General features: G+C 39.4%; 4 protein-coding genes across 4 annotated transcripts; 1 reads left to right on the forward strand and 3 right to left on the reverse strand.

Annotated features, from left to right (window-relative positions):
- Positions 1 to 11,764: 11,764 nt before the first annotated feature.
- Positions 11,765 to 26,797, forward strand: LOC108666403 (exosome complex exonuclease RRP44). The gene is made up of 20 exons (XM_018153280.2): positions 11,765 to 11,912; positions 12,164 to 12,328; positions 12,918 to 13,075; positions 13,474 to 13,655; positions 14,154 to 14,302; positions 15,507 to 15,625; positions 15,971 to 16,071; positions 16,449 to 16,615; positions 16,978 to 17,115; positions 20,949 to 21,095; positions 21,342 to 21,458; positions 22,724 to 22,824; positions 23,050 to 23,172; positions 23,606 to 23,761; positions 23,966 to 24,209; positions 24,433 to 24,653; positions 25,030 to 25,198; positions 25,617 to 25,685; positions 25,921 to 26,088; positions 26,410 to 26,797. The coding sequence occupies exons 1-20, from the start codon at positions 11,847 to 11,849 to the stop codon at positions 26,770 to 26,772; spliced, it is 3,123 nt and encodes a 1,040-aa protein (XP_018008769.1). The 5' UTR covers positions 11,765 to 11,846; the 3' UTR covers positions 26,773 to 26,797.
- A 148-nt stretch (positions 26,798 to 26,945) lies between these two features.
- Positions 26,946 to 28,294, reverse strand: LOC125177535 (transmembrane protein 199-like). The gene has a single exon (XM_047880174.1). The coding sequence runs from the start codon at positions 28,292 to 28,294 to the stop codon at positions 27,488 to 27,490; it is 807 nt and encodes a 268-aa protein (XP_047736130.1). The 3' UTR covers positions 26,946 to 27,487.
- Positions 28,295 to 28,386: 92 nt separating this feature from the next.
- Positions 28,387 to 33,269, reverse strand: LOC108666404 (biogenesis of lysosome-related organelles complex 1 subunit 5). The gene is made up of 5 exons (XM_018153281.2): positions 33,116 to 33,269; positions 29,990 to 30,072; positions 29,579 to 29,653; positions 29,120 to 29,236; positions 28,387 to 28,566 (listed from the first exon to the last, which is right to left on the reverse strand). Exons 1-5 carry the CDS (start codon positions 33,129 to 33,131, stop codon positions 28,399 to 28,401), a joined length of 459 nt encoding a protein of 152 aa, XP_018008770.2. The 5' UTR covers positions 33,132 to 33,269; the 3' UTR covers positions 28,387 to 28,398.
- A 6,346-nt stretch (positions 33,270 to 39,615) lies between these two features.
- LOC108666402 lies at positions 39,616 to 64,924 on the reverse strand. The gene is made up of 29 exons (XM_047880177.1): positions 64,490 to 64,924; positions 63,278 to 63,415; positions 62,832 to 63,059; positions 62,168 to 62,274; positions 61,358 to 61,566; positions 60,235 to 60,474; positions 59,466 to 59,591; positions 58,498 to 59,282; positions 58,122 to 58,257; positions 57,341 to 57,533; positions 52,142 to 52,434; positions 50,914 to 51,748; positions 50,544 to 50,683; positions 50,112 to 50,284; positions 49,759 to 49,931; positions 49,239 to 49,323; positions 48,500 to 48,732; positions 47,051 to 47,622; positions 46,487 to 46,636; positions 45,638 to 45,883; positions 44,898 to 45,238; positions 44,372 to 44,508; positions 43,748 to 43,930; positions 43,165 to 43,352; positions 42,617 to 42,774; positions 41,918 to 42,077; positions 41,300 to 41,418; positions 40,586 to 40,721; positions 39,616 to 40,243 (listed from the first exon to the last, which is right to left on the reverse strand). Exons 1-29 carry the CDS (start codon positions 64,651 to 64,653, stop codon positions 40,151 to 40,153), a joined length of 6,741 nt encoding a protein of 2,246 aa, XP_047736133.1. The 5' UTR covers positions 64,654 to 64,924; the 3' UTR covers positions 39,616 to 40,150.
- Positions 64,925 to 70,003: the final 5,079 nt, after the last annotated feature.

Below are 70,003 nucleotides of genomic sequence, written 5' to 3' on the forward strand. Positions count from 1 at the left end.
GCCACTCTCTTCGCTATCACCCTCGCAAGTATTCTGCTCCCCATACTCAACTGACATACCCGCCTATAGTTATTACAATCATTTCTATCACCCTTCTTGTATAACGGAATCATAACGCCTACTTTCAAAGATTCATCCCAAGCATCCGCTCTCTTCACAAACATCTCTCTCACAACTCAATCACTGTCTCTCACTCCTTCATCCGCCCACTTAATATATGCAATCCTCACTCCATCCTCCCCAGGCGCCGACTCTTTCATATCTTTCATAGCCGCAACAATCTCTTCTCTTTCAGGCACTTCATTCAGTCGATCATTAGCCTCTTTCACTCTTTCACACTCTCGCAGGTCAGTCGCGCCATTTACCGCCCGTTCTATCACTCTCGGCTCCTCTTCATACCTCTCGCACGTCACTCGTTCAAAATGCTCCTTAAATTCATTTACACAGATATTTGCACTCGCTTCCGCCTTGCATCCTCTTGTGCCAATCTTCCTCAGACACTTGTACATGTCTCCCACTCTGCCTGTCGCACACGCCTCCTCACATTCCCTGATCTTATTTTCCCACCACTCTCGTTCAAGCCGCCTCAGCCGTCTACGCAAAGCTCTTCTCGCCTGCTTCACCTCCTCTCTCGCTCCAGCCACCTCTCTCTCCAGCCTCTCCATCAGTCTGCCATCTCTCCTCTGCCTCAGCCTTCTCCTATTCCCCACCAGTTGCACCCTTTCATTTCTCAAACGCACCGCCGCACGCACCCTCTCATTCAACGAAGGGATCCAATTCGGCAATTCCATCATCATCATCCAAGAGACTACCTATGAATTTGAGGAAATGCAATAGAAATGTTCTTCTCCTTTGCCACAAGCCCATAACCACAATGAATTTGTGACATAGAATAGATGAAAGAAGAGAATATGTTTTTGTGGAACCTTTCCTATTCATTCTCAGGATTGGGATTTTCCTAGTTGTTTCTGCAATTTTGCAGCTCTAATGTGACAAATTTGTAATACATTTGGAAATTCATAGCCTGACTGTGGACTTTTGTTAACAATTAGATAGGCAGTACCACGGTAATCAGGGTGCAGAGGGTGGAAGCAGCATTGCCAAATGCCAATATTGGCAATATATGGGTTTTTAAGCCCAAACTCCAAAGCATCGCCAACAATTTTCAAGATGCGTTGCCGGGTAATTTTTAATGAAAAGCCATTTATGCTGAGTAATGAAAAAGTATTTACAAGCCACAAGCTTATTTACAAGGTTGCATGTACATGTTACCCCAAATAACTAATTTTACCCTAAAAACAGTCTGATTGTACAGTACAGCAAGTGTCAACTGATCATGTGATAATGCAGTCTGACCGTGACTGCAACTACGCAATTGTAAACTTGTTGTTTACATTTGCGTAGGACCAGGGTGCAGAGGGAGGAGGGTGGAAGCAGCGTCGCCAATATATGGGTTTTTAAGCCCAAAGCGTCGCCAACCAATTTCAAGATGCGTCGCCGGGTTATTTTTAATGAAAAGCCATTTATGCTGAGTGCGGTAATGAAAAATATTTACAAGCCACAAACTTATTTACAATGTACATGCACGTTACATGCACATTTTACCCCAAATAACTAATTTTACCCTAAAAACAGTCCAATTGTACAGCAAGTGTCAACTGAACATGTGACAATGCAGTCTGACCACTCCAATGTGACCGCAACTATGCAATTGTAAACTTGTTGTTTACATTTGCCTATTATATTTTGGCGGGAACTCATCACAACTAATTTCCAGACAAGCTTCACTGCATCCTGATCCATCCAACATACCGGACACCTTACTTTTTTTAAAAAGTTGGCTGAAGACTGACAAATATATTAAATGCAAAAATTTCAATCTAAATTTGTCGGCAAGATCTTCTGAAAGCGTAAATTTTGCTACTGAAGCGTTGCCAAAGATCCTGCAATATTCATCCACTCTCTGCACAGTGGGCGTAGGATATTTTGGCAGGAATTCATCACAACTGATTTCTGGACAAGCTTCACTGCATCCTGATCCATCCAATGTACTGGAAACCTTACTTTTTTCTAAATAGTTGGCCAAAGACTGACAAATATATTAAATGCAAGAATTTCAATCTAAATGTGTAGGCAAGATCTTCTGAAGGCGTAAATTTTTCTACTGAAGCATTGCCAAAGATCTTGCAATATTCATCCACTCTCTGCACTGTGGCACGGTAATTAATCTGGAGGAAATCTCGTGTTTCCGGAAATGGTGGTGTTGCCGGGTGGATGTCTCACGTTGCGGGTGAGGTAACCGTGTTACCTACTTTGAGTTTGGTTTGGCAACAACCCTTCTATCTAGTATGTTAAAGGCGAATGAAAGACTGGTGTCTTATCTCTTAAATTGAAGTAAAAATACGGTGACAATGTAATAAGTGAAGAAGTTTAACTGCATTTCAGGAGTTATGATTAGGAATAGGGGAAGGGAGCATGGACAGGGTTACACGTATTCCATCATTGATGAACTGAAAAATAAAAAGAACAAAAATCAATAACCTGTCCAACTAGATAATAATAATAGGCCTGACGGGAAATTGAATGTTAAAACTGATGCAATACATACTTAAAATAGATTCTTAATTGATGGCAAGCTGGTTGCGTGCAGCAAGCAAGAAATATGGAAAACACAACAGACAAACATAATTTTGGTATGAAATCAGTAAAACATTTGCAAGATAAGTTGAACCAGAACCAGGATAAACCGCTTAAGTAATTTGTCAAAGTTGCAAAGTTATCAAGATAAATACACAAAAGCAAAGCATTCAAGAATAAATTGCAAGCAGACAGTTGACATAAGAAATTCAATAAATATTAGATGAAAAGTAAAGCACAACAAAGTTAATTAATCAGATTAGCAGGTAGCAAAATTATGGGACACTCGCAAAACATCTTTGTAATTGAAAGGATCACACCTAATTAAACTCACCAACAACTTGTGGCAGTTTCACTTAATGACTCATCAATTTAGGGATCAGCAATTGCACTTGCAGTCTCTCAATTACTTTTACAATAATTAGCAAGTTGTCATGAATACAATAAATTTACCGGCTGAAAAGAACAGAAAGAAAACATATATTCAACAATAATTAATAAGTAAATATTAAAAAATAATTCATGAATAGAGAGCAGATGGTTGGGTGAAAAATATGGGTAGATGCCTCCCGGCAACAGCGGTAAAGCTCTAATTGCTGTCTGTTTACTTTAACCACTGGGCCACCCTGCCTCATTGTTAACAAAGATGATTTTATCCTTGTTAGGTTCGAGTTAGATGGAAGGGTACAACGTGAAAAATTTTATGTTGCTCGCATGAGAGAACAACCACAAGACAATGACTGCGATGTCATGGTTGAATTCCTAAAGAAGAGCAGTGATACAAAAAAAGCTATCATTTGTCTACCCTGTTCAGCATGACATGGCTGCTGTTGAAAGATAGAACATCAGGCTCCAACTAACCCTAATCAGCACAAACCAAGGGAAGCACGTTTTTACTAACATGATGTTTAGCAGGTTGTTGTTGTTGTTGTTGTTGTTGCCCTGCGCCCGATCCCAGCATCACTGGTCCAGCCGTGGCTGGAGCCAACGCACAACCGCAGCTGGGTCCCTCCAAAGTTCTATGGTGCTGAGTGGAGTTGGATTGTTGGGGCAGTTGAAGAGGTGGGGCACATCATCTGGGGAGAGGTGGCAGTAGTTGCATAGGTTATTGATGTTGTTATGAATTCTGCTTTTGTAACTGTTCAGAAGTATGCAATGGCCGGAGCGAAGCTGTGCCAGCATTCATCTTGCGGATCTTTGAAGTGTTTGTTCAGATTTATCTATAGCCGGGAGTGGAGGAGGCCAGCCGTTGAGCAGAACTGGTGGGTGGCACGAGTCGATGGCAGCTCGGGCAGCGTTGGAATGGAGAGTGCTGCTAGCTGCTTTGAGGGTGGCACTGTTAATAGTGGCTGGAAGTGAAGGTTGAATGGCATTTATGTATTTGGTAAAAAGAGTATCTCAGATGTTGCGGGGTTGGGGGTGCGGTCTTGTGATTTGGTGGCAGTCGTGTTGAGGGAGGTGGCTCCGCAGAAGGTACTGGGCTGAGAGGAGGTCTGTATGCTGTTGAACAGTGAGCATTTGACATTCGGAGTGAAGATGTTGTTTGGCAGTTGTGTTGTGGCAACCGGTTATGGTTCTCAGAGCAGAATTTTGAACTGTTTGGAGGCGGGTGATGTTGGTAGGAGAGGTGAGGCGGGTGATGTTGGTAGGGTGATGATACCCATCAATAGGCAAAACACTTCCGACATCTTCATAGACGACACCCAATACCCATACACTAACAGAGGAACAGTTTTAGGCTTAGACTTCACAACACACGGCTTCAGCTCCCAGGTTGCAAAAAGAAAAGCAATGGCCCTCACCAGTCTACACAAAATACACAAATTTTATCACCTCCCACCCAACATAAAACGCACTTTATACCTTTCCTTTGTTAGGTCATCTCTCATCTACCCCCCGATACCGCTATACACCCAATCAAGATCAGCCATATCAAAATACAGACAGTACAAAACAAAGCACTCCGATTTATCACAATCACACACTGGTCCGACTTCATATCCTCCCAAACACTACACGAACAATGCAACATTCCCACAATAAACACAGTCCTCCACCAACAAGCATGCAAAACCTGGACCACCATCAAAACATACAATCCCCAACTCTTCAACCAACTGACATTCCCCCCACACGCCATAGCAAGGCAGCACCGGCTATTCCACAGCTCAAAAATACTGGCACTAGGTCCCCCACCTCCACCTCTCTACAAATAACTACACAGCAGACCATGCTGCACCTGTACGAAGTTGTTCATAATGTGGACGGGTGTAGCTGGTCCAAAACAACACAACACTAATCACTCATGCCCTCTCTACAAATAACTACACAGCGGACCATGCTGCACCCAGACGAAGTTGTTCATAATGCAGATGGGTGTAGCTGGTCCAAAACAACTCAACACTATACACTCATGACACCATCGCACTGACGGACTGATGTTACTCACCGAGAGTGACATACAGTAAAGACTCGACTAAAAACTTTGAATATACCAACTCCTTACCTCTATCCGAGTCTTGAGCGACTCATCTATCGCCTTCATCTTCATCATCAATTACCATTATCATCATCCCCCCTCATCATATTCATCAAGAAAAAAAAAAAAAAAAATAAATAAAAAATAAAAATATAAAAAAAAGAGCTAGAATGCATGTATATATATGTAAATAGTGAACCACCATCCCCCCCATCACCTACCTTTCGGACGCATTCAAAGCCCTGACGGGTTCCCCCCCCTTCCCCAGCCCCAAATACCCCCCAACCACCTACAGCCAACCCAATTATGCGCAATGCGCCTTTTTGTCTCCTACTGTCTTTTCCATTTCTCCTTCTTCTTTCTGGCCACTCTGCGCCACCTCTTGTTCTTTTCCACTCTATCCTAGTGGCACCGCACTCACACAGGAGAGGTGACAGGAGACCAGGCTGGGCTGGCGTACTCAATTATTGGGCGGCTGATGGCTTTGTATGTTTGTAGTAGGGTTTTCTTCATTCTGGCCACTCTGCGCCACCTCTTGTTCTTTTCCACTTTTTCCTAGTGGCACCGATGTGGTGGGCGGTAAAGGTGAGCATGGTGTCAAAGGTTAAGCCAAGGATTTTTGGGTTGTGTTCTAGCGGGAGTAGGTGATTGTTGATATTGACTTGGGGGTGGTGATTGTACTGGGCTGTGTGCGGTGTAATGAGGGTGACTGTTGATTTGCTGGCAGAAATTTCCAGGTTGCGGTTAGTGAAAAAGTTGCAGAGTTGGGGGAGGTAGTCATAACCCCTCCCTGCTTAGCAGGTTGGCTGATACTGGTAGCCTTAGTTAGGCGTACTCCATAAAAACATGTAGGCACCAGCACAGTTTACTTTTAAGTTTTGTTAAGTGCAAACATTACTGTATGAAAAGGAAGTTTTTCTATTTGTTTTGAAAGTTTTTCTATTTGTTTTGAAAGTTTTTCTATTTGTTTTGAAAGTTTTTGTTACAAAATCAAAAAATAGTTTTTGTTAGTGAAAAATGGATTTATATGTATAGCAATAAAGGAAAATTGGGAACAAATTACAGAAAACATCTTTTATTTTACATCAGAATAGCATATAGAATTTTTTGGAGAAGCCATGTGATAGCCCTTGCAAAGAGCTTTGAAATGAGCATAAACTTGTTTATGAAATGTTTCATGGTATGAAGTTATGAATGAAAAATGTTCAAAATTGTCCCAAGTAGCCCCGGTTGACGGTACTAAGTTGATCCATTCTTGGCAACTCACCCTTAAGGAGCAGCTAAGCTGCTCAGCAAGCAGGAATGGGTTGACAATCACTTCCAGATTAATTGAGCTTCAGGTAATGGGTGCAGGTGGGCAACCAATGAAGTCAGACAAGGATCACTGTGAGTGTTGCTGGTAATCATGCTCTGACTAGTAATTTATTGATGGAGAACTATAACATATCTGAAATAAATACAAGGGAAGGAAACATTCATTAAAAATACCAATCACAAGCTCTAAATTATATGGAAAGAGTAAACCATATTAGGAAGCATAACCTAAAGTAATCAATACACCAAAGTAGGTAGCAGGAATGAAAAGTAAGAAACCAATTAATCTAAGATTAAAGCAAGAGGAGCAATATGCTTCTCGTTAGTCAGGTATTCAGGTTCACTATAATTTTGCTTGTAAATACTAGAAAGTTTGGCTCACAGTGAAACTGTGAAACATTTCAAATTTTGGTAAGCCTGGTTTTGAAGAAATGTAAAATGCAAGTTTAAAGTTTTCTGTTCATGAACTGCTCACGTCAAGTTTATCAAGTGTGCTATTGCCATCATTATTGGCGCCATAATAACTAGTTTGGCTCTGTACTTTGAGTGTATTACTACACATTGACATGGAATTACAACTCCGTTATAATAGCAGCTTCTACTAACTTTACCAAAACGCACTAAACTACTTAATTCACTCATTGGTTAATAGTGTAACTACTATTGTTACTAGTGTTAATAGTAACTACTTAATTCACTTCACTCATTGGTTAATAGTGTCAACATTTCTATTATGCAAATTACTTGTGATAATAAAATCAATGGTTGCTTTGTTAGCAATGGTCTTAAATTATTCCCTGGGAAGAAGAATTTAGATTATCATTGACTTGCCTGTCAATAATTGTTCAACCTTTCATATTGCAAAACAAATTAGGTTATAAAATTAGCTTTACTTGAAAGGCTACATAATTGAGTGTAATCATTTTCATCAATTTTAATCATTAAGTGAAATTATAAATGTATTTTCCAAGTGCTGGATTAAATGATAGTGTATTTATGTCAGTGCGCAAAGTCAATACTGTCAAACGGGGTAACAAGGGATGGGTGGGGTAAATTGGGACGGGCGTCCAACATTTCGTAGAAATATTGTAGCAGCTAAATTAATTAAAATATTGCAAAACTAAAAATAGTGGAATAAACTTCAACATTTTTACTATCTATTATGTATGAAGCTAGTTAAGAAATCATTATTTTACTACCTCTAAAAAATTGCTGAAAAAAAAGTGAAAAGTACAATTTTGGAAAAGTACCTCTACTAAGGTCTGGCGAAAAAAAAATTCACCATATTAAAAAATTTAATTACATAAAACTTGCACACAGGTGTTGGCTTGAAAACACGATTGATGGAATGTGCATCTCATTAAAAAAATAAATGACAGCCATTTCCATGTGACGGGGTAATAAGAAAAAACCCCCCGGGGTAATACCCCACCCCTAAAAAAACATACGTATACAGTTTAACCTTGGTCAGCTAAGGCTCCAGTTAACAAAAAAAAATGATTAACAACAAAGAATTTTGAATGCATTTACCTCGCTTAGCAAAAAATTTCATTTATCAAAAAATTAATGCATCTTTGGTCATCACAAAATTGTGCATAGAATGTCATATATAGAATTGTGCACTGTTCATCATAGAACGAAAAGTGATTAACCTAATCTATGATTTATTTCTGCAAAACATATGACGGTTGTTACTAAAAGATTGCTTTCTGTTTTGAGTATGTTTTTTATAATCTTTTTATAGTAAATTCACTTAACCCAATTAAAATGGCATGAAATTACAAGCCATCCTGTAAGCTTACAGATACAGAAGAAATGCTAAACGCCGGCTGATATGAAGCTTGCAGTGTACAAAGTCGTTGTAAATGCTCAACGGCATGTTCATGGATACAGTAATATCACATCAATAATAAGGTAATGAATGAATATGGTGATATCATATCAATCAAGGATAAACAAGTTTAACCCTCTACGCCCTGAATTTCTGGGACAAAAATTGTAAAATTCACATTTTCGGTTTTAAGTCTCACTTCGAAGCTGACATTCTGACCTATCCAATGGTACCAAATTCATTGCTGTACGTTGATTTATGCCTTGACGACTGTTCGTGAAAGTGTTAGGGGACACCCCACCCACAAAAATTAGAATTTCGAAAAACGGCAAGGACCAATCGATAGATATGGTCCTTACACATTGAATGATATGCGTCTCGATGTTGTAGCTTGAAAATCATAGGAGGAGATAGATTTCTACAGTACCCCCTTTTTGTCGGTTTTCTAAGAATTTCACGTTTTCTTTCACTTTTTTCGAAAAATTCCTACGAACAAAAAAGTCTTAGATTTATCTTTTACATATGTGTACAAAGTTTCAAAGTTATCTGTTAGTAAATAACCGAAATAGAATTTCCATAAGAAATTGGACATTGCCATTGGAAATTGGAAATTATATTTCGGTTATTTACTGACAGATAACTTTGAAACTTGGTACACATATGTAAAAAATAAATCTAAGACTTTTTTATTGTGAATTTTTCAAAAAAATGACAGAAAACGTGAAATTGTTGGAAAAGGTAGCTAGTCCCTGGTGTGACAAATTCGTCACGCCAGGGCGTAAAGGGTTAAAAAATGCAGAAAATGTCATTTATTCTACATCTACATCATCTACAATGAAAGAGGAGGACTTCAGAGTACTGTTAGTAATGGATGAATACACTCTGCATGCTTCAAACATCTTAGAATTGAGTTTTATTTCAAGTGTCCCAGATTACCCCGTTTCCAGGGATACTTCAGGATGGTTTTATTTTGCGTCTGGCACCTAATGAATAGCATATGGAATTTTTTTGAAGATGCCATTCAATAGCCCTCATAAAGAGCTATGAAATGAGCCTAAACCTGTTTATGAAATGTTTCATGGTAAGAAGTTATTAACAAATAAAATACTTGAGAAAAACCTTTTTAAAAAAAACACATTTTTCTTGTGGACTAAAAAGTAGAAAATAAATTATGGCTCGCCCCAAAAAATGTAGGTCGGGCTTGTACGTTCACCATCAAATTTCCAAAATTCTTGTGTTGTGTGCTTTTCGCTTTAATCCTAAATCTGCCTGACACGTTTTTTGGGGCGAGCCATAATTTATTTTCTACTTTTTAGTCCACAAAAAAAACATGTTTTTTTTAAAAGTTTTTTTAAGTATTTTATTTTCTACTTGTTAGTCCACAAGAAAAATAATTAAGACTTGATTAAGTATGATTTGACGTTCATATCAATGATACACAGCGTCAGTGCCTGCTCGTCTAGTATAACGTTAGCGCCTGAACATCATACTATATACCGTATATACTATATATATATACTTTACTCAATTAAGCTAATTTAGGTCTCTAATTGCTAGTTTTTATGATTGTATCTGAAATTGTTAGGCAAAAATAGCCTGCATGCTGAATTTCAGATCTCTAGAGCAACCAGAAGTGGGCTAATTTTTGTTGTCAATGTTAACAACAAACAAACAAACGCAAAGCTAAGTTAAGAAAAACGTGTTAAAAACGCTCAAAACCGTCCCTTATTACCCCGTTTGACGGTATGCACATTGCATGCATGTTCATGAATGCTATATATTGCCTACAAATTGTGAACGTAGATAAAAGTGCCTGTTTGTGCAACTTTGATATGAGATACAAAAACAGGCTCCATTTTCTTTTATGAAATTTCCTTATTCCAGAATTTATTAATATTATATATCAATGCCAGACTTTGAATAAAATGTTAACTCATGAGTTTTGTGGGCCATGAAACTGATATTTATGCACCATTTGTAATCAATGTGAGAGTATCACCCATATGGGCTAATAGAAGAAAATGAGAATTTATGTGGGTTACGTAGCACAAGAATCGTATCACCAGTTTGACGGTCACTGAAAATAAATGAATGAAACTGCAAAATTGAGTATATAAAACTTCATGCTGTTGAAGTAGCAAGACGTCAGAGCTGCACCGCTGAAGAGGTTTTATTTGCATTGAGGGCAACTGGGACCTTGTACTTTTTCTCTGCCTTATAGTTGGCATTCTATAAAATAACCATGTATTCCAATTATATATCACTTCACAGTCAACGAATATGAAAAATTTTTACAACCCTTTTTACACCAGCATAGATAACTACAAGTTAATATTTCATCTATTAATTCACTATGATTTCAAATATAAATTAAAGCTAAACCCTTGATCATTGAAATATAAATTGATCGATTGATTGATCCCATCTTAACTACCATATATGACTAACATTTATTAGGTCAGCATAATTTTATTTTACTGTACAAATTTAAACATATCATAAGAGGATCAATAAAATGCAAAATAATATTGCCAGTCTTTATTTCTCTTTGTAGATATCTTGTATAAATGTGTTGTCTATTATGTAAAAGCATTGCCATCCATGTAGTAAAAATTGTATACAGTTAACCAAGTGTGATCTCAGCATAAGGAAGAATGTGAACTCAATCCCTTTCATTCCCTCTTCCCACATTCGAGTTGAAATCTCCCCCTATAATCAATTTCTCACTTCCACCACACGCAACTTGATTCTCAACCGCTCTTCTGTACCTCTCCATACCGTCATCATTTGTTCCCCACACAGGCTGATACACCGACACCAGTCGCAAACCTCCCAACACCACAGCAGTCACTCTCTCCTCAAACTATCTCTACTGTCCATCTCTCACCTACACCTCTAAAGCCTCACCCCTCAACACCACAGCCGACTTCTTCCCATGTACCACCACTACTCTTTCCTCATCCTCTCCCTGATGAATTATATTTCAAGAGAATTACCCAATACCATGGTTGAATATAGATATTCCTCCCAAAACCGCACTCATCAGCCATAGGGTATCACTGCGCATGTATAAAAATTTAGCATATCCGTCGGGGAAGTGAAATTTCCACTTGGGACTAGATAGTAGATATTTCCCAGTCCCATCATTTTTAGAGGTGTATCAGACTTCAAGGCAGTGAAACACGATCAGGGACATGCACATGTATGAAGGAGGCTGACGCAAGAAGAGACCAATTGATGCGCCGGCGACCGGCTTATACCTTGGTACATCTCTCCTTTTAAAGAGAGAACCCCCCCCAGCCCTATCTAGTATATTAAAGTGAAGTGCACATAAAACCTAGCAATAATAACTTGCCTCATCCACTTGTTCACGTTTTTAAAAATGAATATTCATTAAAATTTACATATACCCATCATTGTGAAAAATATTTCAACCTGTCCCAACCTGTCAACTAGAAAATAAACTGAAAAAAGTTAGAGTAAAAATTAACTATCCATCATTTATGAAGCATTGTATTTTTCAGGAAACTTTACTAGTATATATTTTCTTTACATTTATTGTTTCATTTTTATTACATTCTCACCATGGGAGTGGTTGAAAGGAAGCAGAAAATTTTCTACAAGAAGACAAAGCGTGGCAATATTCTAAAAGTAAGAAAAATGTATGAATGTATTTAATTTGTTATGTGAATTAATCATTTGTTTCCAATAAAATATATATGATGGAATAATTTTATGAAATTTGTTTAAAATTTGCTTTGAAACTAATGTAGGTAAACTAAGTTTTAGTGCAATTGTGAGTATTCCTTACAACAATTAGATCAAAATTATCATTAGGTTTGGCACACTTCTAAGTTGTCCATTGGTTAATACTATGTATTGTAAAGTGTTTGTAAACCCAGGTGGTGAGGGAGCACTACCTGCGTGATGATGTGTGGTGTAGCGTTGCAGGATGTCAGCAGTGCAAAAATGAAGCCTCATCATTAAATCCTGTTCCTGAGTCACCTTCAAACCTTGTGTCAGAACCACATGTTCTTGTCATTGACACTAACATAGCACTTCACCAGGTAGGTTATATTAAATGTTAATCAGTAATTGTAGCAATGTGAAACCTATAGGTTTGTTTTTTAAGAGTGTGAAACTCATTTGCTTATAAGTCAAATTAGAATAAGGAACCCATATCCATTAAAAATATTAATAGAGATGTTATTATGCCAAAGACACTCAAAATTGAATAGTTATTTTTTCCACCTGGTGATGAATTTATAGTTCCATCTCAGTATTTCATACTAAAATCCTATTGTGGTGATCTGTCAACTTTTTATCAATGTTTAAATCAAGCCAAGATAATGTGAAAACAATCTCAAATTTTACCATAATGAGGTGAATTAAAGTTTACATTGTTTATACCTATTCCCTGGCAAAAGATGCAGTGCTTAGTTTGAATTAAACATCAAAACAAAGCTTCACTATTAAATGAAGCAAAAAAAAAAAACAGACTTTTCTTACAATAATTTGAACAGAAAACCAATATTAATTAACTTAACAATACAATAACTCAAAGCTGAGTATTCCATTACCTACATTGTTTGTCCACTTAGAAAATAATTTTCCAATTCGCTTGCTTCAAATATAATTCTCTTTTATATGTTACAGATTGACTTTCTAAGTCACGAGAGCATTCGTAACATCGTAATACCCCAGACTGTGTTACATGAGGTGCGTCATCGCTCCTTGCCTGTTTATAAGCGGCTCAGAGATGTCATAGATCTGCCTTCTAAAAACTTCTATGTCTTCTCCAATGAACATCATAGGTAAGTGTAACAATTTCAGAACTTCTACAATTGCCCTTAGAATTTGGTTAAATAAAACTATACTCTGTTGAAATTATTGAACTAGTCAGTGTATTTCAGGTAATTCTTTTCTGATAGAAAACTTGATAGTGAAAATTATCATCTTGTCACTGCCAAATCTATTGGGCAGTTGTCTCTCACTTGTCTAACACAGCTGTGTTGCCTAATCAAACCACAGTTGTGGTCTCTCACTTGTCTAACACAGCTGTGTTGACTAATCAAACCACAGTTGTGGTCTCTCACTTGTCTAATGTCAAACTAATGTTAAGCAACCTTGCAATCTAGTAACAGTTGTAGTCTATTATACAGTTGTCTACTGTCACACCATTGTTAAGCAACCTTATCGTTTGATTGATCAGCTCGTGCTACGTTGAGCGTGTGGCAGGGGAGAGCAGCAATGACCGTAACGACACGAGCATCCGCCTGGCTGCGTGGTGGTATGGCTCACACCTACAGCCACTGGGGGTGCAGGCTGTGTTGCTCACCGACGATGTCTCCTGCAGACACAAGGCCAAGGAGATGGATATCACTGCATACAGCGGTGAGAACTCGTCCTTAGTTTTCTTGCTTTGTGGGTAAATAGATTTAAATTGTTGTATACGGTGGTGAGAACTCGCAGTCAGTTTTTGTTGTATTCATGATCTGAATGTAACCTTTCTTAAATCTTTCATTATCAAGGCTATTCATATCTAGATGCCTAATTACGAGCTCCCGATGGTAACAAAGTAAACCTTACGATAAGGGTTGAAAATCTCATCTATTTAAAAGTGGTTAATTATCTTAACGTATGTACCGATGAATTTGCCGTCGTAATGTAATCCATATTTAAACGCCTCACTTAACTAGCGTCTGCACCATCAGCCACAGGTTTAAGCTCATCCCTAATGCTGCTCATTGTTAGTGTATTTAACTAGCGTCTCCATCACCAGCCACAGGTTTAAGCTTGTCCCTAATGCAGCTCGTTGTTAGTGTATTTAACTAGCGTCTCCATCACCAGCCACAGGTTTAAGCTCGTTCCTAATGCTGCTCGTTGTCACAGTGCGAGAATACGCGTCGTCGCTCACTGAGTCTCCGGGCCTCTTGGACTTGGTAGCCTCCACAGAGCCTACAGAAAAAGACGAAGATTCGTTCAAGAAAATGTTCTACGAGCCTCACTGGTCACTTGAACAAATTCGTTCCATGTTGAAGGTATGTTTTAAAGGTTATTGGAATATTTTGTATTGACTTGTTAGTTCATCTACTCTCTGACATGTGATTCTGATTAGATAAGTATGTGATTCTGATTAGATTTACTTTATTTAAGTGTTTATCTAAAAAAATTTTATACTACTACATTTTGGGTTTACAAATTTTCACATTATATTAATGTCATTTTGGCACGCGATAATTTGTTATTAAAAATTCTGGCTGTGTGTTGAGTTATTGATTGTATTTTTAACGTTATGTTGGTTGTATATGTGTTGCGTGGAATTATTTCCGACCATTTATTCCTCTTCACATTGAATTTTCATGCGTGTATAACACTTGTATTCTTCAATACGTTCATTCATATGTTACACCTGAATCCCTCATGTTGTCTGTGGCACCGTTGCCCATGCGTGTTAAGACGGGCGCTTCAGTCGGATGACTTGGAAGGGTTGTCAAAAGGAGGGATGGGCTTTGAAGGGGAGAAAGAGGCAAGAAAGGGAGAGGCCTCGTGATGTCTCGTTATCAAAGGGAAGACGAACCAATGAAAGGAAAAAGGGTCGACGTTCCGAGGAACTAAGTACACGTAGCGGCCGAATTCTTGTCTGTGATTGGCGTGTTTAGCTTGCCATCCGTGATTGTCTGACGGTGTAATGAACTCATTACAGTTTTTATTTTGTTAGTAGGTCTCCGGATCCTCGTAGAGAAGGTAAAGCACGACGCTGATGGTGCCGGCAGATAGACCTTTACCGTTTACTAGGGCCGCGATTTGTTAGATGCCCTGATTGTAGCGCTATTTGGGGTGTTGTGTCTCCTTCCTCGGGCGAATAAGCGGCAGAGATACAGTGTCCCTTCATCTCACTCAACTGTGACACTTGTTACGCACATTTAACTGGCACACACTCAATAAACCCAGGTTTTCCATCGCATCACACCTGCATAAAAGGTCTTAAATCATTACATCAAGATTTTTTTTATACATTTCTCACTCCACTCTGGTTTTAATTGAAAATTTGAACAGAATAGGTAAAACTAGCTGTTACTTTTTTGCCAGATTGATAGTAGACTTTACATTTATAACTTAGTAACAGAAATTTATAATCATAATATTTTGATACAACATTAAAACACTAGGTTTTGGTCGCCGGAATGAAGAGTATTAACTCGTGTTAAAAATACGCGTTTGACACGTTTATTTGGCCGACAGCGCGGCGAGCTACGGCAGGGCGTGCTGCGTATGTCCCGCAGCAACTGCCTCGAGGGCAGCGTCATGGTCGAGGGTCTCGATGAGGCCATCCTAGTACAGGGCAGAACTCATCTCAACAGGTATACGATTGTTTAGTGCTTATTTTATCAGTTCTTGTCTCATATGGTCAGTTAGCTAAACAGGCGGTACCAAGCTTACATATGTACTTATGTACATAAGCTTATGTAGCTTATGTATTATGTATGTATTATTATTATTAGCTTATGTATTATGTACTGGTATGTATCAGCCTGGGTAGGCTGATGATATATTTGATGTCATGTATATGCTCTGGTGTGACGAAATTAACTCCAGTTTCGGCTGATTTATTTCTAATCATTTATTTGTGTTGGACTTACTGAGGCTAATATATTCTAAGTATTTACCAGCATGGAAATATTACCCAGATAATCGGCGTTTTTCAGAGCTCTTCATGACGACGTAGTGGCGCTGCAACTGCTGGACGAGACGTGCTGGGTGGGCGCCTCTGCTAAAGTCATAGAGCGCGAGGACCTGCTGGAAGCAGGTGACCTGCAGCCTAGCCTTAACCATGAACTTGTCTTGTTGTAGTCGTGATGAAATCATGTTGTGGTCATGATGACGTCATGTTGTGGTCATGATGACGTCATGTTGTGGTCATGATGACATCATGTTGTGGTCATGATGACATCATGTTGTGGTCATGATGACATCATGTTGTGGTCGTGATGACATCATGTTGTGGTCATGATGACATCATGTTGTGGTCATGATGACATCATGCCGTGGTCGTGATGGCATAATGTAAACAGAATTAAAACTATCTACTGATGGTTACTCTTGTTACCAAGCCTTGTTAATAAATGTTACTTAACTTAATGCATAAGTTGACGAAAGCTTGAGCAAAACTTGTTAATTGCACAGAAGAGAAGGAAGAACCTTCGGCTGGCGGTGCTGAAGGGGCGACCGACGAGACGTTGCTGGCCGTGGAGAAGCAAGCTCACCGGCAGCCCACAGCCCGCGTCGTCGGCGTCATAAGAAGGAAGTGGCGCCAGTACTGCGGCATCATCAAGCCTTCTGACATCCCCATGGTCAGAAATATGTTACTTTTTATTTATATTTTTAGCGCATTTTCTCATTATGGTAAAAATGCACTATTGTCCGTCCGTCTGTCTGTCCGTCCGTGACTTGACGTTTTCGTCGACGAGAAAATGCGCTCTCTGTCAATCACTGCAGTGAGTACTGAGTTATATTTTTTGTACGAGATGAAGTACCATGAATATTGCATTCAAATTTGGCATTACAATCATTTCATTCTTTGTAACGCTGCTGCTTTCTATCAAGTACGTAATTCATTTTATTTATTTCAAGATGACTAAGCAACTACTGGAGAGCGTAAAATGTAAGCAATATTCTACATAGAGGACGGAAACTGTACTTTTTTATTGTGCAGGCAACCCGCCATCTGTTCGTGCCAGCTGACCGCCGCATCCCCTACATCCGTCTGGAGACGAGGCAGGTGGAGCAGCTCGTAGGCAAGCGCATCATCGTGGCGCTCGACAGCTGGCCACGGGATAGTCGCAACCCAAAGGTTTGTGGGGCGTCGATATTAAACACTTTGATTACTGATACTGCATCTAGTCACCTGGAGCTGAACTATCGAGCATAGTTACGCGTTTTAACTTCGTCAGCCATTCACTGACTACTTTTTTATTACAACACTTCTCTTTAACTTCACTTTTTGTTTGTCTGTTTGCTACAAATCTTGTAATCGAAATTTAATACACTTCTACTTATCCTATCAATCTGAAATGTTGCACACTAGCGCAAAATTAGAGACAATGCATGAATCAAATGACAAAATAAATAATTTTAAGAATACATTTTTTTTAATAATAAAAAACAGAAAAAAATACAGTTTTGTCAGCTACAAATCTTATAATTGATATTTGACACACTTTTACCTGTAGAATTGATATGAAATTTTGCACACTTGCGTAAAGTTGGAGACAATGCATTAATGAAATGACAAAATGAATAATTTAGAAAAAAAAATCAATATAAAAAAACTGCAAAAATAATTTTGTCACCTACAAATCTTATAATTGATATTTGACGCACTTTTACCTGTCCAATTGATGTGAAATTTTGCACACTTGTGTGAAGTTGGAAGCAATGCAATTGGCAGAATGAAAAGTAATTTTGAAAAAAATGTTATATAATAAAAAAGTTGAAAAATTAATTTTTTTAAGATTCGAAAATAAAATAAAAAATTCGTTGTACATCTGTAACATTTGAAACACTGGATTCTTTAGAAGTGATGTCTTTAAAAAGTAATTTTTAAACGTATATTTTACTACACTTCTCTTTAACTTCACTTCTTGTTGTCTGCCTGTGTGTCTGCTACAAATCTTATTATGAAAATTTAACACACTTCTACTAATCCTATTGATCTGAAATTTTGCACACTTGCGTAAAGTTGGAGACGACGCATGGATCAATTGACAGAATAAACGATTTGAGAAATTAAAAAAAAAATTGTTTTCAATATTAAAAATATTAAAAAAATAATTTTGTCAGCTACAAATCTTATAACTGAAATTTGACACACTTTTACCTGTCCAGTTGATCTGAAAATTGGCACACTTGTTTGAAGTTGGAGGCAATACATGAATCAATTGACAGAATAGATAATTTTGAATAAGTTTTTTATTTATTAAAAAAAATTAGAAAAAATTAAGTTTTTTTAATATTCGAAAATAAAATGAGAAATTCATTGTACATGTGTAACATTGGAGACACTGGATTCTTTAGAAGTGTTGCCTTTAAAAAGTAATTTTTAAACGTATATTATTCCTAATTACATGTGAAGTTGGAACGCAGAAGTTGAGCTACAGCAGCAAGTGTGGCTGGTCGTATGCGTGTGGTGGCCATATATATTAGTGTTGTGTATTGCTAAAATGCTGGCAGTTCCATTGTTGAACCAATGAACTTCAACCACGGGCAATTCACCCTCCAATCAAGCCAGCAGGCAATTTTTGCACCAATTTATTCATCATCGATTGAGAAACAAATGTAATTGGCTTATCCTTCAATTTGAAATTTGAATCAAGTTTGAAAATCAAATGTATTGATACTTTAAGCAAAAATGATGAATGTTCGTTGCACGATGGACCTCACATTGGCTATAAAGTTGTCTGCTGTCTCGAGACGCCATATATAGAGGTTCGTCCAATTTCGTATCCACAATACCGGACTATATAAAGTCTGGTCTCAAAATTTGTCTTCATCATCGATTTTCTTTGATATTTCGATCGAACTAAAAATCTTTAACAAAATGGCTGGTCTCCAAAGACTCGTGGAATGCTCTTCTAAGTCAGGCTAAGGCATGTCGGACTGGCAATTCGCCAGTCCTGCCTACGCTAGTTGCTGGGATCCCAGCTTCTGGCGTCAATAGAGCCTCTCTGGTAAAGCCAGTAGATCTCTGGTGACGCCAGAGTTGAGCCGAAGCGAGGCGCCGCCCCCCAAGAGGGGGAAGAGATTCACCGCATTCTTGCGGAGAATCTTTTGTGGCTGTTGCAGGCCACGCGGCGAGAGCGACGATGGCCGGTGAATGGTAGCGCCCAATTCTTGAGGAGTTGGGGCGCTGCCTTCACCTGGCTACTGCTTTGCTCTTGGGGGAAGGGAGTTAGGAGGGGGTCCTTCGGGACCCAAAAAATAAAACATCCTGCCTCCTGAGGAGGGGAGGGGGGTCCTTCGGGATCCAATGAATAAAACTTCCTACCTGTTGTGGAGTCTACGATCATTGGCACACCGTCAATCCTAGCTGCGACATTTGGCCTACGTGAGGTAATATGCGGAACATTCTTTTCCCCAAAAGGACGATTGTTTTTTGTCCGATGTATAGTATCTCACATTGGACATGAAGTTGTCTGCTGTTTCGAGATACCATGTATGGAGGTTTGTCCCATTGCGTATCCACGATACCGGACTGTCTGGTCCCAAAATTTCGCTTTCATCGTCGATTTTACATTGGAAATTTGTGGCAGCGGCAGGCCACAAGGCGACGTCCGAGAGAGACGGTGGCTGGTGAACGGTAGCACCCAATTCTTGATTAGAGGCGCTGACATTGTCTAGGGGAGGAGGGGTGGTCATTCGAGACCCAAATAATGAAACATCCTACCTGATGGGAAAACGGGGTTTATTCCAACCTATGTCAATCAACGCATCTGGAATGCGTAGTCCGGGCTTATCCAAATTTCTGGGATCGACTAGGACTTTGTGATATTGAAGTCGCCGGGACATAAATGTTTCAAATATCTTTAATATAACAAATTTAGTTTGTGTATCAGAAGTGCGTTCGTGATGTAAGCTCGGCGCCGCAAATATATAGGGGCTAAGTAAACGCTTATTCACCATACGCCGGAATATTTCCTGAGTTTTCCTCGGAGTAAAAATTAGTTCATGACAGTATATTTTGGAATGTAAAGACTAAGATAGGATTGGAATTTGATTTTTAAATCAGAATTTCTAGATTGAATTTAAAATCTGCATTTACCTATTTTTGAACGACAAGCAAGCGGGTGTTCTAAGTTCAATATAGCATGTATAGCTTTGAGCTGGTATCGATATTTTTTAATACACGAATTAATATGAACTGGTCTCTTTTTACAACACTTCTCTTTAACTTCACTTCTTGTTGTCTGTCTGTCTGTCTGTCTGCTACGAATCTTATAACTGATATTCACTTCATTTATTCTGTCACTTGATTCATGCATTGTCTCCAACTTTACGCGTGTGTCAAATTTCAGATCGATTGGAGAAGTGTGTTATTTAACACACTTCTACCTATTGTGTAACACACAAATTTATGAATTAATGAACTGGTCTCTTTTTACAACACTTCTCTTTAACTTCACTTCTTGTTGTTTGTCTGTCTGTCTGCTACAAATCTTATAACTGATATTTAACACACTTCTACCTATCCAACCGATCTGAAATTTGCACACTTGCGTAAAGTCGGTGACAATGCATGAATCAAGTGACAGAATAAATGATTTTAATAATTAAAAATTTTTTCGTCATTAAAAAAATTGTAAAATAATTTCGTCTGCTACAAATCTTATAATCCATATATGACACAATTTGACCTGTCCAATCGATCCGAAATCTTGCACACTTGCATATAAAGTCAGAGACAATGCATGAATCAGTTGACAGAACAAATACTTTTGAAAATTTACAAAATTTTGATATCATAAAAAGTTTGAAAAATACTTTTTTTCAATATTCGAAAATAAAATTAGAAATTCACTGTACATGTGTAACATCCAAGACACTGGATTGTTCAGAAGTGTTGCTTTAAAAGCGTACATCTTTATGTTTTCATAGCATCTGTTCTGATATTTTTAACCTGCGAACCAGGGACATTTCGTTCGCGTGCTGGGAGAGATTGGTGACCGAGAGACTGAGAACGAAGTTGTGCTGCTGGAGCACGACTGTCCACACACCGCCTTCTCTGAAGCTGTGCTCAAGTGCCTGCCGCAGATGCCCTGGGTTATCACAGAAAAGGTTTTTGTCATATCAACAGTCGTTTTAATTGCTATAATGTACTTGATAGTAAATTTTAGGCTAGTTTTCGTAATAATTTCAAAAGCAGTTACCAGCTCGTTACCTAGTCAGCCAATAACTGACGGATTATAAACTCGATCCAATCACTGACAAGGAATCAGGCAATATGTGTACTCAAGCCGCTACAGTACTTGAGCAAATTTTGATAGTACGGCTCCTGAACCCCACTCGTTAATGTTTCCTCAGGACGAGCGTGAGCGCGTCGACCTCCGTCACGTGGACATCTGCTCCGTGGACCCCATTGGCTGCACGGATATTGACGACGCTCTGCACTGCCGTCGCCTTGACAACGGCAACTTCGAGGTACTGTCACTGTATTCTCACTACTTTCCGCGACATTATTATAGGTGCCCTTCACATTATGAGTATTGAAAATTATGAGATGAATTGCATTAAATAATTCAAAATTACGTGAATTTGTACGGATCAACTTAAACTCTCTTATATGACCGCATCGAAGTGCCCAGCGTTCTGGCACGATCAGAGTATGAAAATCCTTGTACCCACTAGTTTGTTCACCATATCTCTTCGCCGCAACTAACTGAAACTTAGGCACTTTTTTACCACACTTCTCTTTAACTTCACTCCTTGTTTGTTTGTCTGTCTGTCTGCTACAAATCTTATAATCAAAATTGAACACACTTCTACTTATCCTATCGATCTGAAATTTTGCATACTTACGTAAAGTTGGAGACAATGCAAGAATCAAATGATTCTTGCATTGTCAGATTGCAGATTTTAAAAAGTAAATTTTTTTTTTCAATATTAAATAAAATTGAAAAAATAATTTTGTCAGTTACAAATCTTACAACTGATATTTGACACACTTTTACCTGTCCAATTGATCTGAAATTTTGCACACTTGTGTGATGTCGGAGGCAATGCATGAATCAATTGACAGAATAAAGAATTAAGAAAAAATTTATTACGTATATTAAAATAAATTGAAAATTAATTTTTTTTTAATATTCGAAAATAAAATTAGAAATTCATCATACATCTGTAACATTGGAAACACTGGATTCTTAAGAAGTGTTATCTTTAAAAGGTAATTTTTAAACGTATATTATTTAATTAAACGTTGCGCAGCCTTCTCACATTTTATTACAGTGTACCGTGCTGAAGAAATTATATTTTTCAAATGAGAAGTTTCAATTGTCATGCAGTATTGTGACTGATTCTTTCCTCCTTGTTACATTAATAATATTAATTTCGTAACGAATTTCATTCTATGTCACTTCTAACTTATGGCGCCGAGCTTAACTTGTTTTGCTGTGACTGCCGAACACGAAATATTTTGCGCGTTACCGCTTGCCATGCAGCCTGGAAATGAATGTTTTTAATGCTTCGCAATTGGAAATTCTAAAAAAGTAATTTATTATGTAATTTTCCCGTCCATCACTTCTTCCTACTCAGGTTTTTAGAACGAAATATGCTCATCAGTTTGCTGCTTACTATTACTCCGTACTCAAGTTTGTTGACCCTCAATTTTATTGTCAGGTTTTTAGAACGTAATATACTCATTTTACTGCGTATTATTACTCCGTACTCAAGTTTGTTGACGTCAGGTGGGCGTACACATCGCTGACGTGTCGCACTTCATCAGGCCCGGCACGGCGCTGGACAAGGAAGCACAACATCGCAGCACATCAGTCTACCTCACCAACAGGTTATTGTAACACATATTTCTCATCTCGTGCTCAAACATTTATTGCTTTTTCAAAATCGTCTTAGAGGTACCAAGTGCCAGTGAAAGTCACCAGACTTGCTCAGCTGCAGCCCTCGGTCCTTACGTGGCGAATGCGACAATATAAATGAAATATACAAACAATATTTTCACAAAATACAATTACAGGAAATTTTTGATTTTTTTGAACAATTAATTTTCTTGCAGACGCATTGACATGGTACCAGACTTGCTCAGCAGCAACCTGTGCTCCTTACGTGGCAACGTGGATAGGTTTGCTTTCTCCGTGATCTGGGAGCTCACTGAAGATGGCATCATAGTTGACCACCGGTTAGTCTCTTGTGCAACTCGTGAACTTGCATGTTTATATATGCCTAACACCTGCACCTCACCAACGTTGATTTAAACAGCATGCAAAAAAGTACCATTATACCTACATTATATACCATTTCAAAATGAGCGTCTTGATGGCTTTTGTAAATACTCCTTGCGTAATAATTTTTTTACCTTGCTAAAATTTTTTGCCTAGCTGATGGTCGTCCACTAGGATGTTGAATAGGCGTGAAGATCCACTAGTCTAATTATTTTTTGTCATGTGCTTCATATGTCGCCACTGCTTTGCTTGTTGTTATGTGTGTTGTCTGCTGTGGTCAGCATGTTCGCATGAATTCAGAAAAAGAGTTCTCGTCAAGTATATTCATTGTCCATGCAAACATTTCGTTCGTTTTAGCAATAATTAGCATAGGTACTGTTTGGTGTGCAGGTTCTGCAAGACGATCATCTGCAGTCGTGGTGAGCTGAGTTACGAGCAGGCGCAGCAACGCATCGACGACCCTAACATGACGGACTCCCTCACTGAAAGCCTCAGGGACCTCAACTTCATTGCCAAAAAGCTTAAAGCCCGTCGGATAGATGATGGGTACGGATCTTCTTATACGCAATCAATGATAGCCATTGTTGTTTTATGTAATTCGTCAAGATCTCATTTATGAGTCACGAAGTGATTGCTGTTTCACAATGAAATTTAATTTTGTCAAGACCCTATTAATGAGTCATGAACTGATTGTTGTTTCACAACAAAAAATTTAATTATGAAACGGTAAAACGTATTGCATTTTTACAGCGCCCTGGTGCTGGCAAGTATGGAGGTAAAGTTCCACGTAGATCCTGAAACTGACAGCGTCGTGGACATCGTTGCCAAGCAGCACCTCGAGACTATGAGCATGGTGGAGGAGTTCATGTTGCTCGCCAACGTTACCGCTGCCAATACGACACTGCAGCATTTCCCTGACTGTGCCATGCTTAGACGTCATCCCGCACCACCCACTTCAAATTTTGAACCTCTCTTGCTGGCTTGTAAAAGTCAGGTGAAGAGACACCAAAAGACGAAAGATACCACGAATGACTTGCGTATAATGTGTTTCGAAGAGTTGTATCATGAAATTATTGTCTATATGTGGATTCATGAAATACAAATAATCGAAAACTGTTATTGAATTCTCACACACACTCTAGGTGTCCTTGTTCCAGTTATTGAAATGTATTAAACTGCAAATGTTACATCTCACGTTAATATTTTTTTCACTGCAGGCCGTCGAGTTGGACGTGAGCAGCAATAAAACCCTGTCTGATTCCCTGAACAAATGCGAACGCGAAGGCAACCCTTTCTTCAACTCAATGCTGCGCATCATGACTACCCGCTGCATGATGCAGGCGCTGTACTTCTGTTCTGGTACTCTCGAGTATCCCGAGTACTACCACTACGGTTTGGCAATGCCAACATACACACATTTTACATCGCCAATCAGGAGGTAATACTATACCATCGTGCTGCGCATTGCTATTAATTTGTGTGAGGCTGTAAGATCATATAACTCGACAATGAATCGTAGAGGAACTCGTGTATGTGATGTCCTCGATAGAGGAACTCGTGTATATGATGTCCTTAATTGCTGTTGAAATGGGGATTTTTGTGAAAATTAGTCTATCATGATTAGTTTCCATTTAATTCAATGGTTGAATTGCTTAGTAAACATTTTATGAATTGTGTTTTCATTACTGGAAGGTTGCGTTTGAACATGAAAATGGTCAAGTATTTTCAAACTTAGTCACCGCCGTCACAAATCTGAAGCATTATCGGCCTATTCGTGAATACATCAAGACTTTTAACGAATATGAACATTGCAGATATGCTGATATCATCGTCCACCGTTTACTGGGCGTGATCATTGATGCAGACACAACATATCCAGAGCTACTGGACGTGAAAAAGCAGACGGAGTTAGCCCAGCACATCAACTACCGCCACAAGATGGCTCAGTACGCTGGGCGAGCGTCTGGGGCCATCACCGCAGTTGTGAGTCATTTGTGTTTGCATATCAGTAAGCAACCCGTAAGCCATTCCATGGACGCACCAAATCATCTTTTCAACACGATTCAAAAATCTTTATCACTGAACATTTTCTTCAAAATATGGAGAGAATTTTTTAATGCAGGAAAAAAATATAATACGCATGCACAAGCGCTAGTTCTGCCAACATTTCTCAGTGTTTTTCCCAAAATAAATATAAATTAAAGTAATTTAATGCAATTTTCCATGATTAAAAATTGCTTAGCCCTCTGAAGTGTGTCTAATATGAACCAGTTGCATACTAGATCTTTAGGCCAGTTTTAATGTTATGTGATATCTTTCATAAATTCATAACAAGCCCGCAATTTGCTTTGACTGGCTAACTTTATTTCCTTGACATAATTTCTACGTTTTTCTTCTTCAGTCTGCTCTGAAGAACAAAACAGTGGAGTATGAGGCGTACGTGCTATTCCTCCACCAGAACGCTTTACAGGTAAGAGACTCTCTTAATTCATTATGAACAAATAATACTATGAAATATTAAAAGTACCGGTATAACGAAAAATATGAACACTCTAGTACTTCGGTAAGAACTACCATCGACTTAATTCAACATACTGCATATTATTTGTGAGGTATAAATTTAAAAAAAAAAAACGCTGTTATTAAAAGCACACTGTTGTTCATTGTTAACTTGTGAAATTCTGACTTTTTACTGTCTTCCACAGTTACTGGTGCCCGCCATAGGCCAGCAGATGACTCTGTATCTAGACTACCATGTGAAGGAGAGGAGGGCGGCTGTTAAATCCAAGACCGAGGAGCTCAGGAACAAAGGAATTAAATATAAGGAAGAAGAAAATCCGGAGCCACTTCCTGCCTTTGAATTTAATGAAAAGGTAAGGATGAGAATGTTTGCAGGTGCTACAAGACGTACTAACACAGTTTTGTTATGAATTTGACTCTAGTTCTCTATACGAATTTTAATGATCTAATTCAAAGAATCGTTTACGGTAGAACATTCGTGAGAAAGGCTACCGTACTATTGCTACGAAAAGCCTGTAACCACGATTTCGATGTAAATCTCCACATACACATTTATATAAAATGATTCCAAACAGCACTCTGAAGAGAAAATCAAGTATCCTTTAAATTGATTGAAAATAGTAGTACCTAGCATGTAATTATAATATTAACCGAAAAAAATACAAATTTTTTAGGAGTTGTACGTGCAATGCGGTGACGTTGTTCTACGACCATTCGACGAGGTGGTCATCCAAGCGACGGTGGACGCAAGTGACGTGCAGCATCAACGCATCGTCACCAAGCTAGTACGTCCCGTCATCGCAGGGTACTCAGTACCGTCCATACGCACTAGTGACGAACCTGATACAAACAAGCAAGAGCGATCCAAGAAACTGAAGCCTACAGCGAAAATAGCGAGCGACGAGGGTGGCCCTGAAGTAGCTGCCGCCGTTCGGAAGGCAGAACAAGAACCCAAGAAGAAAACCGGTAAAACTGCCGCCAGGAGAGCCATGCCGGAGGAACCAACCAAGAACAAAGTTAAAAAAGCAAAGAAGTAATAAACATTTCGACTTCTATCAGGAATGGATTTTTTTTTGTACCAAAGTCCGATATTTAAACAAAAGAACTTTAAACACCGATCTTTAATTTACGAAGAAAAAAAGCTGAAAAGTAGGTTCAAATCAAATTTTTTTCTTTCGCATTTAGCCATCAGCCGTATAAAATAAACTTTGAATTAATCAGGCTTTAAAAATTTTCAAGACTGAATGGATTTGAAATTTCACAAACATTTTCCAACGGACGTTCTGTGTAGCCAATTTCATAATAAAATTATTTTACGTTAGGCAACAGATGGTTAGTATCGCATCTATCTAGCCAATTCTGATCGAAGTACTTGTACGTATATGAGAATTTAAATAAAAATATGTATCAGATAATCCAACAAAGTTCAAACACAACAAAACAATATAGCAATTTGTTCACATAGAAATATTCTCAAATTGGCATGACTGGAAGTGCGGAAATTTCGTGCTTTTCTGGAAAAATTCTTATAACTTTTTTTAATGGTGTTGGTTCAATGCGGTTGCCACTTTGTGTCATTTGTTCACAAGAGAAAAAAAAATGAAATCACTTCCGTTATAAGAATCAAATAAATAGGCAATGGAGAGACCAAAGCATTGTCATCTCATCGGTCAATCAATTCTGAAACCCCCAAATGCGATAAGCTTCTACGTCACATTATCTACAACACTAGAATAATGAGAAAACACGGAACTACTTTGTTTTCTTTGAAGTTTCTTTTCTAATGTCGTCGCGAATGATAAAATATATTTCAGCCAGCGCCACTATCAGAGCTCCAATAATGCCGAACACAATTCTGGGGGAGAATTCAGGAACGACCAAACTTGAGCCAATGAATAGAGCGAAGAAGGTCCCTACGATAGACAGAAGGTACTGGGCACCAGTGATGAGATGCGTAGTCATTTCTTTGTGAATCTCTCGATATTCTTGACCTATGGTGGTCGCCGTGCCTTGTTTCAGCTGTGCAATGCTCTGTACCATTCGAGCGTATTCTCGGTTCTCTTGTTCCGCCCTCAGATTCTGTATGCGAGCTTCTAATTCTGGGTTGCGTGGAGGAGGCTCGTAGGTCGGCAGTAGAATTTCGCTCTCGTCGAGCAGCTGATGAATACGAAACTTCATTCCACGTTCCCGCATCCTTGCATGACACCACTTAATGTCGCTGGTCAAAAGCAGAAGTGGGCCGGGAGGAGTTTCCTCATCACTAACTTCGCTTTCTGATGCATTATTTTCGACGTCTCCCCTTTTATTTTCACCCGATTCACAAGAATGTTCTATCCGATCTGATTGCTTTTCTTTATTTTCTTGTTGCAATTTGATGACTGATTCTTCGTCTGCATCAGAGATTTCTAGAACAGGTTTAGGTTTCTTCTGATTTATCTTTTGGAAATGAAAGTACCGCACTAGCGATTTTGGGGCCCCTGGACACGTGTGAAGTTCTTCAAGAACTGTCAAAAAGTTCGCGGACGGACGAATTCTGACGAAATCCATACTTGTGTGCATAAAATATCTTGAAAATAACTAGCGTAATTTATTTCAATAAACAGAAAGTTACAGCGTCAGACGAGGATTAGAACTATTACCAGACTAGACAAAGGTAACTAATTTTAAGAATCGCATGTATTCGAAGAGTCGAGCTTTGCAAATTTTTCGCGCAGTTCTTTCTCCTTGAGGTCGTAGGCTGCGTTGATGGAAGCCAACTTCGCCTCGACTTCTGCTTTGGCCACGGCAAGTCTCTGCTGCCGATCTTCGCGTTGGCGCTCGATTTCACTGCTCTATGGTGCAATAAGTAATAATTCTTTGTGAGTTGGTACCGTACATCAAAATGGGTCTAAATATTTACCAATATCTTTGTTGATTATCTTTAGAATCCTGTCCTGAATGGTCAACATTGGAAAAAGTTATGGAAGCTGACAAATAAAAGATAAAGAAAAAAAAATAACTTCCAACAATTAAAGTTAAAGTAGAATATCTAATAGACACTAATTAATATTCAAACAGCATTCATCTAAAATTCTTGCTTCACACCGATCTTTATCACAAAATTCAACCAATTTCAGCTAATTTAAAAAGGGGGAAGACGAAGATTAAATACGGGTGTACTACATTCATGGACGAAAAAGAACATTCAAGAGATATGGCAAGGAAAGGCAGTACAAATGTGAATAAAGATAGCAAGAACTTTACAACCGGGCACCTATCTACGAATAGCATTGGTGCCGGCTATTCTATCCATAAAAAAAGTCTATATAGGTAAGTAATTTCCTTAATTAATCATCAGTTATTTTTTTGGCTGGAAAAGCCTGCATAATTCTGAAGGGAACTAACTAGTCGGGAAGTGCGGCTGTCAGAGTCCAGTGAGGTATGGCACATGCGGAGCGCAACTTGGATGTCGGCGATCGTGCGAGGGAGATTTGCGTCTGAAGCTTCGACTACCTTTTCAACCTGCACGTAAACACCTGTGTTATCTTGACAGTTAAAGTGAGGAGTAATTGGCCAAAAAATTGGCCAAAAAAATTAAAACTGGAATTTAATGATAAAATCTGTGTTTGCACTTAAATTATTATTAATTAATTATAACTGTACAAATTTTTGAAAATATACTTTACGGGATGATACAAGAAACGAATCACTATGTATCTCAAAAATGTGGTGTGCTCTAATGAGAATCCTTATATTTACTTGAAAATTATTTCATGTCTCGGATATAGTCAATGATACAAGACAAGAAAAATATTGACACATAGTAATTATCTCGCCTAGATTTATTGTTTATGCTACACCTACCTGGGCTTGCTTTATCTCTGTGGTTAACTCCAAAGCTCGGAAAAGCTCTTCAACTTCGCGATCTCCCCGCTTTTCCTGGTATAAAAAGCACGGTAGAAATAAATTCGTTTTGTTTGGAGTAGGTACCACAATAAACAAAGGTGATCAAAGCTTTAACTACTAAGTAAATGCTTTTGAAGAGGTGATCAAAGCTTTAACTACTATGGCAAGTAAATGCTTTTGAAGTATTTACAAAATATTCACAATATTGCATTTTTTGTACAGAACATGTAAAAATTACTGTTCCTAGATCCAGAGTATTTTTTTTTTGTAGAGTACAAGTAGCAAACTTACATAACAGGCTAAGGACAGTAAGAAGAAAAAGAGTCACACAACAATCTGCAGGATCAGCAAGCAAAAAAAATGTTTCACCTCAAATTCCCTCTTGAAAAATGATATTTCTCCTTTCAGGAATGGTCGATGATCAAACAACCGTGAGAAGACTTCTTCAACTTCTGAGGGAGAAATAAAAAAAATTCAATTTGGTTTAGAAAATCTTCCATTACCGAACACATTCTTTGGGAGTAATGCATATCACTTAAGGCTAAAGCCTCAAAGGGTTATTTATCTACTCCTAGAAAGCAAGAATTCTACCCAACCAGTATTGCTACATCAGACTGCATCTGATGTAGCAATGCTGTAGCTGTCAGTGTGTCATGTGACAGCTGAATTTTGTCCGTTTCAACTCACCATGACTTTGAGCATTTCTGAGACTACTGCCATAATAGATTTGATGAATTTGTTTGTGCAATAATCATATGCTGTTGCTGCAAAATTTCCTGACACCAAACTATGGAAATCAAGTACTTGAACATTGTTTAAAAAATTAAAAATGTGACCCACGAAAAAGAGCTATTATTTAAAGCCTGTCGGGCCCCTCCAATTTTTTCAATTTTTTGGCTGCATTGTAGAAGAACTCTTCTAGTTACATATGCAAAAGACAAATTTTAGGAAAGTGTCATAGTTTGCAAATGGGGGGTGCCGCCCCCCAATGGGGTAACTTTGACCACCTAATGGCAGCCATGACGGGGTAACATTGACCGGCTCGGAAATTAAGTTAAAAATACTATAGGTACCTATATGACATATTTTATGTTTGATACACCTATTAATGTTTTTTTCTTTATGTTTCAGACTCTACAGAGTCTTATATATGGTAACTTTAACTTAATTTTCAAACCGGTCAATGTTACCCTGTCACGGCTGCCATTAGATGGTCACATTTCGCCCATTTGGGGGTGGCGCCCCCCATTTGCAAACTATGACACTTTCCTAAAATTTGTCTTTTGCATATGTAACTAGAAGAGTTCTACTACAATGCACCACAACCTGGAGTTATTTGGAGTTATTTTACCAAAAAATAAATTTGATTTTACCACCCGGTCAAAGAAACCCCAAGAGCTGGGGCAACAAAGACCATCACTTTTTTTTTAAATTACATCAAAACTATGAGAGGCAGGAGCCAGCAATTTATGGTGAGTAAAGCTAGAGTATAGACCTGTATTTTGCATGTTTCAATTTAAGTTTAACTTATCTAGTAAAAAAATGGCATCATTTTGAAAAAAAGTGGTCAAAGTTACCCCATTTTACGGTATAGCTTATAGTTATAGGACTCAAAAATGAACTCTACACTAGAAGAAGAGACTAAAAGTCTAAATAAACTTCAAAAAAGTCTCTGCTTTGACACTGTGTCCACTGTCCAGGCTCCAGCACAGCAATGAGCAATAGATAAATGGGTGCACATGCACTCATCTTACTGGATTGAAAACAAGATCTTATATTAGGCCAAAAGATTCCAAAATCCAAATGAATTAAAAATTAGTCATTTTAGAGCTATAAGATTCTATTAATACAAAGGAAAATCCTAATCTTGCAGGGTGCAGTCCTGCTCTAATGCCAATGGTCAATTTCCACTCACTTTGATGAAATTTGCCTACTTTCTTTAGCACAAGCCACAAAGCCACAACCCACAAACTTAGGAAGAGAGACTCAAAGACACATTTTTGCCTCAACATCTGCAACTTACATGTAAAATGTTTACCTGCAATTTTTTAAAATTGAGCCCAATATTCTTGATTGGGCCTGCATTATGAGCAGTTTATCAAAATCATAATTATTAATTTACTTACTGTTTATATTGAAGTTGAATTTATCATTTTAGTGATATACACTATATAGTCACAATGTCACTGTCAGTCAGTCAGTCACTACTCACTAGTTAGTGACTAGTGAGCCTAGTGACCAAGTAGGCTAGTGACTACTGACTAGTAGGTGGCTACTGAAATTTCATCCTGAGAAGTGTAGTGTAATCAAACTAGGCAGGCAGAAGTCCCAAGGCACTTACTATATGAATAAACAAGATGAGAGACTGGAATTAGCGGTGGGTGAAGTGGAGAGGGATCTGGGAGTGATAATAGACGATAAGCTATCCTTCAAGGAGCATGTCGCTCAGTGCTCAGCAAAGGCAAACAAAGTCGTCGGCATCATTCGCAGAACCTTTGATCACCTAACCGAAAAGACATTCGTTCAACTGTTTAAGAGCTTGGTACGCCCACTTCTTGAGTACGGGCACTGCGTGTGGCAACCAGCACACAAGACTCTATGTAGTGATATAGAAGACGTCCAGAGGCGAGCAACAAAACTCTTGGCATCACTAAAAGACAAGCCCTACTCAGATAGGCTCAAGACGTTGAAGTTACCATGCTTGGAACACCGCCGGCTGAGGGGCGATATGATTGAGGTTTATAAATACCTACATGGCTACTATGATGTCTCACGCCCAAGTTTTGCGATGGCTACAGCGAGAGACCTCCGCGGAAATTCTCTAAAAATCCAAAAGAGCCACTTCAGACTGAACATTAGAGGTAACTTTTTCTCTCAGCGCATTGTCACAAACTGGAACAGCTTGCCAGAGAATGTCGTCAAAGCACCATCTGTGGNGCCATTCGATAGCCCTGCCAATCAGCTATAAAATGAGACTAAACTTGTTTATGAAATGTTTCATCGTAAGAAGTTATTAACTGTTATTTAAAACTAATCGTTCAAATCTGTCCCGAGTAGCCCCAGTTGACGGTAGTCTTGGTGAGACGAACAGGTCTCTGAGAATTTGAGAAAGGCCTCAAGCGTCTAACTTGTCAAGTCAAGTAGTAGTCACTACTCACTAGACTATGCCATGGTGTAGCCATACCCAGTAAGTTGAGTAACCCAGGTGTAAGCAAGCTCTTTGACATGACAATTTTAACTATCGTAAAATGGGGTAACTTTGACCACTTTTTTTTCAAAGTGATGCCATTTTTTTACTAGATAAGTTAAACTTAAATTGAAACATGCAAAATACAGGTCTATACTCTAGCTTTACTCACCATAAATTGCTGGCTCAATTAGGTATGATTTACATTTTACAATAAAAAATAATTCCTTGAAAATATGATATAAATTAAGCTACCTACAACATTGTTGAACATTCAACATTCGAATCAATTCACTTGACTTTCTTACCTGACGTAATAGCCATCAGTTTAAAATGGAACTAATTTAAAAGGCGTTGCACAACAGATTTAACAAAATAGGCTAACTGAACCGCGCGCACTGTCAGTATCAGTCAATGACAGTCATGTGACAGCTGAGTGGATTTCACTGAAGAGCGGATGATCGCAAGTCGCAACGACGCATTACGCAACCATAGTTGACCCAGGTTCGCAACGGTCAGCTGATAGCCGAACAGAATCATGGTTGAACCATATACTAGTTCAACCATGGAATAGAATAATATACGTTTAAAAATTACTTTTTAAAGACAACACTTCTTAAGAATCCAGTGTCTTCAATGTTACAGATGCACAATGAATTTCTCATATTATTTTCGGATATTAAAAAATTAATTTTTCCATTTTGTAATATATATATATATAAAATGTTGTTTCAAATTATTTATTCTGTCAATTGATTCATGCATTGCCTCCGGCTTCACACAAGTGTGCAGAATTTCAGATCAATTAGACAGGTAAAAGTATATCAAATATCAGTTATAAGATTTGTAGCTAATAAAATTATTTTTTCACTTTTTTTAATATTGAAAAAATTAATGTTTAAGATTATTTATTGTATCATTTGATTCATGCATTGTCTTTTTAGCATTATTATGATGAAATTAATTTTTTTATCATTGCTTTGCACACTTTGCGCAAGTGTGCAAAATTTCAGATCGATAGGATAAGTAGAAGTGTGTTAAATTTCGATTATAAGATTTGTAGCAGACAGACAGACAAACAAGAAGTGACGGTAAAGAGAAGTGTTGTAACAAAAACTGGCATTGAACGCTATCGTGTTCATTTGCAGATGTGAATCAATCAACATAAGCTTAATTGACATATTTCCTGGTGAAAATTGAATTTTTCTAGTCTTTATACGTCAACTTAATCACATCTTTTCAATTGAAAAAAATTCACATTTGAGGCAAACCTTTTGTTATTAATCCAGAAAATGATCGCCAGGTCAATCATACAGGTCATTTTTTTCGTCCAAAGAAAACGATTACTTATTCGCCACATGCGACCGATCACTTGTTCGCCACATGCAACCGATCGCTTATTCGCCACATGCACACGATTAATTATTCGCCATCACATACGATTAATTGTTCGCCACGGGCAAGCGATCACTTATTCGCTACCTGTGAGCGATCATCTATTCGCCACATGCACACGATTATTTATTCGCCATACACATACGATCAGTTATCCGTCACGTGCGAGTGATCACTTATTCGCCATGTGCACATGATTAGTTATTCGCCATATATATACGATCGATTATTAGCCTCCTGCAAACGATCAATTATTCGCCGCAATCGATCAATTATTCGTCAACTATTCGCCAATCAATCAACTATTCGCCACATACAAACGTACACGTATAACTCTCTTTGGATGTGCCATACTGATTTTTATATTGTGTTCTAAATTCCTGTAAAGAAAAGAGCACTTTTTGCCCCCTCGTGTGATGGTGCCCTCATTTTGAGGGTGACTTCGAATCTTAATTCCGCACCAAAGGATGGGCAACTCAGACGTCGTCCACCGCATGAAGATTGGGTCTCTATAAACAAAGTTAACGGAGCCTCACATACACGACATGCATACGACATTCACCATATGCAAACAAACAAGAAGTGAAGTTAAAGAGAAGTGTTGTAAAATAGGTAGGTATAAGACAGATATTCTACTGGGTCAACTGGCGGGTTCGACTTTCGATGGCGGGTGAATAAATATCCGTCCGTGAGAATGTGAGTTTTGCATCGATTGTTAAGAACCGCATCGACACTTTCGGCTCGGAATTTTACCTGGATTATTATCAGACATGTTTTTACCGCACTAAAGTTAACAACCTTCTAGAAAAAGCCGTTCAAGTCATACATATTGTGCGTCTTGTTTCTTATTTGATCTAATATCGCACGCAGTTATATGAACTTAATTAATAGTTCAGAAGAAAAATGCGTCTAGCAACAAATGAGTAGTAATAGTACGAGTAGTAGTAGTATGCTTCTAGCGCTTCAGAAAATCTTGATCTATTTCGCGCTGAAGATTTAGCGACTCTATTTACACAGCGTCATCGTTCCCGAGCGTTTGACTTGTAATTTAGTCCACTCGGACGGTAGATAGGTCGTAGTCAGTTTTTTACTGCCAGTGCGGATGTCCGCTCAAAAGTTCCCATCGCTCAGTTGAGCGGTGAAGGTACGATGTCGCGAGGATACGGCTAGTCACGAGATTAGTATGAGTGGCATCAAGTTAGTCTACTCAGGTTGTCTGTTCTAAAATTAGTTCGGGAAATCTCTCTTAGAAAGCTAAGGTTTCGTCTAGGTTCTGTACGGATGTACCGGGGAAGTGATTCATTCGGTCGGTGGTGCAGTTTGGGCACACCGCAATCACGCGGAAAAGACAGTCATTGCATATGGCATTGGGCGTTTTTCCATAAGGTATCTGCGGGTGAGGCGTGTGTGGTTAATTATTAGTCGACGACGCGATTTCTGGCAGTTCGAGTTCTAGGTTCGTATGCTGTCTTTCAGAGCTCGCAAGTCGCAACTTATATCCATCAAAATTCTGTCATTGATTTTGCAATACCCTACGGATGCCTGTTCTGATTATGGGTTAATAATCGCGGTTTGCGACTTCTTCATTGAAGATCGCCGTTTTCAACGAATAAAGTCATCTAGAAGAGATCAGAGAATTTCGAAACAAAGAATGTTTAATGTAAAAAATAAATATTAGGAAATAAATTGATAACAAATTGAATGTTCATTTCAAATGTGTTGTTGACACCCGTTTCTTTACATACGTTTTTACTTTGTAACGAAAATATTTAGCTCAGGCGTTTTAGCAACAAATGCCATGAGAGCGATAAAGCAGTCACTTATTATATATATTATCTTAATCAGCTCAGAACATACGACAATGTAGCGCTGCAACATAGAACAATGAGGCAACAAACAGTCGCGGCATCAGTAACAAGAAGGCAAAAGAAAATATGAGTTTTGGCCGATGCAAACATTTGCTAAAATTATACACAGAACCAAACAGGCATAGAAATGTAAGCATTCTTCTAACAGAAACGTGTCTTGAGACATAAAGAAAACAACTAGCAACTTAAGCAAGAAGATATCAACAGGAATAGCAGGAATGGATGAAGATAAGTTTAAATAACTCCAGTTTGACAGAACCCATTCAGCTGTCCAACAATAATTTATGAAAACAAAAATAGGATGAAATTAAAGAGACAATTACGAAAAAATCTTAAACCCTAAGTAAGAACACTTCCACAATCTAAAATCGGGCACCGAGAAAGCCCTTGCACTTATAATCGCAGAAAATAATAACTAAATTGATAATTGAGCATGGCAGTTGTAATGGAAAAACATTTCACCTTAACTGTAGATAAATAGATTTTTCGCCGTACGTCACAACACACACCATATGTGATTATAAAAGCAACAACTTTACTAGAAGTAGTTATGGAGTTAATAAAAATTTTAAAACGGTCAAAGTTAATATGATGGTATGATTCAGACCTCGAACCTAGAATAGATCATATATCTTATTCATCAAGTTAACAATAAAAGAATTAGGACAAATATTGTGATACGTAACTCCACGAGGAAGAATGACTGAGCAGCTTCACGTTATAGCTACCGAAAAAGATGGTAATGCAGACGTCAACTCTGAGCATCGCATAGCTGCCGAGTTAATAATAGCATGGCAAAGCTATTGCGTATCATATCTACCATATATGAAGGCCCGACTTTGTGGGTGAATTTTATGCAGTCAGAAGAGCACTACATCTATTCGCTATTTCACATACACAATTTGGTGCTGAATTAAATTCAAGCATGAACTAATTCCAGCAAATTATGCAGAAGTACGTAATATATACCTGACAGTGAAAGATGTAATTTTAATGACCGACTATACGCCTCACCTGCCAGGTAGGCGAACGATAACGTTCACAGGTGCCACTAAATAACGTCACACTAACAACTGTGATCAAAATATTAACTAACAACAACAAAATAGTTAATCAAGTTGCCACATTTTTGCAAGCGCTGCAGTCATTAAACTATCTCGCACCGCAAGTTAAAATGAACATCACCAACGAGGAGGAAGGTCTCAATTATTGAAAGTTTCCTAAATAAAAAATTGTTCATCACCCACAAGGAGTGAAAGCTCTCAATTGTCCAGCCCGCTGAAGCTGGCGCGAAAGAAGCAGGTTTAGCATCTGAAAGAGACGAAGTGACAAGGAGGGACAGGTGAACAGCAACAGAAACTAAGACACTCAAGTAGTAGTAGAATGGTTTGCTAGCGCTTCAGCTATCAAGCTATTTCGCACCGGAGATCAAAATGTAACATCGCCAGCGAGGCGGAAGGTCTCAATTATTCAAAATCTCAAATTAATTATCACCCCCAAGGGGCGGAAGGTCTCAATTGTCCAGACCGCTGAAGCTGGCTTGAAGGAAACAGCGTTAGCATCTCAAAGAGACGAAGTGACAAGGAGGGACAGGTGAAAAGCAACAGAAACGAAGACACTCGAACAAGAGGTAGCTTACACGGGACGTCGGCCGCCCGCTCCAGAGAAACAGAGAAGCGAAATGTAAATAATTATACCTACATTATAGCTTAACCCCACAACTGTGATACGCAGCCAGACAGCGGTGGGGAGCTAAGCCTCCCATCCCATAGACTTCTGAAGAGCAGACACGTGAATAACAAAATAAACTGGAGCCAAAACCAAAGAAAAACTTCATCTGAATCGATATTTCAGATAAAGTAACCCAAATAAACTGAGAATCCTGATGAGAAATTGAAGACGCATCAACAATAGCAATTTGGATAGTGAAGGCTTTGCGATTATCAGTACAATCTTTTGAGCATAATACGAGATTTCCTCGAATAATAAAGCATTTTAATTTTGCCACCAGAACCCATCTTCGAAGGGACTAACTTAAAAAAAAAACAGAAATAACATAACTTCTCAAGGCAGGACTAATTGAGTTATATATCATAATACTTATGTGTTAAATGCTTTTACATCAGACACAGCATTTTTGATCCACAAAAACTACTACACACCCGCGAAAAATTTCTAGATCCTCCCTAAAAATTTGTGAACAAAAACATAGCAATAAAATATGAGAAAAAGAGGTGAAGTAAAACCCGCTTATTAATGCATTTAACGTATTGAGTATAGACTTAGCAGCCATGAAGCTCATTGGCAGACGACCGTAGCACAACGCTCAAAGTGGAGGCACCATAGTGAGCTTGTGAGCAAGGCTGCGGCTACTTTTTGTGAGCTGCAATGTATTCAACATCAGAGACCTAACAAGGTTGTTGAACTAGATAATGAACAAATGTGCGTTTATAGGAACGCAAATAACAGATGAGAAAATCGGATTCTCGTTGGAAACCCGACTAAGATACAATTATTCTACAAAGCCCAACTAGTTAATTATACCAAGCCCAACTAACATACAATTATTTACACGATATAATCAAGGCAGGATAAAATCCATTATAGAATCAAACAATTAAAAATCATACGTCAACAAGTACTAGGACTCCCTATTATAAAGGTGAAACTATCGTAACCCGATATTGCATCAACAGGCTCATCGTTAATACAAGGTATTTAATTCGTTAAGTGGTAATAATTGGATGAACACACCTATGAACTTTTCCCACAGACGAGAACAATTCAAGTCACAAACAGCGGTCATGATGCACTAGAAGTCTCCAAACTAATGTCGGTATTTCACATACGCAGCGCAGAAATCAGAGCTCCAGGCGTTAAATTTTCATACGAAGATAACAAACTTATATAGAAATCATCAAACCTAGAAACTTACCTTGTTTTGTTATCTAGAGCTTTTAATAGATTTTAGTACATCCCTAGGTATAATTACAATTATTGCCATCAGAATTTACATGCATGATGTCGCAGAAGAATCCGGTGCTTTCAGAAGTATAAATTCCCATTTACATCTCAATTGCATTTTTCCTAGACATGACAGTGCCATTTAGTTTAAATGAACCTTGCTATCAATTTATTAGTATCCGAGTCTCACGACAAAAATCACAGACAGTTTTGCATAGCAGCTTAAAAGAATTAATTTGTAACAACATTATTAACGTACAATAAAATTACCCCTCCTTAGCCCTGCAGTGGTCGCGTGCAAAAACTTTCCAGATTGGTCGCCTTTTCGGGCGGTTTAGTTACGGCCTAATTTAGTAGGCGTGGATTACATACGGTATGTAATCCACGCGTCCACAGCAGGGTTAATCTATGTCATTTTTGCAGACCTTTTTATAAAAAAATTTTTAATACCGAATAAAATCAGATTAAGTTAAAAAAATAAAAGACATATTAATTAGTTTGTTCAGGGCACAAACTTTCATTCATAAAAGATGAGTAAAAAACCGACTAACGGAGAATGGTAAATGCAACAGCAACGGTAAGAAAGTTGTCAAGCATTTTTACGACCTCAAATGATCTACTCACACATTTATTGCAATGCTGTAGAATATAAATAACTAATATTAATACCAATACCGAACGATAGTATGAATAAACTAGTAACTTCTCAGAAGCCGACGTAAATCTCACCAAAAGTTAAGGACTGAACTGCAAACAATGTAATAATTTTGCAGAAGTTTATAGTTATAATTCAGTACTACTAGGCATTAGCTGGACGTCACGAGGTAAAATTTTAGATCCAAGGTAATTCTTCAAACTAAAAAGAAACGTCGAGATTTTGTAAGCCGTTAGCCGAGATACAAATGTCCCTAACAAATTTTTAGAAAATTGAACTGTCAGCATAACAGGGCATAAACTTGAAGTGAAGAGGAAGTGACCAATTAGAATTCAACCAAGATGTCAAAAAGACATACCAAGAACAATGAAATTGCATCAAGATACATAATACTGGATTAATTTTCAAAGAGAGAGGAGATACGAATAATTTAACACATTTTGTAAGAGATAAACAAGCCGCTATGACGAGTTTTCGAAGGCAGTATTGTAGGCGTAGTAATTCTGAACTCCAGAATACAGAGGCAACGAGTAGCTGTCTTCGTCAAGCTCCACCTGAGAATCAAAATTGAAAAATATAAAATTTACTTGCTGATACTATTAATAGATAGACATTAGACCAAGTCAGAGTAGAACGGGAATAAGTTGAAGGGAAATGAAAATTTCTTGTCAATAGATGCAAAGGTTGAGAAAAATTTCCTTTAAAGTAGCGAATGCGTTTCTTTACTCAAGATAAAGGCCATAACAGAAAGCAAGTCTAAAAAGAAAGTTAAAAACAATGACAAAAATAATAAAAAAAATAATACATTGTCATCAGCCAGGACAAACACGCGAGCCAAAGTGCTTTAACAATTTGGACAAAGACTCACCCATTTCCCTGAGTGCTTGGTCATGTACCTTGACAAAAGGATGGTGCAGGAGCGATGACGCCGTGGCGCGCTCCTGAGGGTCGTGGACGAAGCACCGGCTGAGGAAGTCGTGTCCTTCCTTGGACAGCGACGGCGGGTACGCGGGGCTTTGGCCCATGCCAACCCTAGGGGAGAGGTAAGCGTCAAGACTGTTGTTTCATGGATAAATAAACATGGATTTTAAATAAATAAATCAACATGGATTTAATAGTCGTCAAGACCGGTTTTTGCATGGATAGCGAGTCAACACTCAACCTTTTGTAGACGGGTATACAAACCGTCACCGATGCTATTCGTTTATAAAGTCATGGTAACTAGAGGTACGTACCATAAGTAAATATAAAAGGCTACCATTCATCTTTGTTTACATCGTGCTTTTCGTACATTCAAGAAATAGTAACAGGAGTTCCAGTCGGACTGGTGAATATTACAGTCAGTAAGTCTTTTGTCGACGAATATATTGACGCAGGTCAATGCAATTTATACCCTTTTAATCCGGAATTAAAATAACGGAATTTAATAAAGTTAAAACAGAAAACGCTCGTGAAATTATTAGGTATATAAATTTCCTGCAAAATAAACACAACGCCTGCAAAGATTCAACAGGATAACAAGATCACACAAAACCTGCGTAGTAATCTCAATTGAATATTAAAATAAAAGTAATAATAATACTTAAATGATTTATAAATATTAATCTGACTTGAACATGATCTGCGCGCTGTTGTTGAGCTCCGGCCAGGGGCGCTTGGCGGTGCACATCTCAATGATGACGCACGCCAGCGACCACACGTCTGCTGCCCGCCCGTACCCTCCCTGGGACTGAGCGACAATCAATAATAATCTTCGCTTATATCATAACGCACATATATCCAGTATTTCTACAGATCTGAAGGTGCATTGGACATTCAATCTTACTTACTATTATATATCGCATCTAGAAATAATTCAACTCGAATAAACAAAAGTGAATTTAACTCAACCGAATTTTCTGGAAACTCTTACTATTTATAAATGAAGTAAACATTTTCTTGGTGAATTGCAAGCTAAAAAAACTACATATAGGTACAGAAATCGACTATAACTATAAGGTATGAATGGCAAGTTGAATCAATCATTACTCTAATATATGAATTAAATAGAACTGCAGGTATGAATTGCAAGCTGAATAAATCATACATCTTAATTAGAAATTTATTAAAAATAGCATGCTGAATGCATCATGCATCTAAAATTTATATCAACGAAATTTCATATATAAATTACAAAGTAAATAAATCGTACATATAAGACATAAATTATTCAAAACAGCAGCAGGTACCTGGAATATTTCGGGCGCCATGAAGGCGTGGGTGCCAACTATTCCACCGAGTTCGCCCACTTCCGTTCGGTCACCGCGCAGCCGCACGGCGCATCCAAAGTCTCCCAACTTAAGATTGTGGCTGTCTTGTGTTAAGAAAATGTTCGCTCCTTTGATATCCCTGTAAACCATTAACATTTATAATACCATTGTGAAAAGTAGCTATTCATGTAAACCATCCCCATTTACAATACAATTATAATATAGTGAATAATAAAAAATACATTAGAATATCTCAAGATAATTTAATATGTAATCGTTATTCAAGAGAACCCATTGGCAGGGAGATAGCAAATGCTCGCTGTGAAGGTGCCCTCGAATAATGATAAGATGAAAAAATAAAACAATAACATTCAAATATCAGGCAATCATTCGAGCTATCATAATCATTTAAGAGACCGATTAGCATGATGGCATCAAAGCTACCTGTGTTTGACCTCCCGGAATTGCGAGGCAGATATGTCATTACTTAAGAGACCGCAGTGGCAGGATATCAAATGCCTCCTGTGGATGACTCCACGGTCGTGAAGAGTATACATATTATTGTCTAAGATACCCTATCGACAGAATATCATGTGCAACCTGTGAATGACTCCCCGGTCGTGAAGAGTATACATATTATTGTCTAAGATACCCTATCAACAGAATATCCTGTGCAACCTGTGGATGACTCCCCGGTCGTGCAGGGCGGCTACCCCGTCCAGGAGCTGCCTCGTGTAGCGGCGCACCATCTCCTCCGGCAGTCCCACCTCCGTGCTGTAGCTCAGGTGTTCCAGCGTGCCTTCCTCGCAGTACTCCATGAAGAAAAGTAACTCGTCCTGAAAAAAAACACTCTCATTAATAAACATTACTCAATATAAAAATGTATTTATTAAACAGTGCCCAATATGATAACAGAAGCTCTGTTAATCCTTAAATATTACTGAATATGACTCACAAACAAGTTTACCTGTTTTATATAATTGCTGCAGTCGAGTGAAAAAGTTATCCATTTACTTGTATACTCAAGACTAGTGTCATTGCAACGGTGAAATCAGTCTCAAATATAGAACGAATTTTTATTATTCAGACTATACTATATAATACTATATATTCAAGACTGGTGTAATTATTGCAAATGACGCGGATTGAATGGAATTAAAACCTAGTTTGTGCAAAATGAGGATAGTATCAAGATCCCAGAACTGTTCCAGGAAATTAGGAATTACCTCGAGTATTTCCATGCCGTAATACTTGACGAGATTAGGATGGCTGAAGCCCTCGAGTATGCGAAGCTCCTCGACCATCTTGGCGACGAGTTTCCTGTCAGTGTGTGACACAGGCTGCACTTTAACTGCCAGCAGTTCTCCTGTGCTGTTGTTAACGGCTGTGTACACCTTGCCAAACTGCCCCGAGCCTAAAGGAAAAATATTAGGAGATTATCTTTGGAAAAACATAATACCGAGGAGCGCAGAAATCCAAATAAATATTAGAAAAATTCCTTATACATTTGACTACAAGCATTTCGCCCTTATGAGCTAAAATGGTAGGAGGTGAAGATTCAGTACTAAGGATTCCAAGATTCAGTACTAAAGGCCCAAGTATGCCAATTACTTCTCGATTAAATGAATTACAAATTTCGGATATGAAATTATCCGCAATAAATAATTAATAACAAGACCGCCTATAAAAGGAGTAGGTATCACAACAAAACAAAAATAACCTGTCAATCGTATAGAACTTTTATAAAAACCTATTACACGGACACAATATCCTCCCCTTTAAATACAGTGTCAATTGATTTAAATTCACCGATTTTGAAGCCCCGATGCCAAGAGAAGCCAATCGTCTTGGATCGTGTTTGGGGCGACAAGTCCAATGCATGTGACGGAGGAAGCGAGACAACTTGACCCACAGCCTTGCTCTGCTGTCGCTTTTGCTGAAGCTCTTGCTCCAGACGTACGACAGCGTTGCGCACTCGTGCCATACCTCGGCCTGGTGATCAAGTTTAAAGGAACTCATTCATTTGTATAAAAGAACTACCAAGGCAAGTTTGATATAGATCTATCAACGTCAGACTACTACTCAGTATTTTGACATTAGAATAAGCCTTATTAGGCTTTTATGTAGTACAGCATTGTGATTAATCATGAAGTAAAACACTGCGTTCAACAAAAATTCAATTATTTTTTTTTAAATTACATTTCAATCCCATGCTGAGTAACTCTTAACGCATTTGACACTAATTTTAGATACATTGATACTTAAATGAATTAATGGAACATATTCAAATGCTTCCTCTGACTCGCCACATGTAATTAATTGACAGTAAAATACTAAAATTCTATTGTTCATTAGATTATAGGCATTACCGTTGACCGATTGTATTTGTTTAATACAGTAAAAAAATTCTAGTACTTATTACCGCTGACCGACCTGACTGAGCTCGTGACCACTGCACCGCCGCAGACGATGCTGTAGTAAAATCAGGACCCAGACGAGAGTCGATGTACGGCATCCACGTGGACGGCGAGTCGCTCGCGCTTCGGGTGCTCGCAGAAGATGACGTAGATCTGTGGCGCAAACTAACTTTTAGCAACCATATTTGCTCACTTAGTAAAACGCAATAAACTGTATAAAAAGCAATGAAGATTTTTCGAGCTTAAAGGTAGGAAACACAAATTCTGATGCGATATGAAATTTCAGAGAGTTAAAACTTATATCTCAAAATGTTGACCGAATCTTGGCTACTAGCTTTGGCCGCGTACCAGGAGCAACAGGAGTTATAAACTGGTTATAGTGCTATCCTGCCCTAAATTTTTATTAGATTGCCAACTAAATTTTCTAATTTGAGCAGTCAGATATCGTAAAGAAGGAACACATGAAGTGCAAAAACACAAACAAGGGATAAGTCAGCTCATTGAAACGAGCAATAATTAATGTATATTAAATGAAGCAGGACCTGAAAGGCCTTCTTGTGGCATTGGGCGTGATAGGAGCAGAAGAAGGCAGGGAAGCCTCAGGCTTCGCGACCCCCACCACGTGATGGTAACACTCCTGCACTTCGTTCAGGAAGGACTGCGCCGCATGCTTGTGGACGTGACGCAGGTTCTGGGGACTGCACGAATACAACAAAAAGTCCAGCCCATTGGCAGACCAGCGAGGACGGGACCCATTGCCAGGAGGGTAGTGCTGCTGGCAGAATTTGATCCAGGACTGTGAGAAGGAGACGAGATGCGACACAATACGAGTCTGCTCGCTGGCATTGCTGCTGCTGAAGAGGCGGCATACGTCACGGTGGTACTGCAACATCAGCACGTTTGGCGGTAACATCACAGTGGTAATATGTCATACATATTTATTATCATACAGTTAGACCATAATTGCAACGCTGGTAATAAAATTATTGTTAATTTATATTTATCAAATGGTACCTCGAGTTGAGTGAGAACAAATTACTATTAAGAGAATTAGAGATGCAATAACATTGAAAAATTGAAAATTTTCTGAAGCATAACTCATTTAATTTCTTAGATAATGTCCAAAACGTCGACAGCGATTCCATGATATAGTTTTAAAAAATAGCCACATTATAGAGAGACACACGTGAAAAAAATAGCCACATTATAGAGAGACACACGTGAAAAACGAATAGCATGAAATCTCATGTACATTAACCCCCATTTGAAGTACACATCACACCTCAAAACCGAAGGAGTAAAGTTGCTGCAGTACGTCTCGAGTGATGCCGGAGCTTGTAGCAGAGGCGGGGGAGTGCGGGCTGGGAGTATCATGGGCAGCACCAGGCTCGCTAGAAGCTTGCTTGGCTCTGAAGGACGCGGTAGCGTCTGTAGTGGCCTCTTCTCCAAGGTTGCCTTCGAGATGCAAGAGTTGAGCGACGACTGTCACACACTTGCCTAACCGCCCGCACACCTCCAAACACACAGCCTGTGGGAGAATACAGATACTAAATTGATATTCTCCAGGTGCGTAGGAAAAAAACACGAATTACACGAATAAGACCTTTTCAAACATGAGGTCTATCAACCGCTCATGAAAGAACAAAGTTTCAAGTTCACTGCTTAAAAAATGTTCCGTTTTGGGCTTTAGGTTTGAATACACTGCTAAATAAGCTAGTCTAGCTAAACAAAATACGCGAGAAGTAAAATACATCTTGAATTTCATGGCAATATTATTGTCGAATATTTACTAATCTCTTTACAGAAAACGGAAGATGGTTGCAGTGAAAAAGTGGACAGTTTAAGTTTGATTGTTCGAGGATTCAGCATGTCACAATGCAAACTGAACTGGGACGACTGATAGTGGATATAGCGGAAAAAGCGAGCAGCTTTTGGCACATACACTCATGTTGGAAGCCATATCTAGGATGTCAATGTAGGATTTCAAGACGAGGAAAATACAGCGGATAGCTTTACAGTGAGAGGTTCTATAACTTTGCTATCGCTGGAAATCTAACATTAAAAAAGTATATATTGAATTATGCGCGTAACAGAAAATAAATATTGCTGAGAATTAAGTCAAAAAACAAACTTTAAGCGCAGCAAGAGCAGCATTGACGGCAGCGTGGGGCACAGAACGCTCGTGGAGAGGGAGCAGCAGCTGCGAGGGTAGCACCGAGCTCAGGTAGCCCAGCACGGTGCCTACAGACGAGCTGCTGCTAATGGCCACAGCATCGCATGTCTGCCATATAACAATCATTTTAGGGAGAGAAATAGTTAAGCTTTATCACTAAATATTATGCACACGTTTGATAATGAGGGCAAATATAAAATTGATGACATTTATAAAATTGAGAACCATTTACAGGATGGCAACATATAAAAGCTCAGCTACTTGCATTAAAGATTTCCAGCAGGGACACGATGTATGCAATACTGGTGGCTTTGCCAGATTATTGCTTGATTGTTGGGATGCACTTTTATAGTGCCAAAATAAAGAAGAAAACGATTTACTGCGTGGCAGTAAAACAAAGTTGAATTCCCGGCTCATCTAAATGTGAAAACATTCCTTGCATATTTCTAATGGACAAAGAAGAAATAAAAACAACGAAATTTATCGAAGGGGAAAAACTGAGTGGACAAAATGCGTTCAAACCTGAAGAGAGGAAAGTGCAATGGTGGCAGCAGCCGTGGGCTGGAGTCGCACGACAGGGCCTCTCCAGGGGAGCTTGCGGGAAAACTTCTTGGCGGCACCGACGCCGGCGTGAGATTCAGCACAGGACTCGGATGGCACTGACACTTGTATGCTAGAAGAGTCACACGGACAAGGAACAGCAAGAGGCGGGGAGGAACTGTTATTGAAATCAGCAGGGAAGAACGCCGCATGAGTTGTTGGTGCGGCAGACGTGGCAGTAGAAACACTCCCTTCACTGGGCATCCATGCATCAAGTCTAAGCAGGATGAGGTACGCCAGTTTGTTGTTATCAGACGAGGAACTAAAACTGTTACGAGGCACGAGTGTAGCGGAAGGAAAGGGTCCTGTACCATTTGTCTGCATCACAGGCGGTGGGACGACGAGGAGGGGCTTCGTCTGTGATGACGGCGACGTCAGTAGCAGCGACGGTACAGGAGGCTGCTCGGCCACGTTTGCGTTCATGCGGTGCTCGTCTGGCAGCGGCGTGAGGCTCAGAAGTACCATGATGGAGTCCAAATCTTGTGCCAGATGACCTGTGTAAAACAGGTAATTCGTTCAATAAAAATTCGGTTCAATAACGTTTCAGATTTTACAACCTAGCGGTGTCAATAACGTTTCAGAATTGCCCAATCTAGCGTTATGATATTCAAAACAAGCATATGGAGTCCGCATCTTGTGACGGAATGGAATAAGTAAAAACAGAATAATTGGTATCTTCGAAAACGTGACGGTATTTACCAACTTGACGGCGTGGGATTCAAAATAAGCAAATTAAGTTCACATATATATTGCGACATGTTAACTGCGCAAATTTTGAGTCGAAGTATTTTCAGTAACAAGACGGAATAAACCTTCTAATTAACCTTTTTATAAAATATATAACATCCCTCTAGTACACAAACCCGTATAAACAACATCACTAGCATAATCATCACTAGTATAATCTCGCACAAGAATAATGATCTAGTTTTGAACAAGAAACACGGAGCTAAGCGACATAAAAAGCACATAAATTTTGTAATTTAAAGCATTTCAAATTAAATGAGAAAAAGAATTTTACTCCAGTAGTTATCATTCCGAACTCAGGCGTCAAACAGAAATTTAGTAAAAGAGAGACACAATAAAAAATGTCAAATCTGAATAGTTTACTTCTTGACGCTCAAACTTACAAGTGACGATATTTAAAAAAAGTACGGTACTAAGTTTTGACGAGTTAATGAGTTGAGAAATTGATTTAATAGAAATCAAATACAATAACGTTCTAAATTTAGTGACAAACCAATATATTTATTTTGAAAGCAGCGTAAAAATCAATTACTGTAAAGAGAATTTCTGTAAATTATATCTACTCGTATAAAATCATTCATAAATTTCAGGAAATCTCGGGCCTAAAGTCCAAGCGTAACACACCAGGCGCGAAGACTGCATATCTTGGGTCGATGCGGTCAAGTCTGACGTGCCCCGTGCAGCGCAGTGCCTGCAGGAGGCGCTGAAGGGAGGCGCTCGAGTGCCGTTTGTACTGCACAGCGACCTCGAGCTGATGCTTGAGGGTGCGGGCCAGAGCGAGGGCGCGGCCCATACGACGTCGGCTCCCCGACACTACCGAGTGCAAGCGACGGATTTCAATGCGCGACAGTTCCCGTCTGCGGACAAGATCCGGTAAGTAACACCGTAGTACAGAACGTTGCACATAATAACTTAGCGCATTAAGGTTTGACCGTCTGCGTACAAGATTCGGTAAGAAACACCTTGACAAGAGTAAGAACTTTGTACATAAAAGTTTGACCGTCTGCGTACAAGATACGGTAAGTAACACCTTGACAAAGGTAAGAACGTTACACATTACTTAAGTAAGAGTTGACTGAGTAAGAATATTTAGCAAGAACGTTGCTGGAGAGCTTGAATAACTTGATAGGAGTGTCTGAACAAGTGGAGAAGCGAGTCTGAATAAATTGAAAAGGTAAAACCAAAATGACTTCAACGGATTTATTATGTTAAAACTTTCTTATTTGATGCACAAAAATGCACGTGTCTGGAAAACGCAAAGGAAATTTCGTTTTATACAATAGTTCACTTAAATGAATGAAAGTAGTCTGGATACAGTACAGAGGAAAATTAAATGAAAGTTTACAATAGATATTTATCTCACTTGCAATTAGGACGGAAAGACTCTTGCGTAGTTGCGGAAGATAGAGAACTCATCACAGACGAAATATCGCCACTCAATTGCCCCCCTGAAAAATAAGCAACAAAGTGAATTTATATAAAAACACCTCCACACATCAGAAACACTATCAGACATGTAAATATCAAAAGTAAATTCAAATTGCAAAAGAGGACATCAGTAAAAATTACATCTTATTGAGATATCGCCAAAGCTTTGAGATCCTTTCTCTAGGAGAAAGTCAGAGGGGTACGGTAAGTAAATTTCTGAATTCGGTCTCCAGCTCGTCAAAATCGAAGGCAAAATTATTGTGTTTAAATTATTGCACTTCATTAAATACGAATATCTTTGTCACAAATTTCAACAAACTCCCATTATTCATTTAAAAGTTGAAACAACGTTCAATTATTCCAATCACATAACACAAAGGATCGTGGTGATAATAATTACAGTTTTATAAAGAATAATTTTTGGATAAGGAGATAAAAACACAACTGCAACTTACGTTCCGATGATTTAAAATGATTGGAACAGAGGATCGGTTGGAAAACTTGACAATTCAACAATAAATTTTTCAACATATTTCCATGCAATTTAATTGATGCTGCAAATGCAAGCTCGTCTATGCCGCTGCTGAGGCTGTCCCAGGCCTCCTTCACCAGCAACTCCGCCAGATTACTGAGAATAACAAATTTTTAACGCCATTCCTCTCATTATTTCAGTAGTTAGTTTTCTCTAGTATCTTTCATAGTCGTTAACTATAAACCAACGTAACAGAACCTATAAAATAGACTGTAAATATTCTTACGGTAAGTTTCCAAATCCAAAAGACAAAGAGAACCTGGGAACTTGACTGACCAGAAGCGAGTGGCGGCGAGTGTGTAAGCGTGCAACACCTGCGGGCAGATGCTGCACACAAACTGCCACTCATGCAGCAGACCACTCGTGTTATCCTCGGCACTGGAAGCATTCAGCAAGAAGTTGCTGCCACCGGAGACCGGGATGTAGAGATCCAGCCAGTCAAGATACACCTGCGACAGAGTCATGAAATCAATTATGTTACTGTAAAAATATAGAAAGTTTAACATAAAACCCAATAAAATTTTTTAAACACTTAGCAGGAATCAGTACGTAGAATCAACTTGATTTTATAACACTTTGTTCACAGAAACGAAACCACCCGGTCTATATAAACATATCAACATGTGGACCCTGATCTAGAAACAAGGATCTGGCCCAATTGTACATGCGGATATAACAAGTGAACCCACACTACTCCATACACGACACCTTCAGGAGCGTTTCTATGTTGAAGTCAAGGTCTTCCAAAAGGTTCGTCTGGCGCCGGCTGAGTTCCTTGCGAAGAGCTTGCAGCGTTTGCACCGCGGTCGTAGGGCCTCCATTTTCACCGCCTCTACCAGTACTGTAACCTGTTCCGTCAGATATTATACTAATAAGAAATAACCGGCGAAATCGTCAATTTTTGGGGCTTGCTGACAAAGTCATATATAAATGTTTGAGTGACAGTCACTTTGAACCTGGTTAAAATGTCAGAGGTGTTTGTTTCTTACGGTAATATTTTAGAACGAATTTCAAAATTTTTCTAAGGACAAATAACTGAAAGCTTCAAAATTGATCAGTTTAAAGTTTAAACACTTGCCTGCCGATGATGAACGTTCACTTGACTCGGGAGATGTCAGGGCGACCCCTTCGTCAGTAGAATTGAGATCCACATTCTTGACAGTATCTGAGTGCAAGTTTGTGAACCTAGTATCAGTATCCAGGAAATTAGAAGAGAGGTCATCGTTAAGCCGCGTCACTGGAACCGTGGGAGAGACCGAGTCTTGCAAGTACGTTGTCGAAGGAGGGATATTTACGAAGTCGCCATGTCCGGCTTGCAACTGCTGCTCATGTTCATGGGAGCAAAGACCGAGATCAATGTCATAACCTTCACCTGAAAGCCGTCTGGTGGCCAGTTGTTGGGCTGTCGAAGGATAGCCACTTAAAAAAATATGTCCAGAAGCTTCCTGTGCAGCCAAGGGGGCAAGGGGCGATAAAAGAGGGGGAGCCTGTATCGATGGTGGAGATGATTGATCAGAGGATCCACCCTGAGGATAAGCATGTACGAGGTTAGGGCGTGCAGACGTATGTGACAAGGTCACGTGTGCAGATGAACGCATAGGAGACGCGGGAGCGGAGAACGATGTCAGGACAGAGCCATCAGGGACACCGAGATGTCGCGAAGAGCTGCTGCCACTGACGTGACGCGGAAAACCAGGACCTCCAGGTGTAGGAGCGCTTTCTCGGCGCTGCGCTTCACCTGCACCACGACCTGTAGAAGCCGTGCTGATGCTCGACGAGCGGTACTGACTTGCTGTCGAGACACGGCGTCTTTTGAGAGAGCTCAGATGCTGCGCCATGGCTCCACTCCAGCGCAGGAAGCGACGCCGAACAGTCACTGCAAGTCTCAAGCCCTCACGACACTCGCGCACAAGCTAACGCAAAACATTATATACACTGAATTATTTCAAGAGAGTATGAAGCGAAGAGCGGCTAAGTGAACAGTTTAAGAAATCCTATTAGAAACGAAAACCATAATCAGGTTAAGCTGATTTTTTGGAAAGTGAGTGATTGTGACATTCGAAAAAGTAAAGGGCACAAAAATTTCGAAGATTCAGATAATGAGTGCACATTACAGTAATCATCATCCAAGGTTTTGGGGAAATTCAATTTTGAATTTATTTGTCTCATAATTAGCAGAGCAAAACTTGCAGAAGATCAATTGATCCTACTTCAAATTTCTGCATTGAATGGATATTAACATACCAAACTATTTTCCAGAAAAGCACAAAATCAACATAAATATATTCTGCGTGCTGTGTCTATACCTGACGTATGCTGAGCTGCGAAGGCTGCTTGGGCATTTGACTGAGTCTAAGTCTGAGACACTCGCACACGAGCAGCACAGGAACTGAAGACAGGAACCAGAAGAGGCTTGCAACCCCAGGGAGCCCCATCAGCCACATGCGCCCACTCCAGCTACACGTCAAGAAATTCCGCGCACCACAGTCAGGAGGACAACTTCTCGCAGCGTTTGGTTTGGAGGTGCTACCATTTGGGCTGTCGTTACCGCGCTCACTAGTACGGTTTCCCGTAGCGTTGCTTCTCTGATTCTCTCCATCTGCACAGAAAGCTTAACTTTTAATGCTGATTTTGTATTTTGATCAAAATGTTCGACGCCTTGCTGAAAGCACATATACTGTGTTTACTGCGTGTGAGGCATCTGGCCGCTAGCAGTCTGTAGGGATGCCTAGAAGGGAAGTAGGAAACTCAGCTCAAATGTCGATCTATCCAACTACAAACAAATTTATGGACTATCAGCTGTTACAAGTAGTAGGTAGTATTATAAGTTTTGCCAGCGCTTCAGATAGCTATCTATTTCGCACCGGTTACGCTGGTTACGTCCACGCTATCTGATCTCTTAATTTTTCCAGGCTTGCAGCTTATACGACTAACGATGGAAACGACTAACGCGATCATTTTCATTTAGGCACAAGGGTTGGGAGGGAAATTCTTTGTTCACGGAGCGAAGGTCTGCTGCGGCATCATGCACAAACTCCAGTATCAAGGAAGTGGGGCTCGATCTGGGTGATGGGCTAGGTGTAAATGCAGTTTCGCGCCACATGGCCGACAGGCGGTGCCATCATGGGATCATATGCTATATCTCTGGAAGTGGGTTGCATTCTATCAAATATCGCGTAAAGTTGTCGGTTCTGAAGTTGCTTCGCTGGTCCTCCCTTGGCATTCTGAGGAACGTCTCGTCATGGTGAAGAGATGATGTGTTGGGGTAAAAGTTTTGTCGGATGACGCTGTGGCTAGCACACTCCGCTAAGACATGCAGTGCAGTCAAGGGCACCAGGCAGTCGTCTCAGTAGGGCATAGGGCAGCGCTTAATCAAGTAGCCGTGGGTGAGGCGCGTACGACCATTCCTCAGTCTACATAGCGTTACCTCCATCTGTAGGGATCTCTGGTACGATGAGCTACATGATGATATGCTGTCCTTGAATTTCCTCAGTTTATCGTCTCTCGTGTTCAGCCACAGCTCGCGCAATATATGGCTAACGCTAGCCGTGATGTGGGAGTGGTGGTCGTCGCATAGCACGTCCTCCCTGTAAATGGCCACGTCCGACAAAGCAGCGCCCGCCGCCGCTTCATCCGCCCTGTCGTTGCCACGTACCCCCACGTTCCTGGGAGATAGCAAATGCTTACTGTTCTCCCCGCCTCCGCCAGGCGTACAAGTCCAGACACAATTGCCTCGGCGACACGATGCAGGCAGCTGTATATTCTCAGGACTTGCACTACACTTTTAGAATCAATAGTAAATTGATGCGTTGGAACTCAGTCGTCTTGATATTGTGGTCGGTCGCACACCCCAATGCGCCATCTGATTTTGAGCCGTCAGAGTATATATGCGTCGAGTTTGCATGCTTTGTCATTGCGTGGTCCAAGAAAAGGGTTTTCACCGTGTTTGCCTGTAAGGCTGGCTTCAGTAGGAAGTTTTCATCCGGACAGAAGGTGCTGATGGGGATTCGGCCCGTGGGAATGTCCTCGAACGTGACGGGCAAAACCCACATCTGTTGGAACTGTGCTGCTATAAAGAGTGCTCCATGGTCTGCAGATGATGAGATGTGTTTAGAAGGTATACCGTATGTCGGAAATACGAGTAGTTAAAAATTGCTCAATGGTTCTCCCGCGTTGGTCGTTTCCATCGTTTCCTCAAGCCGCGTGTTTGCCGTTAAAGTCAGCGACTACGAGGAAGGGTCTGGGGAGTTGTTTCGAGATCTCTCTCACATCTTCAGCAGTCAGCGGATGGCCAGGTGGAATATACCGTAAATGTTGCATACCGTGTGCTTTCTATTGTTTATGTTCGTTTGGACAATCATTGCCTGGATAGGGGGATTTATAGCCAGCCTGATGCTGTGAGCATCACGCCTCAGTCTCACCAAGATCAAAAGGGCTGACGCAGGTCTGGGGTTGGTGGGTCCGAAGAAGTTTCTATATAGTAGTTCTGCGGTGGGGTCGGGGTGAAGTTTCCCACCATCGTTTTCTGTATGCAAACACAGATTGGCTGCCTCTTCTGTAACATGGCCCTGAGATCGCCATACTTACGGCGGTTTCCCAGGTTCTTCCATTGTATGATCGTGACGGCTATAAGTACTTGGCGAGTTTTATCCAGGCATCCTCGCGCGATGGAGGAGTTTTAGGCTTTATTGATGTGGATGTGGGGACAGTGGGGCGTTCTGGGAGTCGATTCCTCCCATCCTTCTCGCAGCACGCGGGCATCTCCACCATGGGGAGAGGAGGAGCAGGAGCAAGCTGGAAGTGTGGCCATTTATATAGAATTTCACTGCCGAGTTCTGGTACGTGGGTAACCTGTTCCAGCTAGCGCACTCTGTAGGCCACGTCAGTGCTTTACACTTTATCTCTGCGATGTTCACCCTCGGCGCAGCAGTCTCCGCTTTAGTGGCGCTGTCTTTGGAGATGTGGTTTCGGTATTTTCGCTTTTGACATTTCGTTCGAGACGGAGGTGTTGCTCTGCATCGGTTTCCTCGTTGTGTAGCTTGTGAGTTCTTTCAGTGGGGATTTAGGTGCAGTATTTGGGAAAGTGTCAAATTTGTACGTGGGTTTATCACGATGCTCTGTGGCAGCAGCTTCGGGTTTTTGACTCGGGTTCTCAGTATTTTTAGCGCATGTCTGGGTAGCTTAATCGCAATTATTTACCATAGGCACTGCTGGTCTTGAAATCTCCTTTCGCTATGGCGATTCAATATTTGGGGTTATAGTTTGTCGGGTTGCTTCGGTAAAGGTCATCCGTGTGTTGACGTATCGGCTCTTCACCATTCGCTCGGCTTCCCCGTATCTTATGCGTTCTTTTGTTTGAGTGGCTATTATTTCTTCTTCCATTCAGTAAATGGGACATGTGTTGGAGCTAGCACGATGTGGTTTTTTCGTGATTGGCACAATTTGACTGGGTATATGTTGATTTTAAGCTCAGTTGACACAAATGGCAGTGGGCTGGCGGCATGACATTGTCCCATGGCCATTTGAAGCATGGGCGAGGCCTCGGGACGTAAAGCCACACTTGGCAGCGCGTCCAGCCAACAGCAACATGTGACGGAAGTTGGCAGCAATTGAAGGTAAAAAAAATACACTGGGGTGGGCACGAGTACATTATGTTCTTTTCTCCTAATACGATAAACGACCGTGACTCTGTATTTTCTCGATTCTGTCACAAAATCTTCGTCTGTATAGTTCGGGCGATTAGGGAAACAGATCGTGCCGCGGGTCTCATTGAGCTTCCCATGGGCGGCAGTTGTAACCGGAACATTGGCTAAAGTCTATATGGTCGTTATGGCTTTGCTCTATTGGTAGTTTGCGACCTCAAGAAAAAGCGCTCGTTTCCTGGTCTCAATGATCTCAGTTGGTTTGCCTTTTAGAGTTCTTCGTATTTCTCAGTTGGCCCTTATAACATCGATACCAGAGAGGTAACGGCCGTCATTAGCTGAAATTGTGAAGAACTTTATCTGTTGTTTGGGCGTTTGTAAAGAGGGTTCATTCGGATTTTCCAAGATACTGGGTCTACGGGGTGAGCGAATATTCGTTCATCTGGCCCTCGGTCCTCATTTCACGTTTCCATGATATTCTTGGTTTCGGTCAGGTTCATATGCTTCCATAGTCAGCTCTTGTTGTTTATCAGTCCGCAGATTCTTCCGGCCTGTGACAGTCGAGGTCAGCAGCTCTGCCGTTTCGGCGGTTGGAGAGGTCCATGGTAGAGAGCTGGGTCGTTGCCGGAAAATTAGCTATGAGAGGCGCATCATTGGAAGAGTTCATTTCAGTTTTCACAAACTTGCGCTTTCGTCTGATACGCTGAGCAGGCACCCAAGTTAATGTCTCCAACAAGGGGATCCCTGCTGTCGGACACACACAGTCCCGACGGGACCACTCATACGCTCAGATTTAGCTTTGGTCATTCTGGTCCTAGCAGGTTATGCGCTTGACTAAAGTTGCAAGACGGGCGCCACTCCATCTGCGCGGCATTTAAGCAGGAGTCTCTCAGCTGACCCTCATCATTAGTGACTATTGAAGCTGGCGGGTCGTTCTATATCCCCGGCAGGGTCCATTACAGAACCAGGCCGTTTTGCCATTTCGGTTAGTCTGGCCGAGTGGCTCCACTCGAGACCGCACAGCCTCGGGTCTCATCAAGACACGCAAGCCGCCCCCCCCCCCGACAAAGACGAGATGGCACTGGGGGGATCAGCTGTTACATAGCGCATTCAATATACAGCCGTTGCAACTATCGAAGAAGCACAAGTTAATTAGCGAGTCAGTCTTTTTTAGTTGACGTTCAGTAAAGGCAAAGTGAATTATAAGCTAGTGAGACAGATAGTAGAGCAGGCAGAGTGAACTCAAGTAGAACCTTTCTGTGAGGTTAGCAGGACACGGCTCACTTGCCGAATCACAGCCACCTGAACTCGCGCAACCTCATTGCTACTGAAGTGAGAGTGTATAAAGATACCTACATATCAGAGTTCAAAACTCAGGTACATATCTAAACGAAAAAAAATGCATATAGGTTGATGAATGAACCCTGCCTATAGTCCTAACAAACTTTAGAGGCGCGCGCGATTGTGCCGACTATATAGGACTGGAGAGCACTTAATCAGCCGCATGTCTGCTTCGGCTCAGGGTTTAAAAATCAGCAGCTGGGCAGCTTGCAAGCTCGGTATGACTTACCTCGGCAGAGTATTTTCATACTCTAAGGCCACTATCAAGTCGGAAAAGAGATTCTGACCAAAAATTGATCTCGATCGGGTGGCCGAGCAGAATAACTTTGCGCCGAGTGTAGTGACTATTCGGCCGAAGCCTAGGCAGCCCCCGAATTTTGTTACGACAGTTGGACAATGTACATATATGAACCGTGCATAATAAACGATTTTTACCGTTCATAATTTCTTTTTCTGAGTGTGCAACACGAGCGTTGCAAAGCCTCAGAACATTTTATGATAACATTAGAAAAAAGTACATGCCTGCCGCAGCTTTGACACGATGATCGCCAGTAGAAAGAGCCTCGAATTCAGCGGTGAGAGGCGCCATGGGTACAACCCCATCCTGAGGCAGCACCGTGTTCACATCAGCGACATCAACAGAGCTCCGAACATCTTCTGTGAACTGCATGACTCGTCGCAGTTCAGCGCAGTACTCCAGCAAGAAACGATCAGTCTGTGAACCACAAAAAATTATTTCACACACTTCGATATCCATATTTCCCAGCACCTACTGTGTTTGGCCTCAAGTGTCAAATCGAGGCCTCTCTGGCACGAAGCCAAGCAATGACAATAAGAAACAATCTTTTATAGTTTCCTTATTTTCACTAACAAAGAAGAGTGATCTCAAAGTGATGCACATATAACAAAACAAAAGTACTAAGATCAGTTTAATAGTATATTTAACCAGAATTCAAGAGCAAATGAAAAGCACAAACTTTCGAATTTTGTTTTGACAACTGTTGCATACAGAAAAAGGAGTGAACAACATATCTCGTAGGAGGTATGTTGTTCACTCATTGTTCAAAGATCAAAATACCTTCGGAGTCCAGCTCCACCGTCAGTTTGACTATCCATTAAAACGTGGTATAGGGAAAAGCAAAAATTCAAGAAAAGGAACAATTTTTCACTGTTCTCTATACCACGTTTCACTTCATTGTTGAACCGATGATGGAGCTAAACTCCGAAACGTTTTCTTCTGTAAAGATTTAGTGAATTTTTGTGCTTTTTAGCTTTAAAATTCACATACATTCAAAGAACATACATGGAGTGGATGCAAGTGTTCAGGTTCATCCTCCATAAGACAGACCGTGCGCGCCATCACGTCACGTATCACCTCCACGATTTTCTCAAAAGTTTTATGAAGACCTTTGCTGTGCATGCATTTCTCGACGTATTTCCTGTACAAAATCACGTGTTCGTCAGATGTAACTTCAGCACGTGATTTTCCGTTGATAAGAAAACCGAAACATTCCAGTGAAATATGTAATGCTGAAAGATAGTACATTAGAAACTATACGAAGAAACTATACGAATCTAAAAATAACGATATAGTATAACTAATATCATCATAAATAATCCACAATCAATTTCTATGATGAGTAACAATAATTTAAACAGATTACATGTGAGCAAATTACCTATAAGGGTTGGATGCCAGAAAAAGAGTACTTGAGCTTTTCTTGAGCCCTCCGCTGTCAACTGGAGCCTCAGCAGACAGCAGGCTACTGTTGCTGTCACTTCGTCCGGCATCAGCATAGCGATCACGTTTATCATCCTTAATATCCGGGTCTTCTTCGCCCTCATCACTACTGGTACTTCCCTCCACGGCGAAACGTACTTCGTTCTGTGCCTTCTCACCCGCAATTTTGTTGGAAATTTCTGAGTCGTCAGCATGGTTAATTATCAGTTTAATGGGGGAGCATACAGAGGTAACCACATTCTTGTGACCGTCTTGGTCAAACGATGAGCTATCCATTGTGGTATCGCGATTTGTGATCTCATCTTCACTCGAGAAAGTTCTCTGAGTGGTACTATTGGACGAAGAAAGGATTTCACTTACAGGACGAAACGTAGGCCACGGGATAACGGATTTTGCAATATGTTGCAGACGGTTTCCGAGAAGTGCGATGGTCTGCCTCAAATGTATGGTCGTGTTATACCATAAACTTAATGCACGACATCGAGTTGTGAACTCAGGCCCACCCCACGCAGGGTAGAGAATAATTATCTTAGCAGTGGAGGGGAACAGCGCCTCTACTTGCTCGATCTGACTCATGAGGTTCGACACCTGTCGGAGAGCTTTGTCTTGGTGGTCACGGCAGGAACTGCACCAGATGGACAGGCAGCTTGAGGGGCACGTGGTGTCGGTGTATGACTTGACGGGGATACTGAAGTTCAGGACTGCATCTATTATTGTGTTAACCTGTCAAATGCAAAGAACATGAGTTCGTTCGACTTACAAAACAGAGAAACGTGTTGTAAATTGTTATTCTTATATAATCTTTGTGATACAATTTGCATCGCAGCATTTATCGTCAACAGAATTCTTTAGCAAATATAGATCAAAATCGTAGCTTATTCAATGATCAGAAAAATTGATGAGAACCTTATCTCTCTGGGCGAAGAGGAGGTTGTCGTATGTGTAGCAGTCGAGCTGAGCATGCCAGGCTTGCAGTTCTAGCCATAACGTCTCGCTGGCCTCTTGCTGATACAACATCTCCTCGTGGCTGAACTGCTCATAACGATAAACGTCTTAAATACTAATAAATATCAGTTACAATGAAGATATAGTTAGGCAGTAGCTGCAATGAAGCATTACATTAAATTTACTAGTAACATTGAAACATAGAAAGGAATGAAAGGTCAAATAGAATAGAACATCAATTTTAATTGACGAAGAATCAGCCATAATGGAACATCGAATATAATGAAACTAATGTTGCCAAAAAACATTGAATGGAATGAAGTATCAGTACTGAAGAAAATTCTGAAGAAGTGAAGATTGTATTGCAATGTAGTGACGCTCAAGCTCAAAGAAGAGAACCTGAGGTAAAACAGCGTCACGCTTTGCTACCAATTTGAAAGAAGCAATTCAGTATAAGTTTGGTAATTAGAACTTATAAAAAATTTTGAAATATATTGATTTTTCAAGTGAAGTTAAAGAGGCAAAACTTTAGCCCAGAACACAATCAACTTTCCCTCTTCTCCGGCTGATAACTAAGAAATGTTGCTTATTTTCATTGGTTGTTTTCGAGTCATATCCAATGTTGAAAACCTATCTCTTTCTTAGAAAACTAATAGAAAACCCAAGCACACAATATATTACACACAATTACAGAAAATAGAAAGAAAGCACAGGGCTAAGTATTGCTAACCTTCCTCCCTCCTCCTGTAGGAGACGTGGCTGCAGCATCAGGACCACCAGCATTGGTACGACGTAGCAATGAGCTGACGTGAGCGTACTGCGCCATGCAGTCCTGGGGCAGCGGTGGCGACTCTAGCGTCGGCGACGGCGGCACCGGCAGCAGAGGCGACGGAGGAGGCACGCATGATGGCGCTGGTTCACTCAAGCGACGACTGCTTACGCTCAAATAGCGGCATCGATGGCCGGTTTGCTGGGCAATCAAACCAATTCAGTTAATGATATCAATTATGGGTTGCTGGGCAATCAAACCAATTCAGTTAATGATATCAGTTCCGGGTTGCTGGGCAATCAAACCAATTCAGTTAATGATATCAATTATGGGTTGCTGGGCAATCAAACCAATTCAGTTAATGATATCAGTTCCGGGTTGCTGGGTAATCAAACCAATTCAGTTAATGACATCAGTTCCGGGTTGCTGGGCAATCAAACCAATTCAGTTAATGATATCAGTTCCGGGTTGCTGGGCAATCAAACCAATCAGGTTCAGGTTTTCTGAGTAACTATATCACGGTCAGTAGTTTGAGAACTACAAATGGCTGTGAAAAATCTAGTTGAAATGGGCGGCAGGTCAACATGGCCCAATGAAATCAGGAAATCAGACCCTACTACTACTTCAACTAAATCATCTCGGTCAATGACATTTAAGTGAGTGTATTATCGCGGTATGAAACAGTGGGGGGTAATTAAATTATTGAGGTAACAGGATTTATGAGAGCTATGATAGTTGATATGACAGGAGCTAACATATGCAGAATAATTTTGCAGCCGTATTTATATTCACATGTCACACATTTAAAGCAGTGCAACCATTAAAAGACTGATTCCTAAATAAGAATTAATACTGTAGTTACTCACTACATTAAATAACATAAGAACTACACAAAATTTGTCACGTTGAAAAATCCCCTTCAGTTAAGTAGTCCCCATGAAGCATGAACAAAATAATTTTTGGACAGTTATCAAGCCTTTAAATCAGCTGTATAATTTTAATTAAAAAATTGCGCGCAGTTCCCAACATTACAAATTATTTCAACATAATATTCAAGTCTCTGTTTTCCACTCCATAAACAAACCTTGGGAAGGCGCTTGAGCTGTGGAAGGCTTTCACAGCGCAATACCACGCCTGAAGATGTTGCTGGGGAGTGAGGGGGAGGCGATGCAGGGTGCTCACACGGTGGGGAGAGAGGAGCTTCATGGAGCTGCTGGTCTGCTGACTTGGCTCCACGGTCCTTCTCTCTGTGTCTGGTGCGCTCCCTTTGCTGAGTGGAGCGCACCTGCTGAGCTGTGCATGGAAGAGGAGTTTAGTTATATTTTTGAGAAAGAATGAAGCAAGCTGCATGATAAGAAAAAATTAGCTGCTGATATGCATGATAAGAAAAAATTAGTGGCTGATATGCATGATAAGAAAAAATTAGTGGCTGATATGCATGATAAGAAAAAATTAGTGGCTGATATGCATGATAAGAAAAAATTAGCGCCTGATTTGCATGATAAGAAGAAATTAGCTGCTGATATGCATAGAAAAAATTAGCGGCTGATATGCATGATAAGAAAAAATTAGCTGCTGATATGCATGATAAGAAGAAATTAGCTGCTGATATGCATGACAAGAAGAAATTAGCTGCTGATATGCATGACAAGAAGAAATTAGCTGCTGATATGCATGACAAGAAGAAATTAGCTGCTGATATGCATGATAAGAAAAAAATTTGCTGCTGAATATTATCCTGACAATTGTATTCTAAGAAAAATTTAGAGAATCATGAAATGCAAATTTAAACTTGATAATTTTGCAGCTGACCAAGTCAGTTTCATGATTTTAAAAATGATCTTATACTTGGTGAAATCTGCATAAACTCTGGGCAGTCAATTACCCAACTCACCGGTAGCCAGGGTGTTGCTGGTGCTGGGTTGGAGAGGCAGGGAGGTGAACTTAAGGACCTCATCTTTCTTTCTCCTGGGGGGCCTCAGAGGGGCTGTTGTTGAGCGTCTGGGCAGAGTACACTAACTTGAGATTATTGTTAGCGCATTTTCTCATTTATGGAAAAAATTCACTATTGTGCTGGCAATGTCCGTCCGTCTGTCCGTCTGTCCGTCCGACAGTGACCTCAAGTTTTTGTCGACGAGAAAATGTGCTCTCTGTCACTCACTGCAGTGAGTACTGAGTTATATTGTTTCAATTATTGCTTAATGATCATACATCTGTCAACTGTTTCATGATGATTTATTCAATGAATTTTAGCATTTTACCATATTTATGTTTAAGATGCAATTACTTATACTGAATGAGATTCAAGTTAGTCAATGAATGATCAAATAAAAATTTAACAACAAATGGCTTGCATGACACCTGGCAAATGGACTATTATGTATTTAAATTAGATGGAAAAGATTAGGACTGAAAAAGATGAAATAAGTGAGTCTTCTGTACTGAGTGAGTTTCTTCTGTACAGTAAACTACAAATAAAAATGTAATTTTCAGAATTTAATTGCAAGCATTCAAGTGTTTATCAATTTGGCATTTGAGTAGGTATATGTAAATTATACCTTGTTTGTAAATTGTCAAACTTTTTTCGGTTCCTTGAAGCTGCAGTATGTTTGACAGGGAAGCCAGTTCTGGGCACTGGAGGTGACTGTCCAAAGTATTCATCACTGTAATCTGCCTGCTCTTCTTCAATTGCCCAGCCATCATCATCATTTTCAAGGATAGCAAGATTTTGATCACTTTTAGTGGGGCTACATCTTGACCAGTCATTCAGACGTGACCAAGATTCACTGCAGAAGGGAGAGCTCAATAAAAAATTAGGAATTTATTAAAATTTTGTACTTCATCACTGAAGGAAATTTAAAAACTAATAAGAATAATAACATTCAAGTTGTTTGCTCAAAGTACTGTATAATTGGATTAATCATCAAGTGAAATTTTAAAGCAGTTCAGGATTTTTCCCAAAGCATACGGTATGCTACAAATAAACTATCTGCAAATATCCTACCTTTCAGCCACACCAACAGGATTGGCATCAATCACATTGACAGAAGCTGACAAATTGTCTTCATGAAGAGAGGACTGCCTCAAATATTCCTGTAACTCAGCTGCCTCCTGGTCACTTAAGCTGCTTTCACTGCTGTTGCTGGTGAGAAAAGGTTCTTTATTGAAATTTCTTTTCAACAGCATGATCATGCTATCTAAAATGGATAAATGTTTTTACAGTTACAACATTATGTGGTTAGTCATGATACATACGGTAACCTGTCTCTAAATGTGAATGAAAAAATGTGAATGGATCACTGACTCTTGCATTTCAAAATTAAATGGCCTAACTATTCATTATATAGATATATGTAATAATCAAATAATAATGTGTAGTACAAGTATGATTAATAACTGAAGTTTAATCATGGTAGTGCCAGAATAAATAGAATGAATGAGTTTACATGAATAAGTATGTGTAAATTAATGGCTCAAACTTCTGAAATGAATGAATCTACATGAATTACATGTAAATATATCATTGAGGACATTATGTTTGACTTACAAATGAAAGTTCAATAACTCAACAGTAATATTAAATAAAATTTAGAAAATGACAATTTGAATGACAGAGAGGTCTCTCATTAGTCAGAGGTTCCTCATTACAATGTGCAGATAGAAATAATCATATTTGCTTCTTTGATTAGAACAGATGGTTGAGAAACTTGAAAAGTTTAAAAAATTTCATGTATTTATGAACTCCTACCATCAATTGATTAGACCCAATTGTTTTAATTCAACTCTTTGAAAGGAAATACAGAATGTCTCCATGAGGTAGATCATTTTAAAGTGAAATAGTTCAAACAAAAGTCAAACAATTTAAAAACAAAGAAAATTCCACCTAAGTTCACTGGATGCTTATATAAAATGTTTCAAAGTTCAGCTTTAACTTCAGTTCAAAGATTCTAAAATGCAGATAAAATTGAAAGTCATGAAACCGAAATTAAAACCTATATTCACAATAAAAGACAAAACCCAAGACAAGAACTGCAAAACCTATCTACTCACACGTTCCCAGTTTCTTTACATGTGTGAACATTAGTGAAATTTTCTCTGCCTTTAAATTTCTAGTTAATTTTCAACTCAAGCAAACAAGTGACATTAATACTTGTTGAAAAACAAAAATCATGCTGGTAATATTGAGGAGAGTTAAGCATGCATGAGATGCACTCACTTATCCATTTGAGTATTGGTTAGTGCAGGTTGACTCTGAAAACCAGTTTTAGGTGTTGTAACTTCAGTCAATTCTGAGTCAGACAGCAGATCTTCTGGGACGGGAATGCCTAACCTGTCAATCCAAGTCTTAGGTTCTTCAGCACCAAGATTTTTATTGGCCATTTTGATACCTTGGTCTGGATAAATTTTCACTCATACAAGCAGAAAAACTGGTATGAATTGGTTGAATTGAATACTCATCGGTTAATCTAGTGTCCTTAAATTAAGGCAGTGCAGGGCCTTGTAACTAACAAAAATACAATTTTCTTAAAATTTTGTAAGTTATTTTTTTGTATTATTTCCTGCATTGAAATAAATACAGTAGCCTTCCATTTTTGTCCAAGTTTGCCAAATAGACTGGTTTCTATAATCCATAGCTAATGAATTAAAGTAACTGAAACAGACAACACAAAATTCAGGTTTACAGCCAAATATTTTGATGTCATTACAGTTGTTACAGGGCATTGTTAGCTAGAAAATTATTATAAAAGAAACTACTACTTTTAGTGAAAACTTAACTATATTCATAGATAATGAAGACATTTCATGATACAATGAACACAATATTTCCTCAAATTGTCTTCTAGGTAAGGAGTTGCCTAACTTCTTGCTGCCATCATCAGAATTATGTCAAGATCCTTTAGGTTTCAATCTCATGTCCTTTATACTTTATTATCAAATAATGTCAAAACCAAATAACTATATTTAATTATTTTTTGAATTATTAAAATCAAAAATAGAAGATATAAGACACTTCTAACAATTTTACAAATATTATTCCAATTCATAGACATGACATGAAAGGCATCAAGGGTAATAGGACAGATTATGCATGTATGACGGGATGCTTATTTCGTGCTTTATTATTTTTGTTTAACTGTATGTTATATTAATCCTGTGCTAGATTAGTGACTACCGTTGTCAATTGTTGATAATATTTATTTTGTGACTGCAACAAGGAATCTCATTTAAGACTAAGCAATGCGTAAACGAATATTTATTTCGTGACCGTAATATGGCATCTTGTCTAGCTGTGGTGATAATAGGATTTAGTTAGTGTCTTAGGACGAGACAAGGCGTAGCTCCAACGTAATTGGTTGAGCTGCTCCTAACCTCGTTATAACGCGCGCTAGGTAGTCGTGAACGATGGAGAGTTTGGTCTTTTTGGAATTAGTTTACAATTATTAGATTTCTAACTGTACGTAATTAGTTTGCCGAATGATTACAAATATGTTGACTTTATTGTATTATATATATTATATTATCTATTTTTTTGCACTTAGGAAGTGTTTACAGTCTGTTTTGTACATTGTAAACGGGGTGTTGAGGTAAGCTCATTTTGGCTGAGTTACCCTCTCATTGTGTGCGCTCGGAAATTGTGTGTGCTCAGTGGTGCTGGGTTGGGGTGACACGGTTTTGACTCAAATCAGGCAGAGCCAAATTTGGGCTTCCAAGAATAAACTTCACCGCAGTTCTGGGCATAACTCTTAATAAGTTTCTCTAACGGACTAATAAGGGCGTAGGTGGAGTTCTTGGATAGTTCCAGGTTTTGGCTGCGTTGGGCGGTTAACAGCCGTTCAATTTGCACCCTCGAAGTAGAGGCTAATAACCTCTGCACTCGAGTAAATTGTCAGCAGCTTATTGAAGGCTCATAACCTTCAATAGTCATGCTTTTGAGGCATAACTGCCACCCCGGTTCTGTGTTCTGGGCAGTGCATTAGGGCTCGAACCCCTGATCNTAAAAATGTGACCCACAAAAAAGAGCTATTATTTAAAGCCTGTCGGAGTACCCCCTCCAATTTTTTTATTTTTTTGGTAAAATAACTCCAGGTAACTAGAAGAGTTCTACTACAATGCACCACAACCTGGAGTTATTTGGAGTTATTTCACTAAAAAATAAAATTGATTTTACAACCTGGTCAAAGAAACCCCAAGAGCTGGGGTAACAAAGACCTTCACTTTTTTTTAAATTACATCAAAACTATGAGAGGCAGGAGCCAGCAATTTATGGTGAGTAAAGCTAGAGTATATACCTGTATTTTGCATGTTTCAATTTAAGTTTAACTTATCTAGTGAAAAAATGGCATCATTTTGAAAAAAAAGTGGTCAAAGTTACCCCATTTTACGGTACTCCAGGGTGTAAGCAGCATTGCCAATATATGGATTTTTAGGCCAAAGTATTGCCAGCCATTTTCAAGATTGGTCGCCGGGTAATTTTTAATAAGAAAGTGCTTCAAGCAACTTTAACAGTATATCCCTTACTCTCCACAGACTGTAACACTTACAGATATCACAACTGATTTCTGGACAAGCTTCACTGCATCCTGATCCATCCAGCGGACCGGTCAACAAAAAACCTTACTATGTACGCTTGCAGTCTTTCAGATTTGCAGTAATTTTGAAGTAATTACTAAATGCAATAATTTAAATCCAACTGTGTCAGCAAGATCTTCAGAAGGCGAAAATTTTGCTGCTGATGCCTTGCCAAATAGCTTTCAATAGTCACCCACTTTCTGCACCCTGGTATGTACTAAGGATTGTGGAACAGTCTGTTAATTGGTCTAAAATTTCAAAATACTATGTTCTTTTATTTTTAATATAGAATTGCATCAATGATCATGCCAGATTGCCAGTCACAGTCTCACAGTCACTCAGTCAACTGGTGTAAGGCTCAAGACATCACTCACAGGCTCACAGCAAACTCAGCAGGCACAGCAGCCACCATTCACGCTTTCTCCAAAACAGGGTTGGCAATGATTAAATCAAAATGATTAAATCATGTGATTAAATCACTTGATTTTTTTATAAAAAAATCATGATTTTTTTTTATTTTTTTGATTTTTTCATATATTTAAATATATTGAGTGGCATTCTTTAATTAATATTGAGGTATTGTTATTCATGGTTTAGTATAAATGTACTAAGAATGATAAATTACTATATAAACTTGTTGCCTTTAGTGTTTATTAGGTTCCAATAAATTGAATGTTTTTGGTACAGAGGCATGAAGTGTGCAATACATTGTACGTAGCTAGCAGCTTAGCTAATTTTTATAAGGCTATAAGTAGTCTTTAACTATTTGACTATTTGTTGTATATTGATGACAATATACAATTTAAATGTGTTAGCTAGCTTATACAGAGACGGGCAGAACTGATTGAACAGTTTTGAGGCAAAATAAAGGAGTAATGGAGGTACATAAAGAAGAAAGTTTATTTTCTTCAAGATTAGCATAACATACCATTTAAAATACTTATGTTTTGAAAACAATATCAGGCAGATGGTTTTTGTTAGCTGCATCACACTATTGGAGTCATTTTCGGAAGTTTCATACAGCAAGTTCACACATATGGCAAGGTATGGCCATAACATCTGCTACAATAATTCATTCCCTTAGCTGTGGTAGGGTGTGAGGGCGACTTCTGAACACCCTCTCTTTTAGATGTCCCCAAAGAAAGAAATCACAAATGCTCAAATCAGGTGACCTAGGGGGAGACTGTGCAGGATTCCCCCATTTAATAACCGAGCCGCGGCCAGAGTACAGACTCTTCGTGAGGGATCACTGTCTGTGGTAGGACCGAGGCTCTTTAATGCGTTGCCAAAAGCGCTGAGAGGAGGGGAGTTTACCCTTGCAACATTCAAGAGACAACTGGACAAGTGGTTGAGAAAGATCCCGGATTGTCCAGTAATGGGAAACTACCATCAGCAAGTGACAAGCAACAGCATCTTGCATCAGCGTGCCCAAATGAGGGCAAATAGACGGAACACGCCCAACATTACATCCGACGACAACTCGGAGACGGAGGAGGACGAAGGCGACGCATCAGCGTGTCCTGGGACTAGGAAGTACCGAACTCATCATAAGGTCATAAGGTAAGTCGTCTCGTTTCAAGTCATTTGGTTATCGTTCAGTTTATGTTTAGCATTGGTTTATTGGTCTGAATTAAATGGGAACAGTGCAGTCAGTCACTCAAGTCACTACTAGTTGGTGTGAATAGAGGGTAGAGTGGTAGATTTATAGGACATAAAACTAGTAGATCTATTGATCACTTAGTGCTGTGCACTGTGCTATCAGCTACCTATCTGTCATATGACTCTTTAATGTACTTAGAAGATCTCCATTCCTGTAGTGTTTTTGTATATTGAAGCCAGTGCAATGGTCAATATTTAGCTCATTACCTTACTCCATTACAAACTTTACAAAGCTAATGAATAGACTTATCAATAATTGTTTACCCAAAAATCCCTAAGTGGTAAACGCCACCTTGGCCAGTTGGCCATTATTGAAGGAAATAAGTGCCCTTTTTAGCCATCCATTATGATCAATATACTGTTATTGTTAGTAAGCTACTTGCAACATAAAAAATAACACTTCAAAAAGACAAAAAAGCTGAAAAAATCAAATAAATAAAAAAAATCATGACAAAAATAAAAAAATCATTGATTTTTGATTTTTTGATTTTTTTTTTAAAAATCAAAAAAATTGCCAACCCTGCTCTAAAACTGTTGAACCGGCAAACCAGCCTACCAGAAAAGCACAGAATCAGAGCTGTTCCAAAATTTCTTCAGACTCCCAAAACATGGTTCAACTTATTCAACTTAGTGGAGAAGCAGGGAGAGGGAGGTTTGTTTTTTACTCTTCTTTAAGTTCAATTTTGAGTCCTATAAGAACTAGCCTAAGCCTACTAGGCGGTAGGACCTAAGTAAGGTCAGGCCCCTGTGCAGAGAGTAGATGAATAATGCAAGATATTTGGTGACGCTTCAGTAGCAAAATTTACACCTTCAGAAGATCTTGCCAACACATTTAGATTGAAATTCTTGCATCTAATATATTTGTCAGTCTTCGGCCAGCTATTTATAAAAAAGTAAGGTTTTCGGTATGTTGGATAGATCAGGATGCAGTAAAGCTTATCCGGAAATCAGTTGCGATGAGTACCCATCAAAAAAATGTAAACAAGTTTACTATTGTGTAGTTGCGGCCACATTAGAGTGGTCAGACTGCATTATCACATGTTCAGTTGACACTTGCTGTACAATCAGACTATTTTTTCGGGTACAATTAGTTATTTGGGGTAACATGTGCATGCAACCTTGTAAATAAGTTTGTGGCTTGTAAATAGTTTTTCATTACGAAGAATAAATGACTTTTCATTAAAAATTACCTGGCGACGCATCTTGAAAATGGTTGGCGATGCTTTGGGCTTAAAAACCCATATATTGGCGACGCTGCTTCCACCCTCTGCACCCTGGAGGTCAGGGCTGGAAAAGTCCTATTTTGTTCTTAAATATCATGGCTCTAATATCATATAGTTTCAGTAGGTATGAAATCTCGTGGCTCAAATGTCATAAGCTTTTGTTTGATTGAAGAAATTGTGGTTAGCACTTTGCAAACATGTCATTTAATAAAATTTTCAACTCCTGCAATCCACATTACTTTACCATTCCTGCCTAAATATCCTGCAGAACGTAATAA

Source organism: Hyalella azteca, unplaced genomic scaffold, assembly GCF_000764305.2.
Source record: "Hyalella azteca isolate HAZT.00-mixed unplaced genomic scaffold, Hazt_2.0.2 contig4856, whole genome shotgun sequence".
NCBI lineage: Eukaryota > Metazoa > Arthropoda > Malacostraca > Amphipoda > Hyalellidae > Hyalella > Hyalella azteca.

Bases quoted from the DNA above. Each gene is read 5' to 3' on its own strand.
- LOC125177535 (XM_047880174.1), bottom strand. From the start codon at position 28,294: ATGCACACAAGTATGGATTTCGTCAGAATTCGTCCGTCCGCGAACTTT.
- LOC108666404 (XM_018153281.2), bottom strand. The intron at 29,654-29,989 runs GTGAAACATTTT...TTTTTATACCAG, and splicing joins TTTTCAAGAGGGAATTTGAG to GAAAAGCGGGGAGATCGCGA. The intron at 28,567-29,119 runs GTTAGTTCCCTT...ATTGCACCATAG, and splicing joins ACAGCCGCACTTCCCGACTA to AGCAGTGAAATCGAGCGCCA.
- LOC108666402 (XM_047880177.1), bottom strand. From the start codon at position 64,653: ATGGCCAATAAAAATCTTGGTGCTGAAGAACCTAAGACTTGGATTGAC. The intron at 50,684-50,913 runs GCAAGTGTTTAA...CTGACGGAACAG, and splicing joins TGAACGTTCATCATCGGCAG to GTTACAGTACTGGTAGAGGC. The intron at 45,239-45,637 runs GTGTGATGTGTA...CTGATGTTGCAG, and splicing joins TTTACTCCTTCGGTTTTGAG to TACCACCGTGACGTATGCCG.
- LOC108666403 (XM_018153280.2), top strand. From the start codon at position 11,847: ATGGGAGTGGTTGAAAGGAAGCAGAAAATTTTCTACAAGAAGACAAAG. The intron at 14,303-15,506 runs GTATGTTTTAAA...TTTGGCCGACAG, and splicing joins AAATTCGTTCCATGTTGAAG to CGCGGCGAGCTACGGCAGGG. The intron at 24,654-25,029 runs GTAATACTATAC...TGAACATTGCAG, and splicing joins TTTACATCGCCAATCAGGAG to ATATGCTGATATCATCGTCC.